We start from the raw sequence: 72,089 nt of genomic DNA on the forward strand, positions 1-72,089 counted from the left end.
CAATAGTAATAGCTAAATTCTTGTTGATGGAGTAATCAGTGAGAACTCCCCCTACACACACACACACACACACACACACACACACACACACACACACACACACACACACACACGTCCAACTTCATATGCTTTGTTTGACTTTTTATGAATTACTATGGCCAAAAAAATCATCTCTAATAGCCAACATGAAAGAAACTAGCATCTCCAGATTTAGCTGAGCCAGTCCTTGTGAGACTAAAATATATCTCATTAGTGTACCCATACTCCAGATCTCTAAAGCTCAGCAGGAACTATTAGAGTTTGTACTCTGGTGGTGCTGCCTTCAAGAATTCAGAATTACTCCTATGACACAAAAATGAGACATCAAAGGACTTTCTTCAATACTCAGCTCATCATTCCTCGCCATTTACCAGGGTTCTACTTCCCAAATTACCTTGAATTCAGTTTGTATATGTTAGGAATATACTTCTACTTATGAACATTGTCCTCTTCATTAGAATGTAAGCTCCTTACAGACAAGGATTTCTTCAATTTTGTTCTTAGCATAGCGCCTGGCACATAATAGATATCTCATAAATTCAAGCTGACTGATTGAATGAGAGTTTGTTTTTCAAAGCAAACATACCAGAACTGATTTATCCAAATGAGTATTATATACCACTTCTTATTTAACAATATATTTACATACATTATACTACTAATTGTAATGATGTTTTCTTTGCCCAGAACATCACCAAGGATATCTCTTTTGCAGTTCCCTTCAGACCAAATTTATAAGCCACACTAGAAGATGTGGAAATTTTGTAGAAATAGAGCTCTAGTAGTTGTCATGAGGCGCATAATTAAGTAAATAATGAGGGATCTGGGTGAAAAGATTTGGTTAGACTCAAGTCCCCAAAAGAGGTCTTTGGCCCCAAATACCTCACAGTGGTTGCTCTCCAACGCCATTCCCCATTTCCCCATGTAGGCACGGAACATCAACCAATCCTTCCTTCTGGACCTGAAATCAGGAAGACTCCTCTTTGTGAGTTCAAATCTGGCCTGAAACACTTACTAGCTATGTGAGCCTGAGAGAGTCACTTAACCTGTCTGCCTCAGTTTCCTCAACTATAAAATGAGCTGAAGGAAATGGCAAACCACTCCAAGAAAATTCCAAATGGGATCATGAAGAGTTGGACATGACTGAACAATAATAATAATGAACTATATCTAATCATGCCTACCCTATCTTCAAGTAGAGCAATTTACTTTTGAATCCGAAGATAGGACTTTACTTAATATACATACATGTGCATATAAAAGGTGTGCATTGAGAGGAGAGAGAGAGAGAGAGAGAGACAGAGACAGAGACAGAGACAGAGACAGAGACAGAGACAGAGACAGAGACAGAGATAGAGAGAGAAAATGGGGCCCTTCCTGTAACATTCCAGGGATTAATGAGCTAACTAGGAGAGGAGGAGTTGGAGATTATGAAGGGCTTGAGACTCTCCTTTACAAAGCCCAGTGGCTAAAGATCATCCTTATTCTCCTCCCTTCTGTCTTTTTATGTAGAGCTGAAAAAAAAATCCAACTGTATTCCATTTTGCTATCCTCACTGTTGATGGCAATTTATAAGCCTGATTCTCTTTTTTTATAAATTACTTTGTTCCCATTGCTTGTGAATATTGTGACCTGAAATCAACAGGTGTATGTAAGAACCTTGGCCCTGGACCAGGGAAAATTATGTATTTCCTTGGCTATCTACACTGGGTCCCTGTGGTTCCAGTGTAAGAGGGAAGAAGACTACTCTAGGGAACATTAAGGGACAAATTATCTTATAACTCTTCCAACTTGAACTCTGGATTTACTTATATTTCCACTAGAAGTATGTGTTATTGGAATAACATTTCCTTTTCTAAATGCCACCCTCTCCAATAAAAAAACAAATAAATTCTAGAAGTTTACTGAAAATTCTATCCACTGGTCTCTGCAGTGAAGATGTCATCCTTTTGTCATTTTAGAAAATCAGGAGGACATTTGCCTATAAAATCAAGATATTTGACCATATATTGCTCCCCACCAGGAGTAGTGAGAGGGGAAGGGGCAACTTAACTCTAGAGCAGACATTTCTCAATCAAGAGCTACTCCTGATTTAGATATTGAAAAGATTGAGCTATAGTTTTCCAAAGGTCTACAAAGAGAAATTCTGAGCAATAAATGGGTAGTCTCTTAAGATTTAAAGATGAAGTTCACTTGAATTGCTAAGCTCTCTTTGATGGTCGCACATAGACAGCTATCTCCCTCACCCAAACGGACTAAAATGAGAGAATGGGAAGGGATCAGCAAAATCCATTCCACCTCAATAAAAGTAATGCAGAGTTTATATGACTTAAAAACTTCATATGTCCATATTTAGGATATGTTTCAATATGATGAAATTATTCCCTTTTCTTCTCAAATAAAATTATACTGGTCTGTCAGTGGTATCAGCAAACATTGTAGTTCAATACATACATAGAGTGCTAGACTTGGGGTCAGGAATACCAAATTCAAATCCTAATCTAGGCACTTATTAGGTATATATGACTCTGAGCACAATTCACTTAATCTCTGTAAACTTCAGTTTCCTCATCTGTAAGATGAGAATAACGAAAGCAATTAGCATGCATCATAGTGTGAGAACTAAATTAAGTAAACATTTATAAGCATTTTTGAAACTAAGTACTATGTAAATGCTAGTCACTATAATTCCTAGGTTATAGACCTGAAGAGATTGGGAAATGGCAGTATTCTCTTGATGGAAACAGAGAAATTAGGAGGTGGGCTGGGTTTGTGGGAAAAGATGATGAGTTATGTTTTGGACCTTTTGAATTTGAGATGTCAATAGGATATCTAGATGGAGATGTCCAATAGGCAGCTAGAAAGGAGATACTGAAGCTCAAGATACTTTCGTCAAGAGACAAAAGAAGATTAAATAAGTAGATTTAACCATCATTTGCAAAGAAATGATAATTAGATCTATGGGAGCCCATAAGATTCCCCTCCAAAATGGTATAGAGAGTAGGGATTATTAACCTAGGTCCCACAGAGCCCTATGAGACCTATGCATCTATTTCAGAGGATCCATGAACTTGGAGGGGAAAGGGGAAAAGATGCATATTATTTATTTTCACTAACATCTAACCAAAATCTAGGCTTACATTCATTTATTTGAGCATCATTTTTGTCTTATATATTATCTTTTGTTTTTTAGCATCTTCAGTGATGTTTTATTTTTTCAAATTACATGCAAAAATTTTTGACATTTGTTTTCAAATATTTTGAGTTCCAAATTCTCTCCCTTTCTCCCTTCCCTCCCCACACCCTAAGATGGCAAGAATTTGGTATAGTTTATACACATGCTATCATATAAACCATTTACATATTCATCATAACTCATTATTTTGGGAAGGGGTCTATGACCAAAAATAGAAAAAAGATTAAGAAGCCCTAGCATAAAAAGAAGAGAAGACCCAGGACACACCCACTCATTGGAAAAGGGACATCTATGAACATCCTGTGAAGGAAACTGAGAAGAAATAATCACATGGGTAGGAGGAAAAACATGACAATGAGCAGCATCATAAAAACTCAAGCAGGTCTATCAGTCCAGTCTAATATCTACCCCTGCAACTAGAGAAAAATACCAGTTCAAACAAAGGAATCTTCTAGCAAGTTTGAGAGGCAGACCATCTGGCCAAATGAACAGAATGAAGTAAGCCCAACCAAAAGAACAATTTGTACTAGAATATCAACATTATAAAAATGAGCAATCTTGAAGACCCCATTGATAAAGGATGAAATGAGCAGAATAGTTTTATACAATGACAACAATACTGCAAAAACAAATAATTTTGAAAGCTGTAGGAATGATGATCATTACAAAGACCATTCATAATTCCACAGGACTAATCGTGAAACTGGTTGTCTATTATGCACACACACGTGCATATATGTATATATACACTCACATATACACGTATGTTCTTACATATTCATATATACACATATATAATACACAGCCATTGAAAGAATGTCTGCTTGACTTTCCATATTGTTTTTCTTTTCTTCTATTTTTCAGTGAAGTTAGGGTTGGAAGGAGAGAAAGTGAACTATTAATTTATTAAAATATCAAAATGGGGCATGCTACAGAGGCTTGTACAAATAGAGACAGGGTGCTATGAATATTGCACACACTTTCCAATGAGGTCACCATATTATTAGTTTTGCTTGATTATTTTGTTTCAGTATAGGAGATGTCTCATGAAGTGAGAATAATGTTTGCAATATAGACACAAAACATAACAATAAAACTTTTTTAAAAGAATGAATAGAGCTCTCCAGAGTTTGCTAACAGACAGACTAAGATGCAATATTAAAACTTATCCTCTTTAGTCTCAATGGTTTTTTATTTCCTTCTAGATTTCATTTTTCCTTTCAGAAAATCTGGAGCAAGGAAAGGAAGAGTGATAAAAATAATAGGAGTAACAATAATGCTTTCCGTTTACTTATATAGAACTCTAGGATTAACAAAATATTTTCATGAAAATTATTTCACTTGATTCTCACAACAATTGGGAGATAAATATTTATTAAATGTTTTTCAGTGAGTATGTACATAGGTGTATGTGAACACATACATTTTATACACATATATGTCTAATTTATTAAGTAAATTTCTATGTTCAAATTCAAAAATCCAGTGTTCAAGTAGAAGAGTAGGAATGATTAGATATTGTTCATTGTTATTGTTGTTCAGTCATTTCAGTCAAGTCCAACTCTTTGTGACCCCATTTGGGGTTTTCCTAGCAAAGATTCTGGTGTGGTTTGATATTTTTTCTTCAGCTAATTTTATTTATGAGGAAACTGAGGAAAACGGGGTTGAATAACTTGCCCATGTCACACAGCTAGTAAGTGTCTGAGGACAGATTTGAATTTAGAAGAAGAGTCTTCCTAAATCCTAGATCAGTGCTCTATCCACAGTGCTACAAACAGGGCAAGTATTATTATTATTATTCAATTTGCAAGTGGGAAAACTAAGTCCTAGAAAAGGGAAGTGACCAAAAACACAGAGCTTACCTAGGGGTGGGCCTGTACTTGAACACAGGACTTCTTACCAAAATTCAATGTACTTTCTAAGGGGGAGTGGGGAGTTGAACAAAGAATTTAATGGCCTTTCTCCACAACATATCACCCCAAGGACAGTCAAGCATTTGTCCCAAAGCTTGGGGGAGAAAGAATATGAAGTTATTTTTTTCTTTTTTTCCACCTATGGCAAGGGGAGGAATAGTAGTGAATGGCAAGTTCCCTCAGAAATTATGCTCAATATTCTGGAATCATAGGACGCTGTCCTGCCTGGAAAGCATGGCATAGAGAAAACATTGATCCTACTTGTACAAAAATATTTATAGCTGCTCTTTTTGTGGTGGCAAAGAATTGGAAACTAAAGGGATGTCCATCAACTAGGGAAGGGCTGAACAAGTTGTGCTATATGATGACGAGAAATGACAAACAAGCCAATCATAAAAAATAAAAAAAAGACACCTGGAAAGATTTATATGAAGTGATGCAAAGTGAAGTGAGCAGAACAAGGAGAATGATATACACAGAAACAGCAACGAAGTATGATGATCAATAGTGAATGACTTAAGTATTACCAGCAATGAAAGGATCCAGGACAACTCCAAGGGACTCTTGATGAAAAAGTCTATCCAGGGGGCAGCTGGGTAGCTCAGTGGATTGAGAGCCAGGCCTCGAGATGGGAGGTCCTAGGTTCAAATCTGGCCTCAGACACTTCCCAGCTGTGTGACCCTGGGCAAGTCACTTGACCCCCATTGCCTACCCTTACCACTCTTCTGCCTTGGCACCAATACACAGTATTGACTCCAAGACGGAAGGTAAGGGTTTAAAAAAAAAAAGTCTATCCACTGTGATAGAAGGAATTGATGGAGCCTGAATGCAAATTGAAATGCACTGTTCTTCACTTTATTTCCTCTTTAATCTTTCTCTCATATAAGCAATATATTTCTTCTTTCACAACATGACAAATATGGAATTATGTTAGCACACAGACAAGCTATATCATATTACCTGCTCTCTCCAGGAGGGGAGAGCAGGGGGAGAGAGGAAGAGAATATGAATCTCAAAATGTCAGAAAACAATTATCAAAATTTTATCCACATGAAATCTGGAAAAATATAAAAAATAAAACATGCAATTTCCAAAAGAAAAATCATTAACCCTTAGATCTTGAAGTTAGAAGACTAGAGTTTGAATAATCTGTCCCTTATAAAACAGTACTCAAATTCTATATTACCACGGTACCTCAGTTTCCTCACCTATAAAAAGAGGTGGTTGAACAAAATGATCTTTAAGGTCCCTTCTTGCTCTAAAATCCCAAGATTCGTTCATATGATGAAAGAGAACACTAGTTCTGAGTGAGAGGGACTAGATGGAAATATCAGTATCTGGCTTATTAGCAATGTGACCTTAGGCAGGTCACTTAACTTTTCTAAGCCTCAATTTTCTCATCTGAAAAGTGTGAGAGGTTTGCACCAGATGACCTCTCACATTCCCTCCAGCTCTAAATCCTTTACTCCCCAATTTCAGATTCTGAATTTACTTAAAGTGAGATATGCCTCTATTCCAGACTGTAGAGCTTAGAGTTTTTGTGTTGTTCAGCACTTAGCATCATCCTCATGAGGAAGTAAGAAGTAGCATTTTGCTTTGAGCAATTTAGAGCTTTGAGGATCTAAATCTCAAAGGCCCATATATACCAACCATATGGAACTTCCTCTCTGGGACCTGTTAACTCCAGGGTGCCTATGGACCTTTTTAGCTAAGTTGCTGAAGAAAAAAGTCCGTCTTGCTCTTCCATGCTGGGATACCACTGTGGAGTTTGGAGTTTGATTGGGTGTGACCTTTAACGAAGACCACCTCTTCTACAAAACTGGTTTTTATGGGCCCCTGGAGTGGTTGTTCAAAACCCATCTCTCTATATGCTAGAATACTTACCCTGTGGGCAGGCCATTATCTGGAGCAAATTACCTCCCTGTACCATGTGCTGTTATTCAAGTGAAACTCTTAAGTGTAATTATAAGGGAAAAGTATCCCAGCAGTTGTTCCATGAATGTCTTTGCCCACTCCACCCCCATCCCCTCTCCAGCTCACCCTGGCGTCAGAGACACCAGACACTGAGAATAGTTTCTACAAGCCTTAAAATTTCACTCAATAATTGCTGCAAAAGAATATTTTACTTAACTCCAGCTTCTTTGGGACTGAGAGTGGGGTTGACGAAGGATGTGGCCTATAAAGTGACCCTGATGGCTCTTTGTCACTTGCTGCTTTGATTTCCCAAAAATCTGGTGACTGTCAGAAGGCATATAATCAAGAAAAGGAAGAGATGGAACTTGAACCCCAGTTATGCTCTTTCAGCTACACCATGGTGTATTTCTTTTGCTTCTCAAATATAAATGAGAGGGGTTTGTTATTATTCAGTTGTTTCAGTCATGCCCATTTCTTTGTGACTCCATTTGGGGTTTTCTTGGCAAACGGATTGGAGTGGTTTGCCATTTCTTTCTCTAGCTCATTTTACAAATAAGGAAACGGAGGCAAAAAGGTTCAAGAGACTTGCCCAGAGTCACACAGTTAGTAGTATCTGAGATCAGATTTGAACATAGGAACATAAGTCTTCCTGACTTCCAGCCCAGTACTCCATCCATTATACCACAAATTAGAGAGGTGTCTGTCCTAAAGGAATTTATGACTGGAATTTACAAAAGAACTCAATTTATTTAAAGGATGTTGCTAGATAGCCAGCTTCCCAATGCTCTTAAAATGAGATCTAACTTACAAAATTGAGGGCAGACTGAACTTTTTGGGGTGGGGAAAGGTTTTTGTGTAGCTCAGGGGACACCTGCACAGATTGAGCAAGTTCCTGCACACATGGGGCTGCCAGAGGTCTCAGCTGTTACTATTGGGAACAGGTGGTATACATCAATAGCTCTACAGACTCACTTCATAAGCCCTCTAGGAAGAAGCAGCAAAGCCAACTGGAACCCAGAGGGTCCTTCAGTCTCTCTCTCCTAAGGGCTGACAGACAGACTCTACAGAGAACACCTAGCCCATGGAGTCCATTCCTGTCCTCTTGCTTCTCAGTCTTTGCTCAGGTAAGTGTGGGAGAGCAGCTTTCTCCTTGGGTTCTTCTGAGGCATATGGGGGAGTTTTAGGGAGCTCTGGGGCAATATCTCTCTTCTTCTAACAAAATATAGAATGATGAATTTTCTAAGCCAGAAACTGGCCTTCTAAATGCCTCCCTAGTATCCATTTAACCAGTTTTTTGCTAAACAATTCTTGTTTCTGTTACTTAATTAAAGTAGAAGTAGAATGGTACAAGATTTTAAAATGTGGAATCTGGTCTCTCTCTAAATAATCTCCTTCATCCCTTAGACTTTTTTATTTCTCTGATTACCAATATTTAATAACCGAACTTCAACCCAATAGGATGAAAACATCTCAAATATTTAAGCCTTTTAGTTTCTTGTGTATATTTATTTCACTAAACAGAATTCTTTTTAACAAGTCCTTCCATTTACTGTTGGGGAATTTAGAAAAGGAAGAGAAAATGATTGACAGATGCATGTGTTGAAGAGATCTATTAATAATTCTAATTCAACTTTCCCTATAATGAGAAAATATCTTGCATTACTAAAGCTCTCTCTAGTAAATAACCCCCTTTCTCCCCTCTCAAAAACATAATCTGCTCACTTTTTCAGGATATTAAAGGCATTGAGGTTTTAAGTTTGAATTGAAACTATAAAACCTTGTACAGCCCTTGACCCACATTCAGCTCTGGAATGTATCACAACATAACAGCTGAAACAGAATCCTAAATCCTGAACTTCCGGTCAAGGGAAATAGGAGATGTTTGTCAAGTCCTTAATATAAAAATTTACTGGAGATGTCTCCTTATCTCAGCCTGTCTAATTCTCCTTTGGCAAATGTAGGCCATTTTGGTGGAAAAACACAAAGTACCTCATTTTTTCAATAGCAAAAGAAAGATCTGGGAGAAATAGACTGAACTAAGATGAGGGAGACCTTGGGAGGCCCAGAACTGATCCAGCTCAATCTGGGCCACGTGGAGTACAGTACTCTCTTCGCTCAATACAATTCCTTGCTTTAGAAGGAAATAAAAGGTCTTTAGATCTCTCAAATTCTGAGGCTATGTCCTAAATTCTATGGCCAGGTATAGAAAATGCTGAAGTATATGAAAATTATTTAGAGATGCTGGCAGAAACAAAATTGGCTAAAGGAGAATTCACATGGGCAATGCTTAAGCAAAAATAATCTATACTTAGCTGTGGAATGTGGTCAGAGGCATGAAGGGACTCACTCCAAGTCAGATAAATACACTGTCAGGGACATACTAATGAATCCAGTTCAATTATATTTGATATCAGAAGAATTTATTAAGTACCTACTGTGTGCCAAGCACTATGCTAAATGCTGTCCTACGGGAATTTACATTCTTCTGAGAGGGAAACAAGACATTCGCAGATTAAAGATGAAATAAATAAAAAAGATATTTCATGAGTGTCACAATAAAAAATGGGGGAATTAGGAAAGATTTATTGTAGGAAATGACCTTTGAACTGATCCATGAAGAAACGTAGGGATCCCAAAAGGTGGCATTGAAGAAAGAGAACATTCCAGGGAGAGAGTCCAATGTGGACCAAGGTGGGAAGGCGGTTGTGATGTTGGGGAACTGGAAAATAGTCAGTTTGACTGGAGTGGAACGTGGTAGGGCAGAAGAAGGATGAAAGAAGTAATGTGTAATTAACCTGGAAAGATAGACTGGAGGCAGTTTGCCAAATGGGGGTGTCAGAAAAATAGTGAGAAGCATTCGTTCAATTACATAGTGATCTATCGACAGTAAATTATGCTTTTGCACTAACTTACTCCCCATTTTATAATACAGGTTGGATATTAGATGCCAGGATGTTCAATAGGATCATTTGCTCAGATTTATGGCTACATTCCCCATTCTAGAATCTTTCATAATCAAAATCCCAGCCAACATCCAGAAAGGCTTATTTCTGTGTGGTCATCATATACGATATCATATGAGTATAGTGATCTTGTCCTAATTATATAACACCTTTGATTCCAATAATTTCAAGATATGATATTTCATCCTTGTCTGATTTGGGGCAGTAACCAATAGTATTTGAAGAAAATATTATTTCAAGAAAATTGAATATTTTTTTTGCCATTATTTCAAGAAAAAGGAAAATGAACCTATGACTTAATGTCTCAGACCAAGCAACTGGAGTGGGAAACAGAATCCCTAAGCCTTAGTCCCCTTTCTGGTCTTCTAGCCTGCCATGTAGAACTAGCTTTCCCAAAGTCACCTACCCTACTTACCGGCCAGGAACAATACTGCTTATAAATAGATGTTGTTCCATAAGTCATAGATTTATCACCGGAAAATCCTGCAAAGGTCATCTAGTCCTACCCACACATTTTACACATGAGAAAACTGAGGACCAGAGTGCTTAAGTGTTTGCTACCACATATCCAATCTGTTGTCAAGTCTTAACATTTCTATCTTCATAAAATCTCCTGTCTACATCTCCTTCTCTGTATTCACACAGCTGCCACCCTGGGGCAGGCGCTCATCATCCCATGCCTGTAATTTTCCAATAGCCTTTAAATTGACCTCTCTGCCTTACGTCTCTCTCCACTTCAATCTATCCTCCACTCAGCTGCCAAAGTAATTTTCTTAAAATGCAGAATTTTTGTTACCTTCCCCCTATCCTTACCCAGACTCAGAAAACTCCAGTTGTTCCATTTCAGGATAAAACACACAATCCTCTGTTGAACTATTAAAAGTCCTTCATTCCCTGGTTCCTTCCTTCTTTGCCAAATTCTTTACACTTAGCTCCCTTCCATGTGCCTTTTGATCCTACTCCATTGGCCTACATGTTCTTCCTCACTCAGAGCAGTCCATCTCCCAGATCTGTGATTTTTCACTGACTGGTCTCCATGACTGCAATGTTTTCCTTCCTCTCCTCTACCTCTTAGTTCTTTGTCTTTCTTAAAGAATCAGCTCAATTCCCATCTTTTGCCAATGGCCTTTCCTTCCCATCCCCTGATCCTGGTGCCTTTCCTTTCTCAATTTACCTCATATTTATATTGTATATGTCTCGTATGTACATCATCATTTTTATGTTTGTTCCCTTAATTAGAATGTGAGAGTCTGGAGGATAAGAGTAATGTCTTTGTATCCCCATCACTTCACAAAGAGTCTGGCACATAGCAAGCACTTAATTATTTATTAATTACTTAATTATTATTACTATGTTAATTACTTATATTGCTTAGGGGGCAGATAGGTGGCACAATGAATAGAGCACTAGGCCTGAAGGCAGGAAGACTCATCTTCCTGAGTTCATATTTGACCTTAGACATCTACTAGCTGCATCACCCTGGGAAAGTCACTTCACCCTGCTTGTCTCAGTTTTCTCATCTGTACAATGAGCTAGAGAAGGATAATGGCAAACAATTCTAGTATCTATGCCAAGAAAAACCCAGATGAGGTCAGGAAGAGTCAGATACAACTTAAAAGTGACTAAACCATAAAAAATACCATCTACTCAGCCAGGAAGGACTGCCCTTATAAACAAATGTTACCATGTGTAATAATAATGTGGAAAGACTGACCGATCGACCACAATAATGAGCATCAACAACAAAGATTTTAGGAATACAATCTCAGCTGCCAAAAAGAATGGGGGGAATTTTAATACTTCTAATTAGCATCTATGCAAGTGTGGACTCTTCAAAAATACACATCTGGAATATTGTCCTAGAAAGAACAGAATATATCTATAGCTTGATAGGAAAAAAACTTCGAGAGGAAAAGGGGAAAGTGACAATTACTACAGGACTATTCTTTGCCTTGACTCGGAATCCTATTCTCTTCTCCTTGAGGGGTAATGATGCTGGTTTTCACCTTTCTTCAGTGACACAGTGAAGATCCTCTGCTCTCCACCATATATTCCTAGCCCCCATGCAACCCCAAGGCAATACCACCATACGAATAGCCTCTTTGAATATCACACTTAGCAATCAAAAAAGCAGGTAAAAATGCTTACCCTGGCTTGCCGGTCCTTCCCATGGCTCAGGGGCCTGGATGACCAGATAACCAAGAAGAAGGGCACATTGCCTCATTCTTTCTGTTCTAAATGACGAGAAGTGTTGTAAAAAGTGAGGGCTATGAAACCCCTCAATAAATCAATAAATTCTCTTTTAAAGTCCCATTGAAATCAAGCAGCTGGATAAGTAGCCTATGTAAGAGCTATTCGGAGTTCACTCTGGGGGCACTTTTCACATCCCTAGAGTCTTAGAGATTAGACATGCTTATGAACATAGATGAAACCATAGGCTTAACACTGAATTATGCTCAAATACAGAATTTTTGCTTTTTTTTCTGAAAATAAAACAAGTGCCAATTTGTACTTGGTATGAAAATGGAAAAGCACTCAGAACTGGTCTAAGGGGCAGCTGGATGGCCCAGTGGATAGAGTTTTGGGCCTGGAGTCAGAAAGACCTTAGTTCAAATCTAGCCTTGGACAATTACTCAATTATATCCTGAGCAAGTCACTTAACCTCTATTTGCCTCCGTTTCCTCATCTATAAAGTTATAATATTGATAACACATACTTTTCAGAGTTGTTTTGAGGATCAAATGAGATGATATTTGGAATAGTGCTTGGCACAGTCCAGGGTACACAGTAAGCACTATATAAATAGTAGCTTTTATTATGCCCGTGAAGCAATGTACCACAGTACTTAGTTACATCCAACAAAACAAACTGGGAAGGAGGAAGTAGATACTGCCTCTATCCCTAAAAATCCAAATCCTTTCCTCACAGCAGGATTGCCAGCCCTGTGAGGAAAGACAATATGTATGTATGCAACTATCTCAGCTCTCCATTCTGAAGAAGCAATTGTTTTAGGCAGTCAGATCAAGGTTAAGGGAGGTATGACAAGATACAATAGACCATTGGCTAAAGAGAAAAGTAGAAGTTCAAAAAGCAAGAAAATCAGAATAAGAGATAAATTTCAACATATTTGACAAAGCAGATGTCTGTCCCAGATGATGCAGAGAGTCTCTGTCTGTTATGCAGATAACTTTTCAAGGACCTGTTGAGCTCCCAGTTTCCATCTTCTAATTTAGGACATCTGTTTCTGCAGATAGCTTGAGGTCTTGGGAAAGAAAATGTGCCCATTTTACTTCTATTAACAAAAAAATAATTGAAAATTCTATGGTGCTTTGAGGTTTGCAAAGCACTGTGTTTCTATGATAAGGTATTTTTATCTTCATTTTATAGATGAGGTACACTGACCAAATTGTGTATGTGATCCTGAATATTACATTGCTGGCTGTTTCAGAACTAAACAAGATGAAGCTATAGGATTAATTATATTATGATAATGTCCTTTGTCATCATTTATGCTTCAAAAAGTAGTTCTGGAACCCATGCCAATAAGGTATATAAGTGTTAAATTTCATAATAATGACCAATATTCGGATGCCTTTTATTAAGGGAATTTTGCTTTCCGTGACAGAGAAAGTTCTAGCAAATTCCTATTTTCATGCCTTTCCATGGCACAGAAGTGCCTGGGACCTTAAAGAACTTTCCAGTGGAGCAGCACAAATTCCAAAATGTCCTACCATACTGGAAAGACTTTAGATCTGAGCCTTGCCACATACTGCATTTGCCATCTGAAAACTAGCCTAGAGGAAAATAGACTCCTGAAAAGTTGGCGACTTCATGATGAAATTGCTCAGGGCATCTCTTGCAACATGGTGGTTTGCACTGGTGGAGATCATAACCCAGGATGAAATTACAAAGTCCTCCAAGTTTGAAGTGACACAAGAATTAACAGCAAACTAGTGTTTAGAGTTTCACAATCTCTTGAGAACTTCCTCTTCTCCGCCTTTTACTCATCTCATATTTCTCAGATGCCTCCCCCCCCACTTTGATCTTCTCCCTCACCAATCCTGGTCTCACATGAAGAGGTAGTCCTTCTCCTCACCAAGACAAGCCTTTTTATAAGCACATATGACCCTATTACATCTCATCTGCACCAGAAGACTGGCTCCTCTATTATCTCAACTCTCACTAATCTTCAATCTCTCCTTGTCTACTGACTGTTTTCCTGCTGCCTATAAAAACACTTATGTCTCCTTTATCCTTAAAAAAAATCTTTCTTGATCTGTCTATCTCTCCTAGTTATGATCATATATTTCTGTTTTGTAGCTATGAATGTCATCTATTGTTGCTGCTTTTCCTCTTTCCTCTCACTTTCTTAACTCCCTATTGCATGTTTTCTGACCTCATCATTTCATTGAAACTGCTTTCTCCAAAGTTACCAATGTATGTGATTTGGGGTTATGGTTTTTAAAAAATTACTCTATTACAAGTATGAATTATAAGGAAATAGGTTTTGAGTAATAAGACTTGTATAAACCAGTGGAATTGCTTGTCAGCTCTGGAAGGGAAGAGGGGAGGGAGAGAATATAAATCATGTAAACATGAAAAAATGTTCTTTTGTGTGTGTGCTTTTTGAAAAAATATTATTTTAAAAATATTTTCCATGTTTATGTATTTCATTTTCTTTCCCTCCCCTCTATCCTCCCCACTCCAGGTTCCAATAAGCACTTCCACTGGGTCATACAAATGTTATCACTTATACCTGTTTCCATGTTATTCATTTTTTGCAATAGAGCAATCTTTTAAAACCAAACCCCCAAACCATATATCCATAAAAACAAATGATAAGTCATTTGGTTTTCTTCTGTGTTTCCACTCCCACCATTCTTTCTCTCAATGTGGATAGCATTCTTTCTCATAAGTCCTTTGGGATTGTCTTGTATTAGCTAAGTCCATTACATTGTATTGTTCCACAATGTTCTGCTCATTTCACTCCATATCAATTTCTGGAAGTTCTTCCAGTTCCTATAGAAATCCTCAAATTCATCATTCCTTACTGCCCAGTAGTATTCCATCACCATCATATACCACAATTTGTTTAGCCATTCCCTAATCACATGGAAAAATATTCTAAAAAAAAATTAAATACTATTGGGGGGGGGGGACCAACAAAGTTACCAATGATATCTTAGTTGACAAATCTAATGACCTTTTAGAGACCTTGTGCTGTGCCCCACCCCCATCCAAGACTGTGTGCCATGCCCCCCCCACAGAGACCTAGTGCCACCCTCCCTCAGGGGCCTTATCTCAGACCGAGGAGGGAGAAAAGGAGGGGAGTGGTCTGAGAGCCTTGCTCGGGGTAGGGAGTAAGCACTTCCATTGGGCTGCTAGGTAGGGTTAGAGAGGCATGATGAAGAGAGGAAGGGAGCAGCTCCACCACGGTCCTTCTGCCTTTTTAGTCACTAACTCTGGTGGGTAACAGTGCATGTGCCCATGGAGAAAGCTCTGTGTGCCATCTTTGGCACATGTGCCATAGGTTCACCATCACAGCTCTAGGTTGTTGAGGAAGTACTATTCTCTTCTATTTGTCTGACTATCCTTCAGTCTCCTCTACTAGATCTTTATCCATCTTTCACCTGCTAACCATGGGAATCCCCAAAGGAAACCCAGGGTTATCTTCTCTTCTTCTATGTTATTTCACTTGGCTATCTCGTCATTGCCCATGGATTCAAGTATCATCTCTATGCAGATGATTCTCAGATCTCTTTGCCTCTCTCCTGGTCTACAATCTCACATCTCCATCTGCCTTTTAAGCATCTCAAATCAGATGTCCTGTAAAGATCTGAAATTCAAATGTCCCAATCTAAACTAATTTGTCTTTTGTCCTAAATGCTAACTCTTCCAAATTTCCCTATTAATTTTGAAGGAAATAACATCATCCTAGACACCCATGCTTGCAGCCTAATTGTCATCCTACACTCCTTGATGCCAGTAACTACCCTCAGTATATATGTGTGTGTATGTATTATGAATATTATATTTTATTTATGAAATTCAAATTTTAAAATAAAATATTAAAATTATACTTAAAATATAAAATTATAATTTTAAAACTAAAATTTTACATTATACTTTAAAATATAAAATTATAATTTTTAAAATATAATTTCTAAAATAATGTTATTTAACTATATTTAACATGGAGCACATAAACATAGTTTCCTATGTATATATTTATATTTGTAGTTATTATATAGTTATTTGCATGTTTTCTTCATTAGATTGTGGGCTCCTTGAAGGCAGGGATTTTTTGTGTGCTTGTTTTTGCCATTCTCTGTATACCCAGGGTTTAGCACTGTGTCTGACACATAGTGAGCACTTAATAAATATTTTTAAATTGGCTGGTTGAATTAGATAATGATTAGCCCTACTTTCATTTTTAGTACTAGGAATCAGTATTATTATTGTCTATCATCACTATCCTGCATATTCAGAAGCCAGCTCTGTTCTACTGCCTTAGTAAGGAATGTCACCTGCCCAAAGGACAACTGTTAAATTCCCACATTACTTTTTGCTGCCTGGGAAGCGACTACCCCAGCAGCTGTTTTCAGAGAATTTAAGGCAGTAAATAGCCTCATTATGGATCACTTTAGCAAGACTACTAGCATGTCATTCCATTAGTCAGTTTCACATCAATTACCCATGTCGGTTCAGTGGTCGGGAGGAATCTGACAGTGTCTTTTGCTTTCTGCAGCTGGTCTCATCCTGGGCTCTGAACATGAAACCCGTCTGGTGGCGAAGTTATTTGAAAACTACAACAGTGTGGTGAGGCCAGTGGAAGATCATCGGCAAGCAGTGGAGGTCACTGTGGGCCTGCAGCTTATTCAACTCATCAATGTGGTATGAGGCATGGAAAACAGGGGCACTCACATGTACTTTGAGTGTATCCTCAGAACCAGTTCACTGCCTCTTCTTCTTCCCCTTTACCTTGCCCATTTCCTCTCCCAAAGTAATGTTGGTTCTTTTTTTTTTCTTAGGATGAAGTAAATCAAATTGTGACCACCAATGTTCGTCTGAAACAGGTAATCCAGAAAGCATTTAGATTATGATTAAGTCCAGTACATTCTCTTGGGTGCAAAGAAAATCAATTTGGAGAAAGAGGATCAGTTGTAAGGAAAATAGGAATCTGGCCCCCTACTTTTATATTACCTCTTTTCATCACTAGGGGATGAATTTTCCCACTGCTCTCTACATATATACAGTAGCCTTGGAGCTGCTGCTACATCTTCTCTGGACCAATAATTTAAAATGTAGCTATTCTTTAAGACTGTAAAGGTGAGTTTGTTTTTTCAATGTGGAAATTAATTGCTGGGCTGGATAATTCTTGGGGATCATCCCATGATGTAATATTTTAGGCTTCTAAGAATTCTTTTGATTTCTAGCACAGAAATTTTAAGCTCCTCTCTAACTTTTTTGGGAATGACAAATTCCCTATCTGCAAATTAAGGAACACTAACTGATATTATCCTGGGTCAGCAAAAATAGACCATATTAAAGAGTCTCCTGGGGAAGAGATTCCCTGTCTTCACTCTCGGCACCAGTTTGGGTTTTCTCCTTCTTCAAACCAATATTTTTATGATGTTGTTGTTTTGAGTTGTTTTTGAGTCATGTCTGACTCTTCATGACCCCATTTGGGGTTTCCTTGGCAAAGATATTAGAATGGTTTGCCATTTTCTTCTCCAGCTCATTTTATAGAGGCCAACAGGGTCAAGTGACTTGCCCAGAGTCTCAGGGCTAGTAAGTATCTAGGTCAGGTTTAAACTCATATCTTTCCAACTCCAGGCCAGGAGCTCTATCCACTGTGCCACCTAGCTGGGGAACTTTTATGTTACCTCATTCCTCTTTGTTGCTATTTAAGTTGACTGGTCATTGATACTGGGTTTGTCTTCAGGACCTGCCATGTCTTCAACAGGATAAATAATCATTCAATATTCTTTTCATAATGCTATTTACTTGAAGAGAATATTCAGTTGATAGTCATTCTAGGTTCTTAAAGTGAAAACTGAATTCTTATTCAAACTCTTTCTTACAGAAGCACAATGTCTGAATGAAAAGTGGCCATCCATAGCTCTTGTCAACATTAGATTCATTTATACTACTGTGAGCAGTGTTTCAACTGGCTAAATTTCTTCTTCTTTAGCAATGGATAGATTACAATTTAAAATGGAATCCAGAAGAATATGGTGGCTTGAAAAAAATTCACATTCCATCTGAAAATATCTGGCGCCCAGACCTTGTTCTCTATAACAAGTAAGCAAAATGGAGAGACCAGAGATTGTTCTGTGGAATCCCAAAACAAAGCCAAAATGCAAAGTCTGCATTTGGCTTTGCACCTGCTAGACTGCTCGGCAATGTTAACATTAAATAAATCTTAAAAAGAAAGGATGAAGTTACCATGCTGGTTGCCATATGGTACATCATGTTATGAATAGTAACCCTGATTGGAGCCAAATTGAACGAGGGTTGGAGGGTGGGAGACATTTAATCCCGAAGAGCTACTGACGAGGTTATGGCAAATGTCCAAAGAACCCAGGCTCTATATACTTGAGTTCCTTGGAATTAAATGCCCTTTCTACCAAAAAGGGCTGAACCAGGGTTGTTATTCATCACAGTCTACACATCATCCCAAGACATTTAGTGCTGTTGATTGCAAAGGATGCCAGAGTTAAACATCCATTCTGCTCCAAATGATGGACTTCATGTTGTGAAATGATAATGTGATTCTAGACATTCAGATATAATGATACATTCATTATCATATGCCCTTCATTTGTCACAAGACGCTCATTTCAGAGAGCATCCCTTTTAGTCTGGAGCATTCAATGTCGGGCTCAAGGATGTAGAGTCTGCCATTATACCACAAAGGACTGGGAAGAGGAGGCTGTGTATTGTGTCATGGCTAGCAGGAAAAGTGGGAAGGGTTATCAAATCAAAAGATGCCCTTTAAAGCAGCCACTCCCCAACTCTAACTTTTTACCACATATTTGCTTATTATCCCTGGATTCCAAGCTCAGCCAAATTACCTAATCATTTATGTAACCTTTGGGGACAAATATGCTGAGATAGCAGGAGAATCTTAGGCAAAGTACTTTTTCCAGTAATAGAAAGAAGCAATTAAAATCCCATGGTGCTCTTGACAAGCTCTATAAACTAACTCAGGGAAAATACGTGCAGGAGGAAATACTGATGTTTTCTCAAGAAAGGAGAAGTTTAGCTTATCTAATACCTCTGCATGCATTGCTTCAGGAGCTACAGATGTGAGCTTCCCTCAGAGGTGACTAACATTTCCAAAACCAGATGACAGTGAGACGTCTGTGATGGAAATACTAGAAACCTTTTGACTTGCAAGCATGGAAATTGGGAGGTAGACAAAAATATAGCATTAAGGAATTCTTATTCCAGTTAACAACAACAAGGCTAAAAGCCTACATTTATATACTGCTTAAGATTTTCAAAGTGACATATGTATGTATACTTATATACACATTCATTTGATGCTCACAAGGAACCCATGAGCTAGCTTCTATAATTACCTTCATCTTACAGATGAGGATATTGAGACTGACAGAAATCAAGTGACTTATCCAGGGTCATATAACAATAAGTGCCAAAGGCAGGATTTCAATTACAACACTATCTCTTGAGATATCTCACATATTGCACATCTGTTTTAATTCTTATGACTTCTTCAAGGTGTCTAAGAAAAAGATTTGGAGATACCAAACTTCAAGAATCTTTTTTTATCATATGTTTCTCTTAACCATTCCTGGGCCTGAAACCACATCATTTCACAATATACAATCCATCATTTGGAGCACAGTGAATGTTTAACTCAGGCATCCACTGCAAACTAAAATTTGTCTTTTTCTAGCCAACTCTTGATTAGCTATGTGAAATGGGCAAAAGGAAGCCCAGGGATGAATGTTAATGAGCAGAAGGGGGAAAATAGCCAGAATCTCCAAAGCCTAGGAGGGGGAAAGGGCCACAGATTGAATAAGTTGTTGTCTATCTCTGCAATTAATGCACTGAAACTTAATTTTAAAGAATCACTTGCTAATTTCCAATCACTATTCCTGTCTGTTCTCTTCTCATTCCTAGTGCCAATGGTGACTTTGCCATTGTCAAGTTCACCAAAGTGCTCTTGGACTACACTGGACATATCACATGGACACCTCCAGCCATCTTTAAAAGCTACTGTGAAATCATAGTTACCCATTTTCCCTTTGATGAGCAGAACTGCAGCATGAAACTGGGCACATGGACCTATGATGGCTCAGTGGTTGCCATTTATCCAGTAAGCAGTGGTTGGAACTGGTGAGATTAAAAACAGGGGATGAGGGAACACAATGCCTTATTTCTTTAGCCAGGGTCAAGGGGAAAATGCAAGGGTCTTTCACAAAATAGCCATCTCCCCGCTGTCCCCTCTCCCACCAGCTCTGAATTATTATTAAAACTAGATAGAGGAGCCTGAAGGTATCCTTTCTACTTAAGCCCCTGGAGCAGAGAACTCCACGCTTATCTCCAGCTAAAGACCTCAGTGGCTACATGGTCACTGGAGAATCTTCATCACTTATTCCTACGCCAATGGCACAACAACAGCCCCTCCCACAAACAATATTCATGGATCTCTAGGGCTACACGTGCTTTCAAGTTCAACATGGAAGAGGTCATCCAAGTGCCATGGATTATTTTTTTAATGCCCAAATAGAGGATGAAGGTTGGACTCTATTGGCTATGTCCACACTGACCCAATATATCACAAAATGGATTAACCCCAGAGAGAGCTTTGTCTGTTAACTTATAATCACACTCAACCATGGGCCATTGTTAAAAATAATAACACTGGGAACAGCTAAGGGACTAGGAGAGTCAGGCCCAGAAATAAGAGATCTTGGGTTCGAATCAGGCCTCATATCCTTCTTAGCTATCACTGGGCAAGTCATTTAACCCCCACCCCTTGCCAGCCATTACTGCCCTTCCATCTTGGAACCAATACACAATATTGATTCTAAGATGGAAGGTAAGTTTTTTGGTTTTTTTTAAATATAGCACTGAATTTGGCATCTGACCAGCTGGTTTCAAGTTCTGGCCTCTGACATTTTCTATCCATGTGACCCATGAAAAGTCATTTAATCTTTTCGAACCTCCATGAAATACTCATATGAAATAATACTGATGTTACCTATTTCACAGGGTCGTTATAACGAAAGCACTTTGTAAGCCTTAAATCGCTATATAAAATGTGAGCTGTATCATGAAAAGCTCAGAGAAATTGAATGGCCTGTTACATAGCTAGTGAGAGGAAGAGCCAGGAGGAAAAGCTAGGCATCTTGCTGGTCAAGCCAGTGCTTCTTCCTTTGGGCCATACACGGTGACATCTTGCCTCTATCCATAGCTATTTTGTTGAGAAGACTTCATATTTCCTTTGCACCCTTCCAGGAGAATGACCGACCTGACCTGAGCAACTTCATGGAGAGTGGTGAATGGGTGATTAAGGAATCGAGGGGCTGGAAACACTGGGTTTTTTATGCCTGCTGCCCTGACACTCCCTATCTGGATATCACTTACCATTTTGTTATGCAGCGTTTGCCTCTCTACTTCATCGTAAATGTCATTATTCCCTGCTTACTCTTCTCCTTCCTCACTGGCCTGGTATTCTACCTGCCTACAGATTCAGGTAGGTACATCTGCTGAGTTTATTTCTGAATATGCTAATTGGTCTCCTGCTGTTATTTCGAGGGAAAGCGACCGAGAGTCATCTTACTGTGTAATATGCCAAAGAATAGGGCTCCCGATCCTTCCTGTGCTAACAAAGAAAGATAGGTAAGTAGACACCAAATTTTCATCCCCTCAGAAAGCATTAGGGCTTATTACAAACTAAGACAGCATTGTTAAGGACAGACATTAAGAAGATGCAGACAAATGGCATGCTTATCAAATATGGAAAAGACAGGAAGCTGAGAGGGATGGCTAATGTGGTAGATGACAGAATTGGTATCCAAATAGATCTTGACAGGCTGGGACAATGTGCTGAATCTAATATGCCAAAACTTAATAGAGATAAATTGAAAATATAGCATTTGGTTCAAAAAGTCAGTCCTGCAAGTATAAGATGGGGAAAGACATGGCTAAAACAGTTTGTGTGAATAGGGCCCATGGGCTTTAATGAACAAGTTTAATATGTCAGTGGTACCACAAGGTAGTTGAAAAAATTAATGTGATCTGAGTCTGACAAAACAAGCAAAGATCCCCGAATGAAGAAGACAATTCTGCATCCTGTCCTGGTTAGATGAAAAGAGTAAAAACAACCCAAGTCACCAGATTCTAGGCAGGACATCTCTGACTCAGATAATAAGTACTCGTGCATCCTCATCCCAGCCCTGGATCACCCTGCCTTCTCAATTACCTATTTTCCTCCTACTCTTTTTTCTCAGTCTAGCCCCTTCTCTTTTCTTTTAGCTACTCAAGGCAGTCCAGTAAATGACAGGAAGAGGGGAAACAGAGAGAGGTAGGAGAGAAGACCACATAGGACATAGAAATAAAATCCCACACATGAAAAAATAAATTAGTCTTTTTTAAACCCTACTCTCCATCTTAGAATCAATTGTTTATTGGTCCTAAGGCAAAAGCATGGCAAGGACTAGGCGGTGGAGGTTAAGTGACCTGCCCAGGGTTACACAGTTAGGAAGTGTCTGAGGTCATATTTGAACCCAGGTCTTCTCATTTCTGGGCCAGGGTCTCAATCCACTGAGCCACCCAGCTGCCCCCCCAAAATTAGTATTTTTAAAGTGATATTTTCATTCTCTTCTCCTCATCCCAGGCTACTTGCTTATACCTGTTACCAAACTCTTCCATTGCTACATTCCCCTGAAAAGTCTTTCTAAAAATGGCCTCAGTAATCTACAGCTTCATTGTCTCACCACACACCCTGGACAGTAGCCCTAATAGATCTATTTGCAGGAGTGAACATTCTTGCCCTTTATATCCGAGACAAATAAACCCACATACTCCCCAGCCGCCAGTTCTTTCCCACATTCTAGCACGGCCAACTCACTTGGCCCCTAGCAGGGAATCAAGCCAGAAATATATTCCACAGGGTACCTTTCAGGGTAGAGAACATGTGTGTGTGTGTGCGTGTGCATGAACAAGTGTGTATGCCAGACTGCTCGCTACGTATTAACAATTTATAACAGACAAGGAAAGATAAACATTTTTAAAAGGAAGTTTTTATGAAAAGAAAACTTCAGATGAAGGGCACTAGAAGTTTACATATGTATACATGGATATATATGTGTAAAATATGTATCAACATATTTGCATGTATATATGTCAAATATAGAATTCCCTCTAAAAAATAATGTTGAGATATGGACTTCTGTCCCTGATCAAAAGCCTGATAGCCAATTTTTCACCAAAATAATGAGAAATGCTATATTTAACTATTTTAATCAACTACTACTGGTACATATGTATTCTTCATGGCATTAAGGTCTTAAAAGTGTGTGTATATGTGTGTGCATGTATATATATATATATATGTGCATTTGTGTGTATATGTAGTATTAGTTCAACTTTCAGGCTTGATCAACAATCACTTTAAGGCTCATGAAGCATTTTTCTCACAGTAAGCCTAGAGGTCGAGAATTCTAATATTATTGCTGATGGGAAAACAGAGGTTCAGAGAGGTTACATACTTCAAGAGTGCTAGTCCTACTGTCTATAAAAATAATAAAACTTATATTAATATGAGACTTAAATTTGAGTCCTACGTAATTTAAGTACTCCTGGATTACTACTATCTCTAATAATAATAATAACATGTTTATATAGGGCTTAAAATTAAATGCTACTTACTAAGTAGTCCTGGATTACTGCTGTCTGTAATAATAATAACAAGATATTTATATAGGTCTTAAAGGTTTATAAAGTACTTCATATATATTATCTCATAACATTCCTATATTATCTCATGACAAACTCAGAGAGGTAGCTTCTACAGGTATTATGATCTCCACTTTACAGATGAGAAAACTGAGGTTCAAAGAAGTTAAAGTATCTGTTACAGTCTCACAGCTGTTAAGTATCACAGGGAGGATTCAAACTCAGTACACAATTCTTATTCTACTTATTTGGGATTCTTGCCTAATTTGTACTTCAAAAGGCCAGAAGATAAAAGCACACTTTCATTTACGTTGTGGAATTAAACCGACTCCTTTGAGAAGATTTAGTTATTGTAATGATTCTTCCAGGAGAATTTTAGGATCATTTCTGGATAGTACCTGGTGGTTAGTGCTTGTCTGCTCTGCCACCATCCCCTCATTGTAAATGTCCCTGTAGCAAAATCAAGCATTTGGTGGTGTCTTTTTTTTAAAGCAGAAGACAACATAGCATGTATATCCTGTTTACAACTTGGTAAAAACATAGGTGCTTACATGAACAAAGCTTGGGAGAGAATGGGCACGTGAAGCCATTCGGTATCTTCCAGAGCCTGGAGTGGGACCATCATGTCACATAGGTCATTCAGGACCAAAATGGTAAGTAAGCTTGTCATCAGCATTGACTACTCCAGGCTGGACGAGGTGTGACCAAGAAATTCAACCTCTCTGAGTTGCCTGCGATCTTACATTGTTCCAAAGTAGCTGCATCTCAAATAAGTAAACCCATTCCCTTCCTTCCCTGTCCTCTCCCAGCAGGCCCTGCTCTCTGTTTATTAAGAAGGCATTTCAAGACAATAGGACATCCTGTCTTGTGAAATTGGGGACCTTCTCTCTTCAAGAAGCATGACTTAGGGTCCTGCCAACCCCACCCACTTTCCAAACACTCCAGAGCCAGTAGGAAAACAGGGAGGGAAAAATTTCAAGAATTCAACTGAAAACATGGGCTGGAAATTTCCAAGGACGTGGGCTGGGGTTTCAACATAAAGCACTAGTTAGTAATCAAATTCAATTGGATTAGAAGCAAGCCAGACACTTGAGAAAGATAATAACAATAACAGCTCTTGCACGCACACACATACACGCACACACATGAACACACATGCATGAATGCACACACACAAACACAGAGCACAGTAACTATGTGAGCGCATATCTGCTCACTGCAAAAGCCCTGACAAGCAGGAGAATAAAATGATTCTAAGGAAGCAAGCTAAAGAAAGTAGAAAGGGTGGTTGTTATGTAACATATATTATTAATTATCTCTGCTTTATAAATAAGGAAACTGAGGCAGATAGAGATTAAGCGTCTTGCCCAGGCTCACAGGGCTAATAAGTGTCTAAAGCAAGATTGGAACTTGGTTTTCCTGACTCCAGATCCAGTTCTTTCGCCACTGGACCATCTCACTGTATCAGGACTTAGTCAGGATGTCTACAAGGATTCTCTAGGCTCATAGTCAAAGCCATTTAACATCATAGGAATTGTCACAACTTATATTCCACTCAAAACACCTTGGAGAACCCCAGCACAGCCTCCAAAGTCTTTATGAGACATTACATTAAGTCCTTAGTGGGAGCAATATTCATTGTGTTTACTGAAGTAAATTCTTTTCCTATAGATGTGTGAGTATTACATATGTAAGGAAATATCTATATATGTATAAAGGCATATATATGAGCCATCTAGGTGGCACAGTGGATAGAAAGCTGGACCTGGAGTCAGAATTGACCTGAGTTCAAATCTTCCTTCAGTTTCTTATTAGCTGTGTGTCCCTAAGAAACTGTCTGAGATTTTTTTCCCAATCTGTAAAATGGGGATAATTATAAAAACTAGCATTCATATAGTGCTGTCAGATTGGCAAAAGGCTTTACAAATGCTATTTTATTTTATCCTTCTGATGATCCTTGGAGGTAGGTGCTCATATTATCTATCCATGCCCCAACTAGATGCCTCTAAGATTAGAACTTGCCTCACAGGGTTATCATTTGAATCAAATAAGATAATTATGAAAAAGGCTTTGTAAGCATTAAAATGCTACATAAATTGTGCATGTTATTAATGGATAGATGTGTCTCTGGCCATAACATCCTATATTATTTGGAGTGTTTGGCATCAGTCGTTTCAGTCATGTGCAACTTTATATGGGCCCATTTGGGGATTTGGGTCTTTCTTGGCAAAGATGCTAGAATGTTTTTGCCGTTTGCTTCTTTAGCTCATTTTTACAGATGAGGAAACTGAGGCAAGCATAGTTAAGAATTTGCCCAAGGTATCACACAGCTAAGATGTATCTGAGACCAGATATACATACATACATATATACATACATACATACATACATACATACCTATATATGCCTTTACTTTCTCTCTTAGTAATAACTCTAAGTCAAAAGGGCAAGGACTAGGCAATCAGGGTTAAGTGACTTGCTCAGAGTCACACAACTGGGAAGTGTCTGAGGCCAGATTTGAACTCAGGAAGATAAGTCTTCCTGACTCCAGGCTTGCAGCTCTACCCACTATGCCATCTANTCAGGAAGATAAGTCTTCCTGACTCCAGGCTTGCAGCTCTACCCACTATGCCATCTATCTGACCTTTAGGTTGTATTTGAACTCAGGTCTCCTTGACTCCAGACCCAACACTGTATCCACTGCATCACCTAGCTGCCCTCATACCACCCTTATAATATGCTCAAATATTTTGCACTCATAAGCTAAGTAGAATCAAGTCTAATAATTACTTGAATGGGAGACCCCCTGGGAATACTGGATGCTGTAGGCCAGTGATGGGGAACCTTTTAGAGACCGAGTGCCCAAATTACAGCCCTCACACCACATGAGAGCCCCGTGCCTTACCCCAGACAGGGGAGGGAGTAAGCACTCCCATCAGGCTGGTGGGCAGAAGGACAGGTAATGTGAGAAATGTCCTCAGACATGTGTAGAGAAAGGGAAGGGAGCAGCCCCCCCCCCAGCACATGTGCAATAGGTTTGCCAACACAGGTATAAGCTTAAGAGAGAGTCAGCATCCTTAGTGATTAAAAAGCTGGCCTTGGCATCAAGAAGACCTAAATTCAAGCCTGTATCTGCCCCATACTGGCTGAGTGACTTTAGGTATTCAGTTTAAATCTCAGTGCCCAAAGGTAACTCTCTTGGATTATAAATTGCAGAACAAGTACCAATTTGCACTGGTAGAGGGGAGTTGCTTTGCTGGGATTTCTCTACACAATGAAATTATAGGTGTGAAAAAAATAGAGAGAGACATTGATATGTGTATACATATACACATATAATATGTAAATATGGTATTTTATAGTTATGTATTATTTATTTTATTGATCATATATTATTATATAAGATATAATTTATTGTATGTATGTATACACACTCACATATACATGGGAAGCAAAGTTGATATGTCTTTCTGCTATGCTCAAGATTGGAATCTATTTTCTCAAAATTGGCTAGGCACTGTTCATTTGCATACTGCCTATCTTAAGTGCTATAAATAATGAGAGAAGGAACTATAGTTTCACCAGCGTGGGGAACTCCTAATATGGGAACTCCCTTCACCAACACAACTGGCAACCAATCTACAACTTGGTAGAAAAGTCCTAGAGTTTCACCTGAGGCATATAGAGGGTTAAGTGATTTCCCCAGGATAATACAACTTATAATTAGCATAAGGAAGATTCAAAACCAGGTCTCCCTGACTCCATGCCCTCCATTCTATCTAGTATACCAGATTATCTCTATCATAATAGCATGGCATACATTAAATACAATGCAATTGTAACTATGTGATGGTCATAAGTACGAGGATGTAATAGTAGAGCACTACCAGGGCAGGTCACTGAAAGTGAAGAAGAACCCAGCTTTATTTTACCACCTGAGCATCTGTGAAGAAGGCAGGCTAGGAGAAAAAATGCTATGGACAAAATAAATTAGGTATGTTCTTTTCCAAAACTGGCATTCATATAGACCTCACTTCATAAAAACATGAAAAAAACTAGTCCCACAATTCCCTTGTTGCCTTATGTCTTTGAAAGCTGTACACAGGTGCATTTGTAGTTCATGGGCTCGGCCAAGCAAGAGTGTCACTCAAAGCTTAATGCTGGGCGGCTGAGTACTGTGCTTATCAGCAACTTGTCATTAAAAAGTTTTCCCTGGCATTATCCAAGAGTAGCAGTATATGAGCTCAGGTAATTACTATAGACACACATCTGCTAGCTGCAAAAGCCCCAAGGAATGGGGGAACAAAATGTTTCTAAGGAAGCAAGCAGGTCAAAGAAAAAGGCAGAAAAGGTGATTGTCTAATTAATTGTATGCCAGTGGAAGGTACCAGGCAAGGAAGGTAAGAAAGCAAAGAGTTTGCAAAAAATATGAAGAGCCCAAGGAGCCCAGGAGGAAGGCCCCACCAACTGGTGGATTATCATCTTTCTGATCGCCCATTAAGCATTCGTATCCCCTAAGGCTCTATATTGGACCTTCTTTTTTGCCATCTTTTGACAACTCATCAACTCTCATAGTTACAGTTATGATTCCTTTGCTAAACATTCCCTTTTCTATTCAGTCAGCCTGTTATTTCCTCAATTCAATAAAAATTTATTGAGTACCTAATATATTATTATGGTAAATTCCTTAATGGCAGGGACTTACATCCCCAACCACCAGCACAATGCCTGACCTTAAGAAATGCTTAAAAAATATTTGAATAGAATTAATCATCTCCAAGATACTGTAGTATTTTCATTTCACTGGGCAGCTAAGTGGTAAAGTGGATAGCACAGTGGGCCTGGAGTCAGGAAGACCTGGGTTTTAATTTTACCTCAAATATTTACTAGCTGTGTAACCCTGGACAAGAGAAAAAAGTGCGCTAAAGGATGGTAGTATATGGGATTTTTAAAGGGAAAAAAGTGTATAGAGTTAAAAAAAAAACTTTTCTAACCTATGAAAAACTCTAAATAAAAGAAGTTATGGAAAGACAAATCCCTCCACAGCAGACAAGAACATTTTTTTAAATTACTAATAAGGTCCAAAGATCTCCACTTGTCCAATATGTAATTGTGGGAATATCTTTCACATATGGGCTAGACTCAATAGTAATGAGATCCTTTCCAACTATTAAAGTGTGTCATTTTGGGGGTGTCAGAAGCTCTACTAAAAATAAGGATACACATAACTTCAGGGGTAGAGGAAAAGGAGGCCTTCTTGGCATGGTCAAATCATCATTTTGCTAAGCTCCTTCTTTATAATAATACTAACTAATAATAAGTTATATTAATATATAATAATAAGACTCTGCAAAATAATACTCAGGGATAGGTATTACATAGATTGTTATTCTTATTTTACAGATGAGGAAATCGAGGCTTAGAGAAGCTAAATAATTTGCCCAGGGTCACAGTAAATGTCCCATTCCCTTTACATCTGTCCAAATTTATTCCAAATGTTCAGTTCCTGACTCCAACTGTTATTCTCTTTCCATTATATTACTTTAAAGATCTGTGCTTCTTCTCCATATGTAGGAAGAAAGAAACAGAATCACCATGACTATTTGTTTTATATCCAATGCCTTGATTTGCCCCAGTTTGCAAAGGAAAAACTATTTTCATAGGTGAATTAGCACCCTAGCAAATTTTATAGTATCTTATTAAGAACAAGAGAAAAGTTCCACAAAGGAAGATATTTGGGGACCTCTAAGCTAAAAATCATCTTGGCAAAGTTTTCCTTGGAGGTCCAAAACTTAAATATAGGCCACTTTCATTGTCACTGTTCAGCTGTTTCAGTCATGTCCAACTTTTCATGACTCCATTTGGGATATATTCTTGGCCAAGTTATGTGAGTGGTTTGCTATTTCCTTCTCCAGCTCATTTGTTCAGATGAGGCAAACATGGTTAAGTGACTTGCCAAGGGTCACCCAGCTAATAAGTATATAAGAATAGATTTAAAATCAGAAAGATGAATTTTCTTGACTTTGGTCTGGCACGTTCTCCACTGTGCCTCCTAGCGGCCCCGCACCATCTACTATAGCCCTTAGTCAGAATGAATAAGTTAATTAATCTATAACCAAATGGTCTAAAATTAATAATTTGACAAACTGACCTAGACTCAACAGTCTTATTAAGACAGTGTTATAGGGAAAGTAGAAGAAATTCAAATCAAGTTTTTCTTTGTATATGACAATTACCAGAGATCTATGAAATCCTACTCTGAATCAATTTCTTCTTACGATTATAATTTAAACTTCTGTGTCATTGTCTCTCTTTCATTTTTCTTTCAGGGGAAAAGATGACTCTGAGTATTTCTGTCTTACTTTCTTTGACTGTGTTCCTCTTGGTTATTGTGGAGCTGATCCCCTCCACTTCCAGTGCAGTGCCCTTGATAGGGAAATACATGTTGTTCACCATGGTATTTGTCATTGCATCAATCGTCATCACAGTGATAGTCATCAACACTCACCACCGTTCTCCAAGTACCCATGTAATGCCTGAATGGGTGAGGAAGGTGAGTGGAGTTATTTCCAAAAATCTAGTATTGAGTATCAGAAGGATGCTCATTCATGATGGCTATCTTTAAGTCCAAAATAATGTATCAAAGCTGATAGAATTCTGATACTAAAAGAGCCAAAAATTCTTTCTCAGTTTATCTTTGTAAGAGCCCCTTTTCACTTCTTTCTCAACATAATTAAAACATGTAATATACATCTTAGAGAGAGAGAAAATATGAGTTGAAAATTCCACCTTAATTACAACCTTAAAGAATCTTTCTTATTAGAAATGATTAAATATCCCTTCTCTTCCTACCCACAAGTTGTGAAATTTTTGAAATAACTTTTTACTATCATCTTCTTGGTAGAAACCAATACATTTCTGCTGAAGGGACCACCTGGTCTGGGGTTGAGGCAAGAAGTAGGTGGAATTTCTCTATGAAAAGACAAGGCGAGGTGCGCAGGGATCAGCATGGTGACAAGAAGTCAGGGGCCACCAGAGAATGGTTCTATATAGGAGGCCTCACAATGGAAGACAGTCAAAGATGTTAATTAAGGTTACAGGGAGTTTGGAAGTAGTGAACAGTTTGAACTTGCAAATTTTTGGCAGATTTTATTGACATCTTTTATTTCTACATTGCCTAGATTTCCCCTTATATCTCTTCTACTTCCCATATCATGTAGATTTAACATAAGATGATCTTTTTAAAGCATTTTGCCCACCTTAAAGGCACTATGGAAATGTCAGTTAATATTATTGTTGACATACAATATATTCAAAGATATGGAGGAATCATGGAGTCATGGATAGACTAGTGATGTCAAACTGAAATAGAAATTAGGGTCGTGGAACCATCCCTGTGGGCCATATATTAACATAGAAAATCACATACTATCATTATCAATGTTCTATTGCATTTTTATTATTTGTTAATTTATTTATCATTATTTTTGTTTATATTTTGATCATTTTATTTATATATTTGTTTATATATACATATACAACATTTATTGTCAAATTTTTGATGTACTTGTTATTTATTTATATGGCCCAACTGGACCATAGTTTGGAGTGTTGCCAGCTGCACTGCTGCTGTGGACAATGTGTTCGCCACTTCTGGAATCAGACTTGAAGCCAAGAGAACCTAGATTAAGATCCCTCTCTACCACATCCTAGCTCTGAAATCACTTAACCTCACAGAGCTCTAAGCAACTCTCACAGAACATAAGTGAGCAAAAAGGGGGCTAACCTGCATTGGGAAATAGAATTTCATGACCCAAGAGTTCCCCAAACTGTTCATCACAGATCACATCCTGATCCGTGCATGTTGGACTAGATCTGTGATTTCATTGGAACTGGAAACTTCCAATAAGAAAAAACCCTCAAACTAGTGCTGGGCAGCACCCTCTCTGCAATTTTTATTAGAAACTTGCCAGAACCATTAAGATATAAGGCTCTCAGCACCACCCAACTGGACTGCACCAGAAGAGAAACTTGAATTCAGATCAGGCCAATTCTCTAGCCTTTAAATGCACAAAATCTCTTTAAGTCTGTATACAGGGATAGCTAGGTAGCACCTAGAGTCAGGAGGACCTGGGTTCAAAGCTGGCCTCAGCTATTTCCTAGCTGTGTGACTCTGGGCAAGTCACTTAACCCCATTGCCTAGCCCTTTCCACTCTTCTGTCTTAAAATTGAAACTAAAACAGAAGGTAAGGGTTTTAAAGGGGGGGAGCCTATGTGCATTATATTTCAGTAATAACAACAATTAATAATAATCAATGTTCTTACAATGCCTTATATGTATATATACATATATGTATGTGTGTGTATATATATATATATACAAATAAAATTTCTTTTGATTCTTCTATAATTTTTATTTGGGCTATATGACACCTTTTCCTCAAAGAGATCAAAATTCTCCTGGTGCCAAATCCTGCTACTCATTTTAAAATGAAGCAGGAGAAAGAACAGAGAGAGAAGTGATTAGAATGCACCAAAGAATATGCGAAGACATTGGGGAGAAGGTTAAGGATACCAGGAAACAGCCTCTACAAACCTCAAGCAGAAAGTAAACAAGTAAACAAGCAGGTATTCAGTATTTCAAGGAGAGCGTTGAGGATTTTTAGGATACCTCAGGTCATTGTCACAGGCTGGACTGCATTCCAGGCCATCTATCACTCTTAGACTTTATGATTGTTCAGTTGTTTAATAGTGTCTGACATTGTGATTTCACTTGAAGTTTTCTTGGCAAAGGTACTAGAGTACTTTGGCAGTTCCTCCTCAGTTCATTTTACAGATGAGAAAACTGAGGCAAATAGGATTGAGTGCCTTTTCCTAAGTCATACAGCTAGTGTCTGAAGCCAGATTTGAACTCAGAAAGATGGGTCTGCCTGCCTCCAGACCTGGCACTTTATCCACTGCAATACCTAGCTGCCTCCAAGACTTCATTGCTTCCAACTATTTCCACCCTTAACATTCCATTCATCCCAGAGGACCCCCCCCAAGAAATGGGAGCAGCTTCCCTTATAGACGTGTCCACATTCACATGACATTCCAGTGATATTTCATCTTGTGTGGATTTTGTGAGTAGTGTCTGTAATGCTGATGCTTTTCTTGCATCTTTTGTGGGGCCGTTACTGTACATAGCAACCAACTGGAGGTGGGATTTACTTTGTTTTCCTTGTCTTAGAAACATCCTTAACATACAAGATGGGGAAGATCTAAATCTGGATCTTTTACATGAAGGAATTTTAAAAAGTGCTAAAAAACTAAGCATCCTGGGGTTTTCTGACAGAACCACACCAGAATCCAAATGAATTATGTCTCTTTTTATGGCACATAAAGGGATTTTGTTGGAGTTGGGGTGCCAGAGTATTAAAATACTCTCTAGAATATTCATACAGCACTTTTTCTCAATAAAAAGAAATGGGAGAAACCCAGTGGAAGTCTGAGTTAGCAGGCCTTTCCGCAGAACAGATTCCCTCCAGTGGCAAGCATATTAAATTGCAGAACATCATTGTTAACTGTGACATTCTGTTCATCCCCAGAGTCATTTCAGAGGGGTCATTTCTGATACAATCTTTTAAAGGAGAATATTTTTCCCCTTTTAGGTTTTCATTCACACCATCCCAAATGTCATGTTCTTTTCGACAATGAAACGTCCATCCAGAGAAAAACAGGAGAAGAAGATTTTTACTGAGGATATTGACATTTCTGAGATTTCTGGGAAATCAGGACCCCAAACCATGGCCTTCCATTCTCCTCTCATCAAACATCCTGATGTGAAGAGTGCCATTGAGGGAGTCAAATACATTGCAGAAACCATGAAATCAGAGCAAGAATCTAATAACGTAAGCACTATAGTTTGAGAGTTTAAAAATGATTCATTTATATTTGTGGATGGATAGATTAGGCTTAGTAGACAGTTTGGGTTTCAGGAATATAATAAAAAATTTTCATGACATTTTTACATTTGAGAGCTCAGAAGACATATATTAAAAGTCACACATTTGTAAATAAGGGATAACAATTGTTGTCAACTAATAATTGTTGAGTGCTTTGAAATCTCCAATTAAATAAAAAGAGCTCTGCAAGAAGCATTAAATGACACGAGGTCTGCTAAACCATTGATCATAGGAAGACCAGATCAGTAATTATTTTAAAGATTCTCTATTCTAACACTTTCTTCCTCCATCATAGGCTGCTGAGGAGTGGAAGTTTGTGGCAATGGTCATGGATCACCTTCTCCTCGGTATCTTCATGCTGGTGTGTATTATTGGAACCCTGGCTGTGTTTGCTGGCCGGCTTATTGAGTTAAATCAGCAAGGATGAATATGAAAGCTGAGCTCCTCCAGCAGAGGAGGAAGAAGGAGATAGAAGAGAAGAAATTACCTAACTTCGAACACTCTCATTTACTTAATATTTCATTTATCTTTCCTTAACTCCCATTGTACCCAAACAGGAGAGTGAGAATTTTTCAATAAATGTACCTGGACCTTAAAAAGAAATTACAATTCTAATTGGCATACTAAATCTCTCTGCTGAAGACAGTCATTTAGAGTTTAAAACACACACACACACACACACACACACACACACACACACACACACACACACACACACCCTTAAAGTTGAGAAATGGGGAAGGACTTTGCTTGTGACATTATTCAAAAGCCAGTCTCTAATTGGCTGTCAGGTTCCTCATTTGTATAAATCAAATGTTTCATATAAATGGTCATAGTTCCATTTATATAAAACATTTGATTTACGCAAGTCAGTGCATAGTAGAAGTCTCTGAAGAAAAACTTCCCTGGGAGGATTCAAGAATAATTATGGAAGAAGGAAGTTATCAAAGTCCACAAAGTCAGACTTTCATTTTTTCTCCTTTCCTATCCTCACAGACTTAAAGCTGAACCCAGAAAAATCCTCCCTGGTCCTTCAAAATATCTGGTCTGGGTTTCATTGTACCTATTTTCTTTTCATTTAACCTACAGAAAATAAAGGTTAAAGAGTTTTGCTAAGGAATTAAGAGAAGAAATAGAAACAAACAAAAAGGACAGGAAAACTGGATTTTTGCTCCTGATCTAACCCTATGGCCAAGCCAATAGTCATTCATCAGAACCTTAAGTACTTATGTCCCAAACTGTTGTGGTTCAGTCATTTTCAGTCACATCCAACTCTTCATGACCCAGTTTGTGATTTTATTAGAAAAGGTATTAGAGCGGTCTGCCATTTCCTTCTCCATCTCATTTTACAGATGAGAAATTGAAGCAGAGTTAAGTGATTTGTCCAGGATCACAGAGCTAGTAAGTGTCTCAGGCCAGATTTGAACTCAGGAAGGTGAGTTTTCCTGACTTCAGGCCTGGCACTCTATTCGCTGTGCCCCTTTGAGTGTAGGAGAAGTTCAAAGAGGACTAGTACCTCTGGCGTGAAGGTTTGCTGAGCCATTTTCAGGACCGTTCATCCACCTTTGGTGTATACCTTTTACCCCACTCACCTGTGGCTCCAAGAAGCTGTTGCAGGCCAGCAGCCATGTCCTAGTAAAACCATCTGAGTTAAACCAAGTTGAGAGTTCTCTATAGGTCTCAGACCAGTCTGTATTAGGGAGGATTTCTTTGCCAAACATTTAAAGACCTCCCCTTGTGGAACAAGCAGATGAGAACAATTTATTCCAAAGGTCCTGAAGGCAGCTGAAGCAGGTGCTGTGGAGAGCTTAGAGCTTAGAGCTTGGAGACACTGAGGATGTCAAGGTCATTCACTGCATCCTGGGCCATCGCCAGTTGTCTTGACTTTCGCCACCAGACTTTGATGCCTCTGGAAAAGTGAGGCAAAAGTTGTGCAATTCTGCTTCCTTTAAATTAAATTCAGGTGGGAGTCAAGACATCATCCCAAGATGTCATTGGTCCTCTTCAGAATGAAAGACAAGCAACATGTACCAAGCACTGAGAATACAAATGCAAGCAACAAGAGAGACAGAGTTTGTTCTCAAGGAGCTTATATTCTAATGGGATAAGTAAACATATCAAGGGAAAGGGAAGGATATTATGAGGAATACTTCCCGGGTGGGCATTTCAAGGTTGAAGTTTCTTCTCTTGAAGTTTCTCAGTCTTGGTGGATAAAATCTAGAGCAGTGGTTCCCAAACTTTTTTGGCCTACTGCCCCTTTCCAGAAAAAATATTACTTAGCGCCTCCTGTCACATACTATCACCACCCCCTTACAGTTATTCACCGCCCCCAAATGCACCTGTGGCCATCACCGCCACCACCACCACCCCCCCCCGGATTGCTGCAGCACCCACCAGGGTGTGGTGGCGCCCACTTTGGGAATCACTGGTCTAGAGGGTAATGGAGAAAAGAATAAATATTTAATATACCTTCCTAGTTCCACCTCAGGGAAGTACCTCTAGAATCCCATTTTTCAGTTTTATGATATTTCGGAATTTTATACCTACATAATAAATGCAACTAACACTTAAACAGGAGATAAGAAGAGGGTCATTTTTACCACAGTTTCCAAGAAAAGGCAACAAATGATGGTGATGATGATGACAATAACAACTAATATTTTGGGAGCATTTTATAATTTGTAAGGAACTTTAAGACAGCTAAGTGGCACAGTGGACAGTGTGCCAAGCCTGGAGGTAAAAAGATCTGACTGAGTTTAAATTTGGCCTTGGACACTTTTACTAGCTGTGTGGTTGTGGGAAAGTCATTTAACCCTGTTTGCCTCAGGGTTTCCTCATCAATAAAATGAGCTAAAGAAGGAAATGACAAACCACTTCATTATTTTTGCCAAGAAAACCCCACAAGGGGTCACAAAAAGTCAATCATGACTAAAAAATAACTGAACAACAACAAAGTTTACAAAGCATTTTATATATGGTGTCTCACGAAGTGAGTAGGAGAGGTATTATTCCCCATTTACATGATGAAATGATTTATGTCCACAGTAACAAAGTCAGTGTCAGGGGTGAGATTCAAACCCAAATCCCCCTGATTACAGGTCTAGTATTCTCTCCTACCCCATAATGCCTTCTCTCGGGGAGGGAAGAGGAGGCCAAATGTTGAAGGGCTTTGGAAGTCTATCAGAAGGCTTTGGACAAGATTCAATAGACAATATAGGAAGCTAATGAAGCTGGTGGGGCTAGGGAGTGACAGTGAGAGCAGTGCTTGAAGAAAATTCATCTGGCAGCAAGCATCATGTGGCATAGTTTGGAGGGCAGGAAGACTAGAGGCAGGATACCAGCTACGATGCTGTCACAGTATCCTGGTAACTTTAAATGGCGTCTTGGCATTGTTGCTGCTAAAGGCCTGGCCCTCTGGCATTTCAAGGACTTCACTCACCTTTCAGCACTAATACTGAATTAAGTATAGACATCAAATTTTATTACCACTCCAGGAAAAGCCCAGGCACTAAGCAAAAGCATTTCAATGGAAACATTTAGAGAACCCTCCCATCTAGCCATGGAATTCCATGGAGAAGGAAGGAATTTGTTAAAGACATTGTGTGGCTCATAAATTAAAGAGGGCTGTATATTTTTGCATTAAGCAATTATGTTGTGGACCAAAAAGTTAAACCTGAACTTAACTCTCCAAAACATTTACCACTCCTTCCTCCTTGGACTCCTTTGTATGTATGGGGTTTAATCCTGTCTTTGCCCTTCACTTTCTTTTCTTTTCTTTTTTTTAACCTTTACTTTCTGTCTTAGTATCAATTCTAAAATAGAAGAGCAGTAAAGGCTAGGCAAGCAAGGTTAAGTGACTTGCCCAGGGTCACACAGCTCAGAAGTGTCTGAAGCCAGCTTGGAAACCATGCCCTCCTTATGCACTGCTACCTAGCTGCCATTTACTTTTTGTGTCACCTTAAATAAGTACCTTTACCTCTCAGCCTCAGATTCCACATGAATGAGAATGGGAATATAAATGTAAAATGAAGGGAATAGAGCAAATCTCTGAGGAACCAAAAGTTTCTCAAGTCCCTCCCAACTCTAGATCTATGATTCTGAAGTCCTATGTTGTTCCAAGTACTGTTTTGTTATTCCTAAAAGCAAAGAAAACACTTGGAAGTTTCTCACCCTAGCATGTATACTTTGTAGGTTATTCTCTCCCTCCTTAAATTATCATGAATATACTTAAGGGATCATATGTGGTATCCCAAATCCAGAAAACCTACTCCTTAAGAGCAGGGACATTTTCTATCTTGTCTTTGTATTCCTGTCAACAATACAGAGCCTTACATATGGTAGACAAAAATGCTGGTTAGATTGGACTAGATTAGTTGTTTGGGATTATATTAGGTTAAACTGAGTTAGATTGGATTAGATTGGGTCAAGGTTTGGTACTGAAAAAAAAGTAGCATTAGAAATTTTTAATTTCTTTAATTATTAAAGGAGTTTATCTACTCCTTTGAAACAAGACATGGTATTCTTCACGATATGTTTTTTGGCCTTTGTTTCAAAGAGGACCCAAGACATCATAGGTAATAACTCACAAATGAATTGGATTTAAGTGAGGCAGAGTTACACAAAGTCAACAGCCTCATTCCCTCTTCCAGAGTCATCAAAATCCAATGGCAAGACAAAAGTCAGGATGGCTGGTGATGGTTGGGAATGCCATGGATGACCTTGGCATCTTTGATGTCTGACTGAGCTCTAAGCCTTCTGCAGTTCATGCTTCAGCTGCCTTCATGGCTACTGGAACGAGTTGTTTTCATCTGCCTATTCCACCAGGGGGAAGTCTTCAGAAGCCTGAGGTAGACATTTCCCTGTTTCAGAGAGAGGTTTAACACTTACCAGTTACCCTAAACAAGGAAGGAGCAGTGGATAGAGTGCTGCGCCTGAAATTAGGAATACTCTTCTTCACATGTTTTAGTCTGGTCTCAGACACTTATAAGTTGTGTGACTGGGCAAGTCACAACACTCTTTGCCCTCATTTTTCTCATCTGTAAAATAAGCTGGAGAAGGAAATGGCAAACAGTTCCAGGATCTTTCCCAGGAAAACTCCAAATGAAGTCACATAGGATCAGACTCAATTAAACAACAACAACAAAAACAAATAGCGACAATATCCAAAAAATTCTTCACAATACCAGTTTATAGAATAGAGCTTTAAGAAAATAGTTCGTAAAACTATGATATCACTTGAAATATGGCAAATTTCAGAGTAAACTGCTCGCCTAGATTTCAGGATGACTAAAAATATTTCCCAGGTGGAGAGCTATCAGGGTCATACAAAAGTTATCCCTACACCTTCAGCATCCATTTTCAGTCCCTTTATTGTTCACAGTCATTTTTCAGTTGGGGTTTTCTTGGCAAAAGCACTAGAGGGCATTCATATTTCCTCCTCCAGCTCATTTTACAGATGAGAAAATTGAAGCAGAGTTAAGTGACTGTCCAGATCACACAGACAAGTCTTTGAAGCCAGATTTGAAGTCAGGAAGATGAGTAATCCTACTTCTAGGCTTGGCACTCTGTCCACTGCACCATCTAGCTGCCTCCTGAAATGTTACTCTCTTTCTGTTAGAGAGGTGATAGATTCATATGGGAATTGAGACATATAAGTATGTGTATATATGCTTATATATTGCTTGTGCATATACACACGGACATATATGTATGGATATATGTGTATGTATAGACATAGCCACAGTGTAGGAACTTGCTTTTCTTGACTCTGCACTTTTAATATAAAGTGTTTTCTTTAATAAAAGAAAGAGGGGGCAGCTGAGTGGCTCAGTGGATTGAGAGCCAGGCCTAGAGATGGGAGGTCCTAGGTTCAAATCGGGTCTCAGACACTTCCTATCTGTGTGATCCTGGGCAAGTCACTTAACCTCCATTGCCTAGCCCTTACCACTCTTCTGCCTTGGTCCCAATACAAAGTTTTGATTCTAATACCGAAGGTAAGAATTAAAAAACATTTTTTAAATAAAAGAGATTGAATTAGATGACTTCAAAGGCCCTTCTAGTCATAAATGTATAATCCTATGATCTTGCCCATCTTTCAAGGCCCAGTTGAAATCCCACCCCCCCCCAAAAGCTTTCTCTAACTAATCCTAACTCATATCAGGCTCTTGCCTTCATAACCTCATTGAATAAAAGAATTATAGAGCTGGAAAACAGACTTTAAAAGCTGCTAGTCTAATCTTTATTTGAAACATTTATCTCATGGCATATCCTGTGACTTAATTATAGTCTCTCTTGCAAAGTTCTCTAATTGTTTCATGTTGGTAGCAACACTTAGCATTTAGCACTTTCAGGTTTGTAAAACTCTTTACAAATATCATCTCATTTACTCCTCACAACAACCCTGTGAGGCTGATGCTGTTATTATTCCCCATTTTATAGATGAGGAAACATATAGAGAGCCATAAATAAACAGTATACTCTGTAAATCCTATCAGATCCAGCTATAGCTGATGATTATAACTAATTGATGACTTCTTTCATTATGAAAAGTTTTCCTGTGTAATAAATCATTTTAATTTAAAGAAAAGGGGGAAATATGTGGGAAGCCAATAAGAGAAACAGAGTCTCAAATAGATAAAAATCTGAGACTCCTCTTTTGACCCCTTTTGTGATCCTTGTGATTTCTTGTTGAAAAGTATTTTGGCCTTATTAAAAAGCTTTAAGTTCCTAGCAAACCAACAGTTAAGAGGTTAACAATTTCTCTCCAAAACTAAAGACAGAAATTAAGCAAAAGGCTGCCTGGACTCTGAAATTGTTTCTAGACATATCAAGGTCAATAATGGACAAAATTCAGACAAAATCTCCTCCAGTGGAGGCTATTCATCCCTGAAAAAGTATTCCCAGACTTAGTTTTTGATAATGAGCCAGACAAAATTCAGCCTTGGCCTTGTTCTATTCTGAACTCAAATGAGATTTTTTTGTGTTTTGATATGACATAATTTGTAACTTCTGCACATCTGCAAAGTTTTGCAGGGGGGAGGGGTTCTTTTGTGTGAAGTGAGTCTTGATATAATAAACTCCATGCTGCCAGAGAGAGAGAGAGTTGGAAATATGAGCTAAAAGATCTTCCGTGTCCTTACTTCTTATCAACTAAGCTGTCCTTATCCAATTATCAGAGATGTAAGTAAATCTCTAGAGAAATTGAGGCTGAGAGAATTTGTGATTTGCCCAGCATCACACTCCTAATAAGTGTTGATAGTAGGGCTCAGTCCAAGGCCATCGCTCTATCTACTATGCCACCTTGCTGCTTCTAAGACTTGTCCCCCAGTTAATCTATACGCTATATAAGAATACAGATATCTTTTTCATATTATGACTTTTCCCATCACAGATGGCATAAGAAATTAAATGGTAATTTTTGGGAAGTTTTGTGGAAGCCACAAATGACAAAGTTTGGAAACTCAGAAAAGCACACCTAACATTGACCTTTAACCAAATACTTAATCAAATTTTACAATAAGGTACTGTAAATACCCCATAAAGAAAAAGAAAAAATATCTAGAAGTCTTATCTGGTACAAAGGGAGAGCCAAAAAAATTTACATGGATTTTCCAGATCATGGGGGCACTGTGCCCCTAACCCCTATGATGTGAAAGGGCTATCTGTACAGCCTATCATATACCTATGGTATGCCCCCTTCCCTTACCTCCAATCTCTATAGACCATGTAAATGTATCCAAATGCCTTGAAGAATGCTGGGAATAAAGTAGGTTCTCTATAAAGAAATCTTGACTAGAATGAATGTTAAAAATTATTTTCACATGTAATTGGGAAAAAATAAAATATTAAAATATAAAAGCATCCCTGACTTAAAATTAATTGAATTTTCTCCCTATATATAAAAAATGCTCTCGTTTCTATATCTTCAAAGTTTACTTTGAGTGGGGCACCATACTGTGGCAAAATAAGCAAGACTTTAAAAAAATTAATTAAATAACGAATGATTTCTTACTCCTAATTTAAATGACCACAATTATCCTGTCTTGAAATTCTTCTAGAAATTTCATAGCCAAGGCCAAGAACAAAGGAGTCCGAGTTTAGGGTGTAACGGAACTTATAGTCCTCCATCAGGTGAAAATAAATGAGTTTACGTTAGTTAGCAAGAATAATCATTTAAAATAGGAAATTATCAGATACCTTGCTTCCTCTCTCCTTCCTCCTCCTCTTCTTCCCTCTCCCACTGACCACCACAGCAATGATTAGAGGGGCACCATTTCTTTCTTCAAATATTTAAAGAAATGTGGAGACACTGGATTTGTTCTCCTTGTCTCCAAAAAGCAAAGCCAAAAGTAACTAGACAAATCAACACGGACACAGATTTCCTGCCTCAATATAAGAAAGCTATGTCTAATAATTAGCGAAAATTGTCTAAAGATGGAATTATGAGAAGGTAGAATATGTTTGGGAACAGTTGAGACCTTCTAGTAGAGTCTGGGTAACCATTTGTAGAATTGGAGGGAATTCACCCTAAGGAATTCCGGGAAAAGTAGAGAAAGAGGAGCAACATGGCATAGATAAGCGAGACAGGAGCTCCCTCTTGTGTTAACGATTCATTACTGCAGCTATCCATTTAAATGCCTCATTCCACTACACACACTCTCAAAACTGGAAGACACTCCTTAAATCATCTATACTAACACTAGACAGGAAATCCTGTCCTGACCTCTAGTCATGAGGAAAAATCACCGTCTTTGGTTGTTGTTCAATTGTTTCAGTTGTGTAGGATTCTTCATGGTTCCACATGGGATTCTCTTGGAAAAGATATTAGAGTGGCTTGCCACTTCCTTATCCAGCCCATTTTACATATGAGAAAACTGAGTCAAGGAGGGTTAAGTGACTTGTCCAGGGTCACACAGCCAGTAAGTGTCTGAGGCTAGATTTGAACTCATGAAGATGGGTCTTCCTAATGCTAAGCCAAGTGCTCCAACCATTGGACCACCTAACTGCTGTGCCACTAGATTCCTATAATCATTACAAAATTTTTCCTTCATAAAAAGGGGAAAATTCACCTCTTAGTGACACCCATCACATGTTCTACTAAAGAAGCTCTGTGAACTGAATGCATTTTTTTTCAAACAGATTTGGGTGAGAAAGGAAAATTTTAAATGGTCTTTTAGGGAACATCTGGGTGGCTCAGTGGATTGAGAGCCAGGTCTAGAGAAGGGAGGTCCTAGGTTCAAATCTGGCCTCAGATACTTTCTAGCTGTGTGACCCTGGGCAAGTCACTTAACCCCCCCCCCCACTAGCACTTACTGCTCTTCTGCCTTGGAACCAATACTAGTATTGATTCTAAGATGGAAGGTAGGGAGTTAAAATGGTCTTTTATATGGGCCCACAATTTTATGATTCTTTTTAATGACTAAAGAATGATGACAATAGGGTCAGCTGGGTGGCCCAGCAGATAAGAGTACCAGGCCTCGAGACAGAAGGTCCTGGGTTCAAATGTGGCCTCAGTTACTTCCCAGCTTTGTGACCCTGGGAAAATCATTTAACTGCGATTGCCTAACACTTAGCATTCTTCTACCTTGGAATCAATACTTAGTATTGATTCTAAGACAGAAGGTAGAGGTTTTTTAAAAAAAAATTGGAATGATAATAGTAATAACATTTATAAAGTACCTACTGTGTGCTAAGTGCTTTACATACTTTATTTCATTTGATCATCACAACAGCCCTATGAAGTAGATATGAAAATTATCCCGATTTTGTAGTTAAAGAAACTGAGACAAGCAGAGATTATGACTTGCTCAAAGTCACATAGCTAATTAGTGTCTAAGGCTAGTTTTGAATGCAGGTCTTCCTGACTTCACACCTATCTCTCTAACCACTGCACAACTTTGGCCCATGGAAAAGTGCTTCTAATATAGCCTTTTATTCCGCAGAGCACACAAGCAGAGGTCATATATAGAATCTGTGGTCAGTTTTTCATTGCTGTCAGAATACCCATTGAATCTTCCTTGTCAATTTCCTCGGTGTAATGAGGAACTTTAGACATCCAAGGAGGGCAAGGTTAATTCTAGAATCTTGGGGACTGGGAAAGATCCTTTGATATATCACCTTCCATCCTGTCATGAAAAGAGATTAGATTTCTGAGGTCCTTCCTGCTGGAGACATGGCAGGCACCTTATTGTTGATGACTCTATCAGAACAATTTGTCCCCACTCATTCTGCGTCCTGCCCTGACTGGTGATCTAAATCATTCATAGGATCAGAGCTTGTTAGAGCTGAAAGGGACTTCTCAGAGATCACCCAGTTGAACCTTTCCCCTTGGTTCTTTCATATTACATACAAGAAAACAGTTTAAACTCTACAAGGCTTGATTTCTCTATTCATCAGATGAGAAATTTGAGGGTCAGGACTGAACCGCAGGTCTTGGTTAGGTGGCAAAATGAATATTTTGCATCTGCTTGTTTAGGTTCTACAGTGAATCTTTTCTCTTTTGGCTTTAGGTACTTTGTGGCAGCTCTTTCTAGTTACTGGAAACTATAATGTATCATAGGGTGGTAGGAGGATGGGCCCTCAAGAGCCATCCCGTGAAGTGTACATTGAATTTCTTTGGCAACTTGTGGGGATTACGGTGAGCCTCCAAGCTCGTTCTCAATCATGCTCCATCAGATGCAGTGTCTGATACACAATTTCCCTTTCCTTACAATCTCTCTTTGCTTCCTTTGAGGAAGGAATAACATGTTTCCAAGGTCAATTTCCGCCTACATCAGGGCTTAGCAATAGTGCAATACTAATAGTGTCAGGGTTGAACTCATTTGGAGGCAACAAATGTAACTATCCTACATGGGTGGGGATTGGGGGGACTGTGTAGAAAACACAGAGAAACACCATTTCCCATAAAGCCCAACAAAGGCAATTTTGGAGATATTGAATCATCAACAAATTCAACATTTATTGATTTCCCACTGGGTATAAAGGCATTGTAGGGATGAATAGGATATATTCCTGCCTTCAAAGAGTTTCTAATAGACTAGAGATGATAACAAGTAAACAAATAAATTCTAGGTGGATTTAGGTTTTTCATTTCTTTGGTTTGGTTTGGTTTTGTCCAGACTGATCATTTTATTGGTATGGGAAATTCTAGGTGAGTCAACTGTGTCTACTGAGAACAATCAGCAATTGTCCTCCAATTTATAGACTTAAGAAGTTGCCAGGAGGTACTGGAAATTTAGGGAGCTTACTCAGGATCATGATCATATGACCAGTATGTTGCTGACTCTGAAGCCAGAACTCTATCCATTACACCAACACTGTCTCTAATAATGTTAGATTTCATAGGGGCAGCTAGGTAGGTCAGTGGATAGAGAGCCAAGCCTAAGAAGGTCCTGAGTTCAAATCTAGCCTCAGACTATTCCTAGCTCTGTGACCCTGGGAAAGTCCTTTAACACCCACCCACCCACCTACCCTATTGCCTAGCCCTTATCACTCTTCTGCCTTGGAAAGGTAAGAGTTTAAAAATATTAGATGTCATATCCAATTGCATAGAAGCTATATAAGTATTAAGGTGTGAGAGTTACTAGGAAAAAGAAATCAAGGAAAGTTTCAAAAAGGAGGTGGTATCTAATATAGGTCTTGATGGTTAGAAAAGACAGAGAAGTGAACAACATATATTTTAAGCATAGGAAAGATAGGAACAATTTGAGCAAAACTCACAAGTAGAAAAGTATAGGACAAAGTCTGGGATCCATTTGGGCTGGGATATAAATTATATGAAGGGAAGTAATGTGAGATGAGATTAGAAAGGTAAAGGAGACATTAGCGAAGACCTTGGGAGTACTATCCATTATGCAAAGCCCTTTGCAATCTGGCTCCTTAGTTCTTATCCAGTCTTCTTATAGACCTTCCCCAAATAAATCTCCTTGCTCTTCCTCAAAAAGACACTCCATCTCCTGACTCAGCTTTTTGACTAGTTTCTCCATGACTGGAATTCTCTCCCTCATCTATGTCTATTAGCTTCCTTGATTTTCTTCAAGTCCCATCTAAAATCCTACCTTCTACCAGAAGCCTCTCCACTTCCCTTAGTGCTAGTGCCTTTTCTCTGTTATTATTCCCTAGTTATTCTGCATATAGCCTGTTTATACATAGTGGTTTTCACGGTATCTCCCATTAGATTGTGAGCTCCTGGACATCAAGGACTATCTTTTGCCCGTCTTTGCATCCCCAGTACTTAGCACAATTTCTGGCACATAGTAGGTGCTTAATAAATAATTATTGACTTAGTATGAGCTTGCACTTCACTGTTAGAGACTGCAAGAAACCTATATTATCTACACTTCAAAATACAGCATTGGAATAGGACTTAAGAAGAAAGCTCAAATAGACATGGCCCTTGCCTTTCTACCATGGATTTATCTTCCAGTGATAAGGATCATTTGAAACAGCCTCTTAATCATTAGAGAATAGAATTCTAGAAATTTAAATCTTGCAGGGATCTTAGAGATTATCTACTCTAACCCCATCAGGTTATAGGGAGAAATGAAATGACTTACTCAAAGATATCCAGTTAGAAGAAAAATCATTACTAAAGTATCAAATGTCTCCTGACTCCAAATCAAATCGAGTAATATGTGTCAGAGTGACTCTTATGTGCAAGGCACTCTATTATTCTGGCTAACAGAAAAATAAAGTAATGTAGCAGTAAAGCTCCCTTCTAGTTCTCCATTCTCCCCCACACTGCAATCATTTTTCTTCACTCTTTTTCTTCTATATGGTCAGCTTTCTATGTATATCTGCTTTTCAAATGTGTCTCTTGTAAGCCACAAATTATAAGGTTTTGTTTTCTTATTTAATGTTGCTGGGTTTTTTTATTTTAATATATTGTTTAATCCATATACATTTAAAGTTATGAGTTTGGTTTAGATTTTCCTCCATTTATCTCTAGTATTGATTTTTTAAGTTGTTATTTTCCCTTTTCCATTTTAAACACCGCACGATGTCTTTTTAAATACTTTAATTTAATTTCATTAAGGTGATCCTATTCCTAAATGCTCTTTTTCCCTCATCACCAAGTTTCCACTCTCCCATTTATTACCCTTTTCCTTTTGGAAAAGTTTTTTTAATAAGTGTTTGCTTATTATTAGTTCCTGTTCTTCTCTAATTTTATCTGATTACTTAAGTTTCCCCCTCTATTTTTCCCTCTTCATTCAATAGAATAATCTTAATCTTCCTCTCTTCCCCTTCAACTTGTTCTGTTCAGTAGTTTTTAAATTTCATTTTTTGCACCCATTTCTAGAGATAATTTCTCTCCTTCACTATCTATCCTCCCACATGCCTATCCTAAACCCTCATTATTTTTCTTATGGCTCCTATACCTCTATCTATTCCCTCTCTGTACTCTACATTCCTTATGGAATAAAATTTCTGAGGTACTCATCATAGGCTCTACTGTCTAAGCAGTTTCTGCCACTGCCATATAAAGCTCACTCCCTTTTCTCATTTCCTCATACCAATTTCTACAAATGTCTGTCACCCCATGCCAAGGGAGGATGTCATCCCATGGCAAGACCCACACATGTACGCATTCCCAATTATACAGCCCACCACTGACCTTTGCCCTCCCTCAGTCACCTACCTCTTCCCCATTTGTCTCACCGTCTCTCTAAGTCTCACTTCCCAGAGGCACCCATTGCCCCAAGGAGCTCTGACTCTCCTCTCCTGAAGTAGTCTCTAAGCACCAAATCCATAAAAACAACACCTGGCAGAAGGACTTCATCTCCCTTCTAGACCATCTCTCTTCATCCATAGGAGCAGTCATCAGTAGCATATGTTCTCACCACTAAAACAAGGCCTCTCTCTTTCCTCCACCTTCCTAATCTCAGTTCCCACCTCATGTATTTCCCTTTAGGCAATCTTCTACCTGAGAGACCACAGGAGATGCATTCTTCTTATTGCTGCTATTCTTCTACTTGACCAGGACTTCTTATGTCCTTCTATGGTCTATCTTCTATCTTATTCTTCCTTTCTCCCTTCCCATGTACCCTTCCGTTTTGTAATTTAGTCCCACAAAAAACAGTGATTTATCTGTAAACAGCATTCCATAATGCTGTAGGCCTGCCTTCCTACTATCCTATCCACTTGACTTCCACCTTTGCCCTATCTCCTGCTATCTGTTGATGTTGGTGGTGTTGTCTTTGGCTGCCACATTCATATACTTCTCCTGTGTTTCTGTTATGTGAGGGGTTTGAGACGAAAATTATATCTTCAGATCTGGCTTTCTTTCTAAGAATGTTTCAAATTCTTTATTATTAAACGTCCATATTTTTTCATTTATAGTTAAACTCAGATTTGTAGAATTGGTCACCATGAACTGCATCCTAAACTCAATTACTCTTAAGAGTATATTATTCTGTTCCTTCTTATATTTTCTAGTATATACAGAATGATCTTATGCTATTCAGATTTAGATTTATATCCTTTATATTTGAGACTCTTTCTCCTGGTTGCTTGCAGAATTCATTGTTTCTCAATGGAATTGTTAAGTTTAACCATGGTATGTGTCTTAGAGTTTGCAACATTGGAATTTTTATAGAGGCAATCTATGCATTCTTTAGACTGGCACTTTGTTTTCTGGGATTAGAAGGTCTAGACAATTTTCTTGTATTATTTTTGCACTATGGTATTCAGTTTCTTGGACTGATGTTCTTTTGAAAAACCAATAATCTTTTGTCTTCGTGCTTCTTATTTTTAAGATCAATATATTTTTTTCATATGGACAAAATGTTTTCTTTTACTATTATTGCTTTCTTGCTTCTCTTCTTCAATACTGTCCTTTATTTTTGTGTATTTGCATTTCCAAACATTTACTCTCTCTCTCTCTCTCTCTCTCTCTCTCTCTCTCTCTCTCTCTCTCTCTCTTTTGTGAGACTGACCACTACTGGTTCAAATTTTCCTATTCTGCCAATTATTTTTGGTACATAGGCCATAAATTCTACTCTCATAATTTTCATTTCTCTTTTAAACAACTCAGGAATAGTTCCACGTGGTTCCATGCTCTGCTCAAAATTCATAGGATCCTCTGTCTCATCAAGTGTTCAAATATTTTTCTTCATTTTGCAAATAGATATCTGAACTCATTTACAAGATCTAGAGATCTTATTTCCTCCTGCTGTTATTGTCTTCCCTGTTGATTTATCTCTTTTTTGCTCAAGGTCTTTAAGTTTTCTTCCTCCTAAGATCTTTGGCAATCTCAATCTTTTTACCCTTATTTTCCCCTATTGCTCACTTTATGACTCCATCCTCTCTGACAGTGGGGGTTTTTTAGAGACTTGATCCCAAGATATGTCAGCATCTGTCCATGCTGGATAATTTGTAATTCATTAGCCAAGATCTCTCTCTGTATCAACTGACATTTTGAGAACAGAATTGGCCTCAGCTGAATGCTGGGTTCTTTCTTACAGGCTTAGTAGAATTGCCATATAGCCCCTCATATATGGAGTTCTTTGTCATTCTCTCAGGTCTCTGGCCCAGAGTCCTGGACAAATATCATGGCCCTTGGAAGAAGTGGAGAGATGGGGGAGAGAAAGGAGGTTTGGCCTTAATTACATGTTAAGTTCTATTCCCTCTGTTCTTCCACTCTCCTGAAAAACTCTGCTGCAGCACAGAATTCTGTGATAAGACTGGCTTCCACGGCCTCAGCAAATTTCTGCAGTGAGGCACTTGGATATCCAGATGCTGGAAAGGTGAGAGGGGAGAGAGTGTATGGGACTAAATTTTGTTGCAGGCCCATGGGTCAGATCAGCTAGTGCAAGATTATTTCTGGGAAGGTGGCAGGCAATATGGGAGAGGATACTGAGGGAAGGGAGAGAGAGGAAATAATAAGCATTTATGTGATACCTACTATGTGCCAGGCACTGTACTAAATGCTTTTTACAAATATTATCTCATTTGATTCTTACAACAAGTCTAGAAGGTAGGTGCTATTATTATCCTCATTAAATACGGAGGCAAAAAAGTGACTTTCCCCGATTCACAAAGCTAGTAACTGAGTTTTAAACTCAGATCTTCCTGACTCCAGACCTATCCAACTGTGCCACCAGCTGCCTCTGCAGTGCTGAGTTAGGGGACCTTAATCTTTGGTCTTTGATGTCCTGGATCATAGAAACAGCTGAAATTGCTTTATTTCTGGTGTATAATTTCTGTTTTGGAAAGGTTCAAGAGATCAGGCATATCAGAAAGACTACTCATCCTCAATTTTATTGGTCGTGCAACCTAGAACTCTGCTAATAGTTCTTTTTCAAAGTATTGTTATATAGCTAACTTTCAGTTATCAATGACTGAATTAACAAGCTAACCTCAAGACATATAGCAGTGATGGAGAACCTATGACCCAGGTGCCAAAGATGGCACTCAGCACCCTCCCTCCACCCCTATTCCCTAGAGATTGTTACTAGAAAGGCAAAGGGACTTGGGTGGAACTGATTCCCTCCCCCTCCCCCTCTCCACCAAATCTGACATTTTTTCACATGCCCCATCCTTCTGTCCAGCAACCCAATGAAAACACTTCCTCCCTCACCTGTGTGTGGTAAGGGGGGGAGGGGCATACCCAGCATGTGGAGGGGAGGCACAACACTCAGTCTGGGGTGGGGTTGGGGGAGGGGCCTGGCACTCCATCTCTAAAAGGTTTGCCATCAGCAAAGTGATAAATGTTGGAGGAGATGTGGCAAAATCGGGACACTAATACACTGCCGGTGAGGTTGTGAATTGGTCCAACCATTCTGGAGGGCAATTTGGAACTATGCCTGAAGGGCTTTAAAAGAATGTCTACCCTTTGATCCAGCTATACTACTGCTGGGTTTGTACCCCAAAGAGATAATAAGGAAAAATATGTGTACAAAAATATTTATAGCCCTGCTTTTTATAATGGCAAAAAAATTGGAAAATGAGGGGATGTTCATCGATTGAGGAATGAGTGAACAAATCGTGGTATATGATGGTGATGGAATATTATTATGTTAAAGGAATGATGAACTGGAATGACCTCCAGGAATTAATGCAGAGCGAAAAGAGCAGAACCCAGAGAACATTGTACACAGAGACTGATATACTGTGGCACAATCGAATGTGATAGACATTTCTATTAGCAGCAATGCAATGATCCAGGATAATCCAGAGGAACTTATAAGAAATAATGCTATCCACATCCAGAGAAAGAACTGTGGGAGCAGAAATGCAGAAGAAAAATATATGATTGATCACATGGTTCAATGGGGATATGATTAGGGTTTTGATGTTAAAAGTTCACTCTACTGCAAATACAAATAACATGGAAATAAGTTTTGAACAATAATACATGTAAAACCCAATGGAACTCCTTGTCAGCTTTGGGAGGGGGGAGGAGAAAACAGGGGGTAATCATGAATCATGTAACCATGGAAAATATTCTAAATAAAATAATAATAATAAATAAAAGGTTTGCCATCACTGACCTATAGCCATTGAACAAGTTGTGGCATATAATTGTAATGGAATACTATTGTGCCATAAGATATGATGAACAGGATGATTTCAGAATAACCTAGAAAGACTTACATTAACTTATGTAAAGTGAAGTGAGCAGAATCAGGAGAACATTGTACATAGTAACATCAATATTGTGCAATGATCAACTATGAATAACTTAACTATAATCAACAATGCAAGGATCCCTGACAACCCCAAGAAAGACACAATGAAAAAAGGCTTTCTATCACCACAGAAGGAACTGATGGAATCTGAAGGTATATCAAAAGTATTCCATTTTTTACTTTATTTCCTTCATGAGTTTTTTTCTTTAATGTGTGATATGTCTTCTTCCAAAATATGATGAATATGGAAATATGAATTGCATGATAGCAATATATAATTTATGTCATATTTCTTACCACCTCGGGGAGGGAATCGGGGAGAGAAAGAGGGAGAGAATTGGATCACAAAATGTCAGAAAATAAATGTTAAAAATTGTTTCTGTATGCAATTGTTGGGGGGAAACTCACAATTTTTAAAAAGGAAATTTTTTTTAATGGCCTATGGCTGGCAGCTGGGTCATGAAGTGGAATGAGAGCCAGTCCCAGAGATGGGATGTCCTGGGTTCAAATGTGACCTCAGATATTTCTTAGCTATTTGACCCTGGGCAAGTCACTTAACCCCCATTGTCTAGCCCTTACCACTTTTCTGCCTTAGAACCAATACACAGTATTGATTCTAAGATGGAGGTAAAGGTTTTAAAAAATAAAATAAAATAAAATAAATGACCTATGGCTACCTCTTCCTCCATTGTCTTTAGCACAGAAACACCACTTTTTCTGCTAAATAGCCAATAATACTAGAATTCCTTCTTCAGGCAGCATGTCTCACTGCTTCTTTTTTAAATATTTACCTTCTATCTTAAAATAGACACTAAGTATTGGTTCCAAGGCAGAAGAGAGGTAAGGGCTAGGCATTGGAGGTTAAGCACATTTTCCAGGGTCAAACCACTAAGAAGTGAGAAGTATCTGAGGTCAGAACCCAGGAGTTCCTATCTATAGGGCTGGTTTTCTATCCATTGAGCCACCTAGCTGCCCTGTCTTACTTCTTACCTCTCTTCCTAGTAAATATGATATCTAGTTACTCGTCCTGTTATTAATTGCTTATTTTAATGTGCACTTTAAGAAATTGTGGTATTGGGAAAAGAGCACTGACCTGAGGATTAGGAAGACCTGGGTTTGAATCTCACCTCAGATGCCAGCTGCATGACTGTGGGCAAGTCACTTAACCTATATGAATCTCAGTTTCCTCATCTGTAAAATGAGCCAGTTGGACTTGATGACCTCTAAAGTACCTTTGCTTTATGGATCAATAGCCCCATGAATCCCGCATCTTATAAATGCTAATTATATGAACCTGGTCAATTCAATTTATTTTCAATTATTTCAACTTCATTTAAATTATTTCAATGATTTCATTTCTCCAAACATCTGTTTCCTCATCTCTAAAATAGAAAGAGTAACACCTATATCATCTACCTCATAGGGTTGCTATGAGGCTCAAAGGAGAGTGTGGACAAAAGGTATTTTGTAAATGTTAAGGTATTATATAGATGTTATTTATTACTGCCTAAAGCTCAGCTTTCTTTATCCTATGTATCATTCTTCTATTTCTTCTTATTTCACTGCATCGATTCCTACAAATTTCCTCAAGTTTCTTGGAATTTCTAATATTCCTTTCTCACCAACAAGTTATATTCCATTACGTTTATATTCCACAGTTCAGGCATTCCCCAAGCAAACGATACCTGTCTAGCTTCCAGTTCTTTGCAGCTACCAAAAGCATCTCATTTATTTGTCTAGGTATTGTTGCCTTTGTTTTGTAAGTAGGGAAAACTGAAAAAGAGGAATTAGATGACTTTCCAGAAGCCATAAAACAAGCCAGTGACAGAAACGGGACTAGAATTTGGACCTCCTAACTGAACATCCAGCATGATTTCCAATTCAACCCCCTTAACTCAGGGTAGGCAATCCATGTAAGAGATTTATTCCACAGCACATATTACTAGGCAGTTCTGATGATGTCCTTTACCAATCCATCATTCTACCCCAGGGATTTGAAAAGCTAACTTTTTTTGCCTGGCTCCCTTTTCAAAGTCCATTATGCTTGGTGTAGTCCCTAGGGGAGATTCTGAGTCTGCAAGTGTCTGGGAGATACAGTCAGAATCCCCCATTGATGATGGTATTCACTATTGTAGGAGGTTTAGCTAGTCTTCACAATGAAAGATGATATTTTCTAATTTAATCAACAAGGTTGGCACCAGTTATATCGAACATACTTCAATTGATTTGAACTTGGCAGGGGCTACAGAGAGAAATTTATGTGTGCAATGGATTGGAGGGAGGAGGCGGAAGATGATGAGGTGTGGTCTGAACAGCTTACAGACTATGCCTTTAAGATAGCTCCAGAGATCATAAATCATATGATTATCCAATTCTGACAAGTGAAAAAGTAGTTTTCTGGCCTATGGGAATAGGTTGCTCCCTTAACCTCCATTAAGAAATATTTTTAAGCAAAGTGGCTCATATATGGGACCAGTATCATTTCGGGAGATCCACTTCTCTTCCCCTCTGACTGCTCCCCACCCCCATCAGCTATTTATTAAATCCTAAACATCACAATTAGAAATTCTCTCTTTTGGAGAAAGACTTAGATGATATCCAAATTTCCATGCAACTCTTAGGTTTAATGACTTGGTTTCTCTTAGGACAAAACCCCCTGTAAAATAATATACCTAACCTCAGATTTTCAGCTCACCACTCTAACTCTGTTCATGCCATTATTTACCTTAGATACTAATAACCTGCTAAAATCATTGGTTTCTAAGCCCCTTCCCTTCACCACCGTCAGCTACCAAGAAACAAGATGTTTCTTCCCCTCAAGTTTTTGGTTCAGCTAATATGGCAGGCCCAATGGGAAGTTCTCTATGCAAACTGAAGTAAACAGAACCAGGAATAAAGTATAAATAATGACTAAAATATAAACAAAAAGGAGGGAAAAAACCTAACCCAAACAACACGTAATTTTAATGACCAAGCTTTTCTCAAGAGAAGAGATAAGAAATTATACCTTTTCCCCTCCTTCACTGAGATAGAAGGTGTGGGGAAAGAAGGAGAAGAAAGAAACAAACATTTATTAAGCACCTACTTGGCTCCAAAAGCAACCAGGTGGGCCACTAGACAAAGTGCTGAACCTGGAATCAGGAAGACTCATCTCCCTGAGTTCAAATCTGGCCTCAGCCACTTACTACATTACCCCTGTTTACTTCAGTTTCCTCATTCATCAAATGACCTAGAAAAGGAAATGGCAAACCACTCTACTGTCTTTATCAGGAAAACCCCAAATGGGATTGTGAAGAATCTGACACAATTAAAAAAACTCAACTAAATAACATCTTGGTTCCAAGCATTGTGCTAAGTGCCTAAATATATTACCTCATTTGATCCACCCAATAACCCTGAAAGGTAGAAGCTACTATTATCTCCATTTCACAATTGAGGAAACTGAAGCAAACAGAAATTAAAAGACAAGGTCACACAGCTAATAAGTGTCTGAGGCTAGATTTGAACTGAGGTCTTCCTAACTCTAGGTCCAATGCTTTATCCACTTCACCACCTAGCTATAGAATATATGTGTGTGTATGTGTATATATTGTATAAATATATGATATATTATATGTAATAATATAAAGAAAAATTTTGTTTTGCATGATAATGCATATATAACTAAGATAAAAAAATTTACCATCTCTGGGAATGAAGAAGAAAGGGAGGGAGGAAGACAATTTGGATCTTATAACTTCAGAAAACTTATGTGGGAAATTGCTATTACATGTAATTGATAAAATAAAATATCTTTACAAAAAAGGAACATTGCATGTATGATCAAATTAAGTTCCTATGTTGGTTGATTTAATTAACCTAATTTTTTTCTTATTTTTTTCCTTTGTTCTTTGTTACAAAGGATGACTTTCTAGTTAGAGGAGAAGGAAGAGATATATTCAGAAATGAAAGTTACAAGGACAGCAAGGTGGGTCAGTGGTTTGAGAGCCAGGCCTAGAGATGGGAGCTCCTGGGTTCAAATCTGGCCTCCGACATTTCCAGATTATGTAATCATGGGCAAGCCACTTAACTCCAATTGCTAAACCATTACTGCTCTTTTGCCTTGGAACCCATACTTGGTATTGATTTTAAGACAATGCAAGGGTTTAAATAAAAAAAAATGAAAGTTATATAAAAAACAAAAAGTATTAACCTGTAGAAATTATGCCTGCCTCTCTTGCTTAGATGCTACTTGACCAAGTTATGAATATTTTAGTGCATGTCAGCTTTCTACACAAATCCATTCATTCCTTAATCATTATTGCTCTCTTGGCTCTCCCCAGTTAATATTCCCTTGTTTTTATGCTGACACCACATGCTCCTAACACAGTGTCTAGGCAACCTGGTTATTATTACTACACTGCAACTTCTGACCCTGTGAGTTATTTAAACTTAAATTTTTTCCATCTGTATTTATTTATATTTTCCATGAAAGAATTAAGGGTAAAATTCAATTCTGCCCCTGATTTGTATCAATCAATCAATAAGCATTGATTAAGTTCCTATTATATATATATCAGGTACTAATTGCTAGGGATACAAATACAAAAGATGGAGCTTACATTCTAATGGGAGTGAATAGATTAATAAATAGAAAGTATACAAAATAAATGTGGAGTGATTTGGGTTTGTGTGGACACTCTTGAATAAAATGACACTTGATCAGATCCTTGAAAGGAGAATATAGGGGACAGAGGAAGGAAAGGAATACCCTGTATGAGTAAGAATAAGACCAGTTTGGTTGGATAGTAAAGTATAGCTGGATTGTACAATGGATAGAGCACTGAACTTGAAGTCAAAAGAATCTGAATTCAAACACGGACTCGGATATTTACCACCTATGTGATGCTTATTCCTATTTGCCTCAGTTCCTCATCTGTAAAATGTGGACACTCTGGAGAAGAAAATGGATGTCCATAGGATCATGAAGAGCTGGACATGACAAAAATGACCCATCAACAACAAAAAGACTTGAGGTGAAGACTGCACATTCTGGAGAGAGCCAAGATATTAAGTCCTACAAATGCATTAAAATGGGTGTGGGAAAAATAGAATTATTTCATCTATAAGCATGCTGAGTTTGAGATGCCAGAGTTAGAGATGTCCAATAATTCAGATTTAGGAGTCACCTGCTTTAAGATGATAGTTGAAGCCATAAGGGCTGTCAAGATCATTAAAAGGGAGAATATAAAAAGAAAGTCTATAGCAGAGCCTTGAGGTAGGTGGAACATAAATGATGAATCTGTTAAGCAATTAAGAAGAGATGGTCAGAGAGGTAGAGAGAGAACCAATATAGAGAGGCATATATACATATACATATATATATAGAGAGAGAGAGAGACAGACAGAGACACAGAGAGACTAAAAGACACAGAGACACAGAGAGAAACAGAGAAAAGAGACTGGGAGAGACAGAGAGAAAAAAGGACAGAAAGGCAGAGAGAACCAATATAGAAAGATAGAGAACTTGTATATATAGAGAGACAGAGAGAACCAAATAGAGAGAGAATCAGTAAAGAGAGGTAGAGAACCAACATAGAGAAGTAAAGAGTGAACCTGTGTGTGAATGTGTGTGTGTCTGCATGTATATAGAGACACAGAGACAGAAGAAGAAAGAGACAGAACCAGAATAGAGAGGGAGAGAAAAAACTAATAAGGGGACAAGAGAAGATCTAGAAGGAAGGATTGTTCAACAGTCTAAGAATACAGAGGCTTCAAAAAAGGTGAAGCCTGCAAAAAGTCCACTGAATTCAAAGCTAAAGACATCATCAATTACCTTGCCAAGAGCAATTTCAGCAGTGGTGACAGAAGCCAGATTGCAAAAGGTTGAGAAGTGAGTCAGAGGTGAAAAAGAGGAGGCAAGGAATACAGTTTTTTTTTCAGGAATTCAGCTGGAAAGGAGAGGAAAGATTTAAGAACATAGCTTCAGGGAATGAACAGCAGTATCAGTATCCTGTGAAGGTGAGGGTTCTGATAAAAGATTTGTGTGTCTGTCTCTCCTCTGGACTTCATCTTATCTCTCTATCCTTGTTCTTCTCTTAGGCTGATGGAGACCCAACTTAGGCTAATAAGGCCCAATTGTAGAGTAGAATGGAAGGAAATGAGCATTTATTTAAGTACCTACTATGTGTTCCTACTAAGTGCTTTTACAAATACTTTATTTGAAATGGGCATTTGTTTCAGTCATGTCAGACTCTTCCAGGCCCTATTTGGGGTTTTCTTGGCAAAAATACTGTAGTGGTTTGCCTTTTCTTCTCAAGTTCATTTTGCAGTTGAGAAAACTAAGACAAATAGGAGTAAGTGATTTACCCAGAGTCACACAACTAGTAAGCGTTTACATATTTGAACTTGGGTCTTCCTGACTCCAGAGTCATCACTATCCACTGTGCCACCTAGCTGCCCTGGGCAGAAGATGCTATTATTGGCCCCATTTTACAACTGAGGAAACTGAAGCAGACAGAGGCAAAATGCCTTGCCTAAGCTAGTAAATGTCTGAAGCTAAATTTGAATTCAGATCTTCCTAACTCATTCATACCTTAAGCCCTATCTACTCCAGAGCAGTTAGGTGGCTATTTTCTTTCAGTAGAAAGACAAGAAGAAGAAAAAAACTAAAAAAGAGACCTAAATAAATGAAAACTTAGATGTTTGATGTCTGAAAAGTATATTATAATAAATTAAACAAATAATTTATCCTTATTCTTCTGAAATGGGGTCAACCCACTGAATGTCTATCAATCCAGTGAATACATAATCTTTTTTTTTAATTTAACTAGTTAAATTTAAACCAAAAAAAATTTTTTTTTAATTTTTACTAGTTTTGAAGTAGTTTTAAAACCAGGAGAACCCAGAATCAAGTCCCATCATGGATATACACCTAGTTAAGCCATTTGACTCTTTCTCTAATGGAGTTTTTTCCCTAAAAAGTTTTTTCTATCAATAAAATCACAGAACCAATCCCTATCTCTAGGTTGACACGAGCCAATTTTTCTATCCACTATTTGGTATTTTATCCTTTGCATGCCTAGTTGAAGAAGGTATCTGTTCATATATATTCTGTCAACGTGGATTTTGGGATGACTCAGTTTACCCTTAATTTTGAGAAATCCCAGTGCTAAGTACCTCTGTTTTGGTTTGAATGTTAAGCACCTTTTTGTTTTGGAGACTTTTCTATTGGATGAAAGTTTTTCATGAAGCCCAGTTTCTTAGTTTGACCTTTGCCTTTGATTTATTACAGCTGATGCTTCTTAATATTCTAGTTGCTGGCTGCAAAGAGGTTTACAAACCTGTTTGTGATACCTAATTATCCAGAGGATATAAGGACTCCCAATTTCCTTTCCTCATCGGCGGAGTTGGCACTAAAAGCTGTGTCTTCTCCTAGGGGAGAAGGCACCTAATATGATGTTTTCTCCCAGGGGAGTCTCGGCAAGGGAGAAAACATCTAGTGTGTTTTCTCCCAGGGTGGTTGGCATCTAGTATGGTGTCTTCTCTCAAGGGTTCCCAGAATCTCAAGGCCTTTGGTTTTGTATGGTGTTTGACATTTGACTCTGTGTAATAACCAAATCCTTGAACCCTATTCCTGATTAAAGAGTGGATTTTATTGATTACTTAGTAATTCTGTATTATTTCCAAGTTAACAATGCCAAAGTTTTCCCTGGGGATTAGATTACATGTATAGTAATTAATAGAATTTCACTGATTTTCCTTGTATTCTGCCTTTTTTTACATTCTGTTCTCTAGAAGCTTTTCAAACTAGTTTGTTGATTCTGTAAAATCATTACTAATATTCTCGCAGTCCTGCAGAGAATACTTTCCAGACGAAACTTATTTTAATATAGTCTTCATATAAAGTCTTCTAAAATCCTCTGGCCCTCCAGAAGTATATTCAGGCCACAATATTTGCATCAGCCCAAGCCACAGTTATTAGCATTGTCTGCTGCCCTTCCCCCCCACATCCAAATCATTTTTGCCTCCACTCCCATCCTATTACTAAGCTAAGAGAACACCTGTAGCAGTAAAAGCTCTTAGGATTTCCCACAGAGGTTTCCAGTAAAGCTAAACCAAAAAGACAAGGAAATGAGAGACAGATTATCAATTTGTTTTAGAGTGGGAGCCCACAGCCTGAAATCCATTAGGCTCACTCCAAAGCCTTGGGAGGAGCACTTTTATTGTTCTTCAATAAGTATTCTCCAAAAGTTGTTCAGTCCTGTCGAGTCTTTTTCACTCTGTTTGGAGTTTTCTTGGCAAATATCCTGGAGTGGTTTGCCATTTCCTTCTTCAGCTCAGTTTACAGATGAGGAAACTAAGGCAAACAGGTTAAGTGACTTGCCCAGGATTATACAGATAATAAATATCTGGGGCTGGCTTTGAATTTAGGAAAGTGAGTCTCCTGATTCCAGGTCCAGCACTCTATCGGCTGAGCTACCCCACTGCCCTGTTCTTCGATAGTAATGTTTTCTTTTTTTACTAGTTGGCTTGCTTCTTTAGTGTGCTTCAATGTCATTTATTACCTTTAAGTAATTAACAAAATTAAATTTACATCTACAACAAATGAAAGTTATCATTTACCTAGACTTTAAGGTTTATGAAATGCTTGGCACTTATTATATCACTGGAGTCTCATAACAACCCTGTGAAATAGATGCTAAGGGAAAAACTGAGAAAGACCTAGGCTAAATGGCTTTGCCTATTATACTGGTAATAAGGGTCTAAGATCTGAGCCTACTTCTTTTTTTTAAATCCTTACCTTCTGTCTTAGAACTAGAGCAGGTAGAGGCTGGCAATGGGGATTAATTTTCCAGGTCACACAGGAAGTGTGTGAGGTCAAATTTGAACCCAGTACCTCCCAGCTGTAGGCCTGCTCTCAATCCACTGAGCCACCTAGCTGCCCTCTGACCTGCTTCTTAAGTGCAGTCCTCTATCCACTGCCACCTACCTGACCCAAAACGTTGCCATAACTGGAAAATTGAGCCTCCTGCTCTAGTGACTGAGCTAACCAGAGGGATAAATTTAAAATTAAACTTTAAAAAACCCCTTCAGCATCCAGAGATAGCATAATTAACAGAAAGAAAATCAAAGGATCTGAGTTCAAATCATCGCTATCATACTACCTATAGGCACTACATGAGAAGGTTGGACGAGATGGTCACTGAACACCCTGACAATTCTAGGTGTTTGTTGTTGAGTTGTTTCTGTTGTGTCCAACTCTTTGGGACCCCATTTGAAGTTTTCTTTGCAAAGGTACTGGAATGGTTTGCCTCCTCCTCCTCCAGCTCATTTTATAGATGAGGAAACTGAGGCTAACAAGGTTAAGTGCCTTGTCCAGGATGACACAGCTCTTAAGTGTCTGGGATCAGATTTGAACTTGGGAACATGAGTCTTCCTGACTCCAGATCTGGCACTCTATCCACTGTGCCACCTAGCAGCCTATTCTAGATGTATCCTACATATATTTATGACTCCATGTTAGTCCATTGTCTTTGTCCACTGAACTGTATTTGTGTGTGTGTATATATACATGTGTGTGTATATATATATTATTTTTCATAGATAGCTAGATAGTACAAATCAAAAAGACCTGAGTTCAAGTCCAGTCTCAGACATTTAGTAACCATGTGACTCTGGGCAAGTTACTTAACCTCTGTTTGCTTTGTTTTTCTCAACTGTAAAATGGAGAGGATAATAGGATCTATCTACCTCCCATGGTTTTTGTGAGAATCAAATGAAATAATATTTGGAAAACCCTTAGCACAGTACCTAGGGTATTCTATAATTGTATATAATTGTTATTCTGTAGTCACTATGAAGGCTAACAGTAATCTTTGTTCACTTCATATCATCTCTAATCATATGGAAAGTCTCCATTTTTCTTTCTGTTTTGAATATTGATTCTTCTGAATCACACTAATGTAATAATCCTAATGTTTAAGAACTTCACTTTGACACAATCCTTCCAAACACAGGAAAGCTCCTGTCTCAATGGAATGAATAAGCTTGTTTACAATGACTCAAATCCCTACCCACTGGGGATGGAGAGGCACTTTGTCCTTAAAACAGTCATCAAACTTTACAACTAAATAGGACAGGTCAAGAGTAAATATCTCCAAAGTAAATTCAGATTTTTCCCCCCTTCACCACATTTTTTAAAAATAAAAGACTAAGAAATTTCAGGTGAGTTCCCTCCGATGCTTACTGAAAGATCTTCTTGCCCACTGCAGGTTTAAATACTAGTCAGCTTATTCATGACCCAAATGCAAGATCTGGCATTCCTACAAACTCCAAGGATTAGCGATCTTCTTTAGAGGATTTGGGACCTTAAACCAAAGATTGAATTAAACTCATTCTGAAAGAGAGGCTTCCCCTCCCTCCTCTACTTCACATAAATTCCAAACCAGCTCCCCAGCTTTTTTTTATCCTATTTTAAATTTAACAACATTTTGCACTACTGGAGAGACCCCTCAGGCTTTGAGATTTGGCCTCCAAACAAAAGAGCTACAAGTGAATAACAAGGGCTTGGGTTAGACAAAGAAAATAAAACAATTCCTGGAGAAATTGTCACTGAAGTGGCAAGAATTAACTATCACAGAGGCCAAGCCAAAATGGAGCAAGATGGAAAGAAAGTGCAGCAAGTTCCCCTTCCTCACACCCAGTTTTTGCAAACAGACCAAGAAAATGTACCAAACTAGATCCTAGGAAAAATCATCCTGAGTCATTTTTCCAGCCCAAGTAGGCATAGGGAGACTGTCAGCTTTGTCTCTCGTTATTCGATTGTAGATCTCAGATCCAGAGCAGATTAAGCAGATCAGTACTGAGGCATTCTGTTCCATGCTAAGGAGCCCTTGTGGGCCCTACTCTGCTTACCTGCTTAAAAAAAGAAGGAAGTTTAGAAGTAAGCAGCAGATTTGTGACTCACTTTAGGACAGCACTGGTGAACCTTTTAGAGATTGTGTGCCCAAGCTGCATCTTCAAGCCACCTATGAGCCCCCTTCATTACCCCAGACAGTGGAGGGTGGAAGTGCTCTCATTGGTCTGCTGAACAGAGGGGTGGAACATGCAAAAAATGTCCTCAGGTATGGTGGACAAGGAGAACAGAGCAGTCACCTCTGGCTCACAAGGGCACATAGGCCACATCTTAACCAACAGGCCTCTAGGAAGAGAGCAAGGTCTCAGGTTTAGCCCAATCTGAAGCTTTGGGAGGAATAATCAGGGTGGGAATCCCAGATCAAAGGAATATTCTGTCAGTGTTCCCTCACTCTGAACTAAGACATATGCCCAAAGGGCTACTATTGCTCAGACCATTGGGACCGTGATCAGACTGCATACCCAGGACAAGAACATTTTGAGAGTACTGTTGGTTTGCAGGTCCCTGGCCCTAACTACCCCTGAGGGCCTGAAATAAAACAATAATACTCAATCCTCCAAGAAGGCAGCAATAACAGGACCAACCCAGACCTTCCCTTCAACAGTGCACAAAGCCTGGCCATCAAGTCCAAAGTCAAGAAGTAGCCTGGAAAAACAAACATAAAGGAATTCCACCATGAAAAGATATTATACTTGTAAGCATACATAATATATTTATTATATTTTACATATATATTATTTTACACTATTGTAATATATGCATACATATATATACACACACATATATATATATATAGTATTTGCTTCCCTAGACTCCTTCAAGTCTCAACTAAAATTCTACCTTTTGCAAGAAGCCTTTCCTATGCCCCTTTAATGTGAATGCCTTCTTCCCGAGATCATCTTCAATTTAGTCAGTAATATTACATCTTGTGTTTACAGAGCTTTTACATGTTGTCTCCCCCATTAGATTGTGAGCTCCTTGAGTATAAGGGCTGTTTTTGCTTTTCTTTATATGCTCCAAACTCCTCTCTCTCCCTCCGCCTCTCACTTCCCCCCTTCTCTTTCTCTCTCTCTGAATTCTTCTCATTCATCTCAAACTCCTGTGGGTTCAATGGTCCTTTACAGTTTAATACTAAATAATGTATAATCTCTTTCCTGAACTCTAGTCCTTCATTATCAACTGCCATTTAGATATGCCACATGTATCTCAAACTTTTATTTCCAAAACAGAATTCATTCTAACTTCCCCAAATGCCACTCTTTTAAATGTTGTTATTTCTGTTGAGGACACTACCATCTTTCTAATCACCTAAGTATGTCTAGTCACATCCTTGGATTCAACCTTAATTTTTCTATCTCCTTCATCCCTCATAACATCAGTTGCCAAGGCAATCATTCAATAAACATTTATTAAGAACCCATCAAATGCTAAGAATTCAGTGAGGAGCTGGAGATACAAGGAAAGGCAAAAGAAAGTACATACCCATGAGGTGATCCAATGAGTGGGGTAGACAACATGAAAACAACTATGTATAAGCAATCTATATATAGATAAATTGGAAATAATCAAGAGGGAAAGCACTAGAAATGAGGGTTATTAGGAAAAGCTCCCTGGTGTTTCCTCTACAACATGCCTTAAAGCGTTTATTCCCTTTTTGTCACTCACAGAGCTTCTCCTCTAATTTAGGCCTTTCTTGCCAAATTAGGTATCTACTTTCAAAGTAAGAAAATTTTGAAATTAAGGTAAATTATGTTCCTCACATCAAATTACTTTAAAGTATAAAAATATTTAAAAGTTTAGGAAATCATGACCAAAATCAAAAGATGAATATAAAATTTATTGAAGGTTTGTCAATATTATAAAATATATAAGAGAACCAAAGAATTCATTATCTACTGGCTAATCTTGAATTAATTATGTACATAGGATTAAAGAACCACATGCAATGTAACCCAAAAGTCTTGGGGGCAGGTTTAAGATTTAATAGATTTTTGAGGATAAGATTCTGTATTTAGAGCTAGGAAGAAATTTACATCATAGAACTATAGAAATGGGAGGGACCTTAAAGATAATTTAACCCAATTTTCTCATTAAACAATGAGAAAACTGAGGTCCTAAGGAGTTTAGGTCTTGAGCAAGTTCACATAGATTATAAATAGCAACGTCAGAATTTAAGGCAAAGTTTTCTTAACTAGAAATATAATTTTCATTCCACTATAGCTCCATGCCTGTATCTCTATTTTTTTTTATCCTGGGACTCCATTCTAGGAGCATAGGGCCACAACCAGTAGGCAATGGGTCACACAGTCGCTCAGGGTCACCCAGCTGGGAAGTGTCTGAGCCCAGACTTGAACCTAGGACCTTTCGTCTCTAGGCCTGGCTCTCAATCCACTGAGCTAGCCCAGCTGCCCCTGCTTTAGGTTGCAGTTTCTTTAGCAGATGTAGTTTTTACAGGGTGGGGTTGCTAGCCCCACGCCCAACCCTCCTCCTTTTTCATCTGGGCTAGGGACCGTCCTTAGCCCAGGAGAGTGGTAAGGGTGGGCGATAGGGGTCAAGTGACTTGCCCAAGGTCACACAGCTGGAAGTGTCTGAGGCCGGACTTGAATCTAGGACCTCCAGTCTCTAGGCCTGGCTCTCAATCCACTGAGCCACCCAGCTGCCCTCTATATCTCTATAATGGAATGTAAATTCCTTGATGGCAAAGACTCTCAATTTTCATTTTGTGTCTATAGCACCTTGCTACAGTGCCCTTTACATAGTTGGAGTTTAATAAGTACTTAATGAATTGAATAAAATTGAATTAAATCTACTGGTGAAAAGTCTTTCTGCTCTCAGCTAGACAGTCCCTTAGTATTGAAGAGAGGCATGGAAGAAAGGGATCCCAGGAAGAGGTTGTAAAGAACCCAACTCTTCAATCCTACTTATAGGAACAGATCAATACCCAAGTTATCCCTCATACCAACTACACAACAATGCCTTCTCATTTTCCAAATGTACATTTTTCTAATAATACCATTTACAACTAATTCTCCTGAATAATTTTTATTGGAAACATGCTATCGCCTTCTCAAATGCACTATCTGTCTCATCAATACCCTTTGAGTGAATTGCAGCTTTGATTTTTTAGAAACATACCCTGATGGGACGATTTCAGAAAAAGTTGGAAAGATCTACATGAATTGATGCAGAGCAAAATAAACGGAACTGGGAGAACACTGTACACTGAAACAGCAATATTGTGCAATAATAAACTGTGAAAGACTTAGCTGCTCTCAGCAAAACAATGATCCAGAGTAATTCTGAAGGATTTATGAATAAGAATGCTGTCCACCTTCAGAGAAAGATTTGTCGGAGTCAGATGTAGATCAAAGCATACTATCTTTCACATTAGTTTATTCATGGTTTTATTTTGGGGATTTTGGTTTTATAGAAGTATTCTCTCACAACAATGACCAATATGGAATTATGTTTTGCATGACAACATGTGTATAAACCAGATCAAATTGCTTATCATTTTCAAGAGGGGGAAGGGAAGGAGGGAGGGAGACAATTTAGATGTTATAATTTCAGAAAACATGTTTAAAATTGTTATTACATGTAATTGAGAAAATAAAATATTTTAAATGATATTATAAAAAATATACATATTCTAATGAACCAGCTCTACTGGCTGTCCATTCAAATGTACCCCAAAGCCTAAACAATAAATATTATTCATCTATTTGTTTTCCTGTGTGTATGATTAGTTTCAACTCTTTGCAATGACTATGGGCCCCATTTAGGATGCTCTGCTGTAATCAGAGGGCTTGATGTAATCAGTCCAATGCCATATGCTAATAGGAACCTTTGAAAAACTTTGTCCATCTATAAAAACTTTTTTTTTCTATGTTGATTATGTGCACAATCTCCTCCATGACAGTAATTTACACCTTTTGCAGGCAATTTTGTATACTATGTTTAATATTTATAATCAGAGTTACTGAACAAAATTATCTCATCTTTCAGGGAATCTTGTACTATTTTAATATATACATTGGAGATGCTTTATTAGAAAGGAAATTTTAAGGTGATACTTTTTTATAGATTCAACTTTTTATAAACAATTAAAAATTATTAAATTAGATAAAATGCTGATAAATAGGAAACAAAGAATATTAAAATATTTAAGTTCAGATATTCCATGCATCTTTTAGTCAATTATATAACTATAAAGATGTGGTTGTTTCTTTGTAGTTTTTTTACAAACACATGATCCATTTTATCTAAAACATGAATGTGTTGTATATGCATATTTTAAATTATTTTATTAATATGAGTTACTGTTATTTTCCCAATATTGAGCCATCACTTTATTCCTACTATAAATCCAACTTGATTATAATAACTATCTTAATATATTCTTGTTTCCTATTTGTTAGCATATTATTTAACATTTGCATAACATCCCTGAATGCAAAGGAAATTAAGAATAAACAATTATAGACAGGGAAATAACCAAGAGAAAAGAGTATTATAAACACCAAAGGGAGGAGACAGTATTCAGAAGAAGTTGGCCAATCCTGTCAGATACCCCGGAAAGGTCAAGAAGGAAGAAAATGGAAGAAAAAAGTCATTGAATTTAGTAATAAAGAGGTCACTGCTAATCTGAGATTGAATAGTTTCAATCAAATAGTAAGAACAGAAACTAGACTGCAAAGGACTGAGAAGTGAGTGGGATGTGAGAAAGTGGAGGCAACAAATGTAGACAGTTTTTTCTAGCAAGTTGACTAAGAGAATCAAGATATAGTATGATAGTTTGAGAGGAGGGTAGGGCACATTTAGATCTTTATTCTTCTTTGGCTCAAATAATCTGACATTCTTTCTCTTAAATATATTGAATTTAGTCAAATAAAGGTTAAGTGATAATGAGGTTGAACACTGGCAACTAAGGAGTCAATGATTAAGTAAAGAATAAAGAAGAGAGAATGAGCCCCACATGTATAGGGAGAGGCTCCATGTATGGCTTGAAGAGAGGCAGGATATCTTTAGCCTTTTCTACCTCCCACCCACCCAAGGGGAAACTTTCATTCCTACCAGGAAGAAAAGCAGGAAGTTGAGCCATTTTATTGTCCTCAAAGAGAGATGGTACAGGACCAAACGTTTATCTATCCACTGCCTTAAATTTTGTTTGTATAGGGGATATAATCTGGTTCCATTGAACTTCTGATCTCTTGATCATTTTGGAGAGAGGAGGATCCCAAGCCCCAGTGACCTCTTTTCCATCCAATACTATTCCACAATGAATACACATAGAAAATAGCAAAGAAATACATATATCCAAATCAGTAGCAAAACAAGTCAGAGAAGGTATACATAGAGGAATATATATACAAGACAAAACAGAGTAAAGGACCTCTCAATATGAAAACCAGATAACAGCTCAACCAAAAGAATGTTCTAGATCTCACCCAAAGGGAAACTCCCCAAAGTCTCTAGGGTAGCAAATTGAGAACAAGGGCATGGAGACCACATGCTCATCTCTTATTTTCCCAGGGTCTTTTCCTTCAGCAATCCGAAGTGGGGTTGGCTTCTTCCATTTTTTCTCTCAAAGGCAGAAAGCAAATCAAAGCTCTAAAAAGACTCTTAATTGGAGAGTTTCCAAAAGGTGACTGACTAGAGAAGGTCTCCCCCTCTCACACACAGGCATTCATTTCTACCAATAAGGAGAGTCCTATATCAATGGACTTTGGGACAGGGGTTACAAAAAATTGAAAATTGGGAAAAGGAATGGACAATTTAAGGTACAAATTCCAGAGGAAATGGGAGCATATGATAATACTATCAAATTTCTTTGAAGTTTTCCAAAAAGAAGTATAATTAGAAAAGGAGGTAGAGTAGTCATGTGATGAGCATGAGGTAAGAACCTATTTGCTCCATTGGTACCCACAAAATTTCAAAAGATCTAAGAGAAGTCCTCGAGAATGTCATGTGAACTTCCTGGGGAGAATATATGATAGAGTATGAACAACTTTGAGGTGTTTTTTTTAAACCCTTACATTTCTTCTTAGAATCATTAAAAGTCAGTGAGGGTTAAGTGATTGCTCAGGGTCACACAGCTCAGAAGTAACTGAGGCTAGATTTGAACCTGGGACTTCCCATCTCTAGACCTGGCTCTCGATCCACTGAGCCACCTAGCTGCCCCTAAGATTTTATTCTTAACCCTGTATCATTGTTAATTTCTAAATTATAATGCTCTGTTTGATAGGGCTTACTAATTTTCAAGCCTCTTTGCTTTGTTCTGAAAATTCTAATAATGATCCCTCCCCCATAGTCTAAAATTGGGATGACTGAGATTGTGAGTCACATTTTGTCAAATAAACAAAAACTAATCTCGGCCAAATAGGTCTAGGGAGTATCCTTGGACCACCCCACCACCCCCATTGCAGTGAATGAAGGTCACTCTTAATCAGGCATAATTTGATTTCTTCATCTAGACATTGGAATCCTAGAATTGGGCATGCAATTTTGCATCATCATGAAGTAATCAGGGAGGGACAATAAATTATTGAGTCTACCTCCTCATTAGATATCCACCAATTAGTGATGTCTTGGGGAGGCCAAATAATGAGCTTCCAAAATTATATTTAATGACTCAAGATTCCAAATGAATTTTTTATTACCATGAGAGATCACTGACCAATTCATTTTTTGCTTATTGCTAGCCTCATCAATAAACTGATTTTCTTACTTGGAACCCAATTTATTGGAGTTTTTGACTGTCACAACTGTAAAGGATGAGAAGGCATGGACTGGTTTTGATTCATACCATTATAAAAAATGTCCAAGCGGCAGCTGGGTAGCTCAGTGGATTGAGAGTCAGGTCTAGAGACGGGAGGTCCTACGTTCAAATCCAGCCTCAGACACTTCCCAGCTGTGTGACCCTGGGCAAGTCACTTGACCCCCATTGCCCACCCTTACCACTCTTCCACCAAGGAGCCAAAACGCAGAAGCTAAGGGTTTAAAAAAAAGTCCACTAAAATATATATATATATAGCTATATGGCTATAGATTTCAATGCCATCACCCCCTTGATGACCATAAGTCTCTATGAAAGAAAAGTACCTTTCATATCTTCTCATCTCTCCATGTCTTATGTAACACTCCAAACATAATAAATGCTTAATATGCATTTGTTAAATTCAGTTCAACTGGAATCTCACTTTCTCAGTCTAATTCCTATAATCTCTATTTTACTCTATCTTACTTCACCAAAAGAGTTATAATACCTCAGACCTCACCAGCATCTGCCTCCAAGATCCAAAACTCTGAAATTCTTCTCTGAGGTAATAATCTGTTTTTCAGTCACTTTAGTAGTATCAGACTCTCATTGAGACCCCATTTGGGTTTTTCTTGGCAAAGATACTAGAGTGATGTGTTATTTCCTTCTCCAGCTGATTTTACAGATGAGGCCAACAGGATTAATTGGCTTGCCCAGGTTAACACTCCACTAATAATTGTCTAAGACTAGGTTTGGACCCAGGAAGATAAATCTTCCTGACTCCAGGTCTGGTACTCTATCCACTATGCCACCTAGCTATCCTGTCTACCTTTCCATGACTCCTTCTATGTTCCTTGAATCTCTTCTTTACCTTCATATTGTCAGACATATTTTCCCCACTCATCTCCTTTTTTCTAGTTTTATATGCTGCAGATCCACTCCTACTCTAGATCTAGGATCCTGCATTCCCTTATCAGTCTTGATGCACAGTAAACCATTTCAAAAAGGCACTGTTGAATGAATGAATGAATGAATGAGCAAACAAACAAATAAATAAATGAAAACAACAAAAACAAAAAGGCACTGTATGGTCTATGTTTAAACCATCTCATACATACTTTTGTTGTTCTTTGACCTGCTAATTCCCAACCCTGGACCACCCTCCTTCCTCATCTGCATTTTCCCCTTCTATTTTCAATGACTTGAGAGTTGCTATAAGGAAACCGATTACTATACATCATTCAAATCAAACTGGGCCCTTGCTGCTGTGTAGTAATTCTTCAGTTCATTTCTGATGGACTCCCTAATAAATTCCCCCAAACAGGTGTTCTACAACTTTTCCTATCATCAAACGCCTAACTCTTATCCATCTTTTCTCTCAACAAGTGACCTTATCTTTTCCAGAAGATTGAAACTATCAGACCCAAATCTCTCATCTTTTCTCCACACAGTAAAATCTTCTCTGACTTCACTCATCCTTTTCTCCTTCCCTCCAGAGTAAAAAGGGCAACTTTCTTCATTGTCCAAGTTAACCTCACTTGGGCCCCTGATCTCATCTCTCCTCATCTCTTCCATTACCTTGCTATTCTCTTCCATATTTCATCTCTTCTTTCTCTTTCACTGCCAATTCTTTTCCAATCAGTTTCCCACTTCCTTACCACCTGTTTTTAATCTTTCTTAAAATGGATTTCATCCCTACCTCACCACTGAAATTACTGTCTGTGAGCCCAACAATGACCTTCCAATTGATCTAATCCAAAGGAGCCTTTAATCAGCCTAAGCTTTAAAAAAAAATAGTTCCGAAGCATCTTTTTTAATGTTCTCTCCTTTATTATCTTCCATGATGTTTTTCTTTCTTGATTCTCCTTCTGCCTTTCTGATTGCCCCTTCTCTGGCTTCTTAACTAACTTTATTCTTCATCCTATAATAGCCAAAACCTCAGGGCTGGGTATCCCCCTAAGGCTTTATCCTCTACTCTCTCCTCTCCTTTATCCTTCCTTTCAGTGCTAAACTTCTAGAAAGAGTGGCTTTCAGGATCTTATCTACTTTCTGGTTTCAAGAGTTCCCTGCATGCTCATAACTTTTAAATCTCTAGCCCCAACATCCGCCTTCAGCTATGTTGCCACATTACCTACATATTTACTCAACATATCCAAAATGGAACTCATAAGTATCTCAGAAACACACACACACACACACACACACACACACACACACGCAAAACTTGTCCTTCCTTACTTTCTTATTTCTATTAATGATTATCTCATTTTCTATTAATTTATTAATTAATTTCTATTAATGATTATCTCCTTCATTCATCTGAAAGTCTAGTAATCTGTCATATTTCACTTTTCTCTCTCCCTCAGCTCCCATAGTTAATTAGTTGTTCAATTCTGTTCATTGTACCTTCCCCAAATTTCTCTCACCTGTTCCCTTCTTTCAACATTCCACTGTCACCCTCTTAGTTCAGACTTTCATCACCTCTTGCCGGTACTCTTTTAATAGCCTCCTACCTGATTTACCTGATTCTAATCTCATCCTTCTTCAATTAATCCTATACTGAGTTATCAAAATAATCTTACTAAGGCATAGATCTGATTATATCACTCTTCATGCTAAAAAAAACCCCCAATATATCATTTTTCACTACAAAGGGGTTGGAATAAGGAGATCCTTTGGTTCGGATCTCAACTACACTGGCTGTGGGACCCTGGGCAAGTCACTTAACCCCTCTGAAAGTCATTTTCCTTATTTGTAAAATGAAGATAATAGTTCATTATGACTATTATCAAATGCCATATCAAAATACATTGCTTTTCTCATGTTTTTCCAATATGAAAAACATCTATGTTTATTTTTTACAAGTTTTTAAAAGATATTTTTATTTTTTCAGAAATGAAAATT

The 72,089-nt window shown here is 38.3% G+C and overlaps 1 protein-coding gene across 1 annotated transcript; it reads left to right on the forward strand.

Moving 5' to 3' along the window:
- Window positions 1-8,100: 8,100 nt before the first annotated feature.
- Window positions 8,101-34,507, forward strand: CHRNA1 (cholinergic receptor nicotinic alpha 1 subunit). Its single transcript, XM_044666493.1, has 9 exons — window positions 8,101-8,186; window positions 16,774-16,919; window positions 17,057-17,101; window positions 18,220-18,329; window positions 20,178-20,373; window positions 21,519-21,756; window positions 30,290-30,513; window positions 33,611-33,850; window positions 34,200-34,507. Exons 1-9 carry the CDS (start codon window positions 8,144-8,146, stop codon window positions 34,329-34,331), a joined length of 1,374 nt encoding a protein of 457 aa, XP_044522428.1. The 5' UTR covers window positions 8,101-8,143; the 3' UTR covers window positions 34,332-34,507.
- The last annotated feature ends 37,582 nt before the right edge of the window (window positions 34,508-72,089 follow it).

The sequence above is a fragment of the Gracilinanus agilis genome, chromosome 3 (assembly GCF_016433145.1).
Source record: "Gracilinanus agilis isolate LMUSP501 chromosome 3, AgileGrace, whole genome shotgun sequence".
Taxonomy (NCBI): Eukaryota; Metazoa; Chordata; class Mammalia; order Didelphimorphia; family Didelphidae; genus Gracilinanus; species Gracilinanus agilis.

Excerpts from the sequence above, each read along its gene's own strand:
- CHRNA1 (XM_044666493.1), top strand. The coding sequence starts at position 8,144 with ATGGAGTCCATTCCTGTCCTCTTGCTTCTCAGTCTTTGCTCAG. Across the intron at positions 20,374-21,518 it reads CAGTGGTTGCCATTTATCCA|GAGAATGACCGACCTGACCT; the intron begins GTAAGCAGTGGT and ends GCACCCTTCCAG. Across the intron at positions 30,514-33,610 it reads TGCCTGAATGGGTGAGGAAG|GTTTTCATTCACACCATCCC; the intron begins GTGAGTGGAGTT and ends TTCCCCTTTTAG.